Source organism: Melanaphis sacchari, unplaced genomic scaffold, assembly GCF_002803265.2.
Source record: "Melanaphis sacchari strain LSU unplaced genomic scaffold, SCAv2.0 Contig106_pilon_pilon, whole genome shotgun sequence".
In the NCBI taxonomy this organism is placed as follows: domain Eukaryota; kingdom Metazoa; phylum Arthropoda; class Insecta; order Hemiptera; family Aphididae; genus Melanaphis; species Melanaphis sacchari.
The window spans coordinates 753,118-825,206 of NW_020270400.1; the positions used below are offsets into that span (position 1 = coordinate 753,118).

General features: G+C 28.4%; 3 protein-coding genes across 6 annotated transcripts; 1 reads left to right on the plus strand and 2 right to left on the minus strand.

Moving 5' to 3' along the window:
- Positions 1-1,494: 1,494 nt before the first annotated feature.
- LOC112603337 (autism susceptibility gene 2 protein-like) lies at positions 1,495-33,254 on the minus strand. 4 transcript variants are annotated; one of them, XM_025351852.1, is made up of 17 exons: positions 32,203-33,254; positions 18,645-18,875; positions 18,216-18,389; positions 18,108-18,143; positions 16,068-16,094; positions 11,781-11,829; positions 11,122-11,492; positions 8,692-9,252; positions 5,078-5,277; positions 4,852-5,010; positions 4,610-4,782; positions 4,307-4,551; positions 4,073-4,231; positions 3,005-3,037; positions 2,702-2,936; positions 1,996-2,626; positions 1,495-1,861 (listed from the first exon to the last, which is right to left on the minus strand). In XM_025351852.1, exons 1-17 carry the CDS (start codon positions 32,440-32,442, stop codon positions 1,666-1,668), a joined length of 3,720 nt encoding a protein of 1,239 aa, XP_025207637.1. In that variant the 5' UTR covers positions 32,443-33,254; the 3' UTR covers positions 1,495-1,665. The 4 variants fall into 4 exon arrangements, with proteins under 4 accessions (XP_025207637.1, XP_025207638.1, XP_025207636.1 ...); XM_025351853.1 differs by having other exon boundaries at positions 1,497-1,846; positions 3,005-3,040; positions 32,203-33,253; XM_025351851.1 differs by having other exon boundaries at positions 1,497-1,861; positions 3,005-3,040; positions 32,203-33,253.
- Positions 33,255-38,886: 5,632 nt separating this feature from the next.
- Positions 38,887-41,249, plus strand: LOC112603356 (glutamate receptor ionotropic, delta-2). Its single transcript, XM_025351883.1, has 6 exons — positions 38,887-39,282; positions 39,340-39,626; positions 39,685-39,844; positions 39,962-40,185; positions 40,242-40,510; positions 40,797-41,249. Exons 1-6 carry the CDS (start codon positions 38,914-38,916, stop codon positions 41,189-41,191), a joined length of 1,704 nt encoding a protein of 567 aa, XP_025207668.1. The 5' UTR covers positions 38,887-38,913; the 3' UTR covers positions 41,192-41,249.
- On the minus strand, positions 41,249-41,966 carry LOC112603342 (PHD finger-like domain-containing protein 5A). Its single transcript, XM_025351862.1, has 3 exons — positions 41,788-41,966; positions 41,489-41,679; positions 41,249-41,421 (listed from the first exon to the last, which is right to left on the minus strand). The coding sequence occupies exons 1-3, from the start codon at positions 41,837-41,839 to the stop codon at positions 41,332-41,334; spliced, it is 333 nt and encodes a 110-aa protein (XP_025207647.1). The 5' UTR covers positions 41,840-41,966; the 3' UTR covers positions 41,249-41,331.
- Positions 41,967-72,089: the final 30,123 nt, after the last annotated feature.

A 72,089-nucleotide genomic window follows, 5' to 3' on the forward strand; every position in this document is an offset into this window, starting at 1 on the left:
TTATAGCATTATTGTCTAATGTCTTATTGGTAAATAAAAACAGTTATGTGGTACATAAAATTGTATTATTGTATCATCACTTTACAAGTATATATACACTTACATTAACATTAGAATCACAATAAAATATTTAAAATCTATACATAATTACAAAGTTTTTGTTTTATGTGTATTATAATCATATATAATGTTCTAACAGCGTTTTTGGTTGAAAATTTTATCACTGGCACGTAAAATAAAATAACAAATTAAAACTATGAAACACCAATTGCATTCTAAAATGTAGAAATTAATTGAAAAGCAAATAATCAATAATGATTATAAAAATAACCCATTTATAAATTCATGTAGCTGGATGAAATATAATTATTTTATAATTTTTTTTTTTTTATGAAATACAAAGATAACTGATAAAAAGTTTTCTTTTACAAATTCTCAAAAAAAAATGATTAAGTACTATAAATAACATAATGATAATATCATCATAACATAATATGTAATTGATAAATCACATAATAGAAATAAGTTTTTTACTCAGTTATATTACAACATAATGCTTCCTAAGTTTGACAATAAAACATAAAAATATATAATATATACATATATTTGCAACTATTACTAGAATGAGATTAAAATAGAATATTGATTATTGTGCAAAACGATTCACCAATATAGCCAAATTAATATGTAAATCTGCTTTATAAAATAATATACTAAATAGAATACTTAATTGTATTATTGTAGATAGAAAGACGCAGGTTTTTTTTTTCCATTTATCAGTATTATTAGTATATACAATAAGTTTTAAGTTAATGCAGCAAAATTACTAATCAGTGTCTATACTTTACAAAACATTTACTTTATTAACTTAATAATAATAAAATTATCATCATTAATTTTAATTGGTAACTTAAATAATGGGGTTTATTTCTTTATTCAAATTTATTATAATTAAAATTATTTCCATGTAAAAATTATATATTCACAGATACATTATATTAAACAATAATAGGAACAAAAGCAATGAAAATTCATTAAAACACTTTTTACAAATAATATTAAATATTTATTAAAAATGTTGGGTTTCTTAACTATTTTTAAATTTAATTTGGTAGTATACAACTCTGACGTGATATAAATATATATATCAAGGGTCAAAAAATCAGTTCAGAAATAAAAATTAACCCTGTGTGTCCTATATAGTTATTACAAAGAATGTTGCAGGTGTTACATATAATTTAATATGTATATATATATTTTTTTGTTTTGTTGTTTTTTTTTTTTTTAAATAAGAACTTGATTGCACGAATACAATATGATTTTAAAAAAAAATTCATAATATTTCATTAACCAAAGAATACATTTATTAAAATGGTATTACTTATATTTTAATTCAATTGAAATCATTGAAATAAAATTGATTGCACATATTTAAATTTTAGAAATTACATAAAATAATAATTATAATAAGTAAAAATTGTTCATTACATTTTATATGTAAAATAAAAATGTATACATAGAAGAATAATGTAGTTATGCTTAGAGGACACTAATAAGGGTAGTGGTGAAAAATTAAAAGAATAAATTAACATTAAATTTATTATGCCAATATTTTGACTATAAAAATAAAATATATTCAAATTCAAAAACTTTTTAAGCTTTGGACTACCTAGATTGAGAAGATTCTTCTTTTTTAGGTAGTTGCATATCTGGAGGCATTGTTCGATGAGTATTAGGAGATGGGTCTTTTGGTCTTAAATGGGCTTGAGGATGATATCCAAATAATTTGGCCCTATGTTCTTCTTCCTCAGCTCTATAAGCAGCAGCAGCAATTAATGGACTGAACCTTAAAGAATCATATCTAAAATAAATATAGGATTACAATTTAAAGTTAAAAAAAATAATGAAAATACGTAGAACCTAAATGATTAAATCTCTAATTATCATTGTTTATTAATTTAAATATTTAACTGATTAAAATACAATTGTGTGTACCTATACTGATCCCATGGTGAAAAATGTGTTGGTAGATGTGCAGCTCTTTGAGGATGTCTCGGTGGCGGAGGTAGATAATGAGATGGCGGTGGAATACGACCCAACATCATATTATTTAAATCTTCTTCTTTGGACATTAAATTAGGATCTTTTAAAGGCGATCGTTCTCTCATTTTAGCTACTTGTTGCTGCTGTTGCTGATGCTGATGTTGTAAATGTTGCTGTTGCTGTTGATGTTGAAGTTGTTGTTGGTGTTGGTGTTGCTGTTGTTGATGCTGCTGCTGTTGCTGTTGATGCTGCAACTGCTGCTGCTGAATCATATGTCTTCTCTTTTCTTCGCGTTTCACTCTTTCTCGCTCTCGACCTCTTTCTCTCTCTTTCTCGCGTTCTCTTTCACGTTCACGCTCTCGCTCTCGCTCTCTTTCACGTTCTCGTTGTTGTTGTTCTACACGTTCTGTTTCTACAGGATCTGGTTTTATTGGCCAACCTCCAGAAGGGCCATATGCTGGATTTTGTGAGGGTAGTCCACGAGAAGGCTGTAACCTAGCCCATGGATCATTCATGGGATTGGGTGGAAATGAGGATATTGGTGGAAATCCAGCCGGGTACCTCGTAAACATTGCTGCAGGACCTAATAGATAAATTTATAAATTATAATAATACAAAAATATATTTATAGACAAAACAATCATTAAGTAATAATTACCCATAGGTGGATAGCCAGGAGGCAATCCTGGATGATGATGATGAGGTGATGTAAACGGAGAGAGATCGTGTGGTGGTCGGCTAGGTGGAAATAAATGTGTGGGTGGCCTTAATAATTCAGTCTTTGGCAACGGATTGTTTGCAACATTTTTGGTTTCTGCAACTTGTTGTTTCTGTTGATAATGATAAATTTCCCAGGCCAATCGCACATGCATTGCATTCCATTTTCCAGGTTTCTATATAAATTTTATCATAAAAATTAATTAAAGTCAGATTCAAGAAGTAGTATATATAATATACTTACACTTGACTTTGTTGGTTTAGATGTATCGGTCAACTGCTGTAAAATAAATAAATATAGATTATAAAATTATAATATATTTAGTAATTAGTATAAGCAGAGCTGAATCTTTAAGGTGGAGGATGGAGCAAGGTCTGAGATAATTTTTTTTAGATGAGGTCTCACAATTTAATTTAATTTCACTAACGCGAGGTCCAAAATGTCAAATAAAAGCGCGAGACTTGGGATAGGAGTCCTGCTAATCTTTGTTTAAGACCAACTCTAACTACAGGGTTCAGAACCTAAAATCATCAAAATAAACACTTAATTTTTTTATTAAAAACAATCTCAAAACTCTTAGCTAATGCCCCTCTTTTACTTAAAAACTTTTAACATAACAAACAGCAAGACAGAAAATAAAGTTATCATAAATTATTGTGTTGATCATATATCAAGGAAATTGCTCAAAATCGTAGGTAATCAAGTAATTTGAAATATTTTTGTTGTATTGCCCTAACACCAAGGTTGAAGCATGAAATTTCAAGTAAAACCAAAAAAAGTAAATATTTTAACCCCCAAACTCTGATACACTCAATAGTTAGGTAATTTACAATTAGCTAAATAGAATATATTTTTAGGAGTATAAAATACATGAAAAATAATAATGTTAAAATGAAACCATTATGTTAAATTATACTGGTATAAAAAAAATGATAATAAAAAAAATAGCAATAAATTAAAAATAAATGACAATACTGCTTTGTCTAGAATATATGAATATTGTCTATAGGGTGGTTCTTAATTATCAATATTTTTTTTTTCATGGTTTGCACCCTCTAAAATTGTTTTAGAATGCAATTATATCATATAACATGATTATAATACAATTTTAGCAATGGTAAAATTAGCTCATTAGATTGAGTTTAATACATGCCCCAAGTTTCTTACTCGTGTTTATTTTTACATGATTATAGATTTACAATGTTATCAATAACCAATATATATTATGTACAGTATTAGAATCTGGCAAATTACCAATTCTAAATAAATATTATATACATTATATGAAATTAGATTACAATGTAAAATTACTTTTGGTGTAAATGTTGGCATATGATTTGGTGGTGTAAATGGTGTATGACCCATTGAAGAATGTAGCAAGCTTGGAGTAAATCCTGGATAGCTACCAGATAATAGATTCTGCCTATAAAATGGCGAATCAACTCCTCCCAATTTAGGTATATCTTTAAACTACAAAATGCATATACATATATATTAATTATAACTATATTATACAATATTTTATATCAATTTTTTAATGCTAACCAGTGGAGGAGGATATAATGCTGAAGTTGGAGCTGGTGGTATTGTTGGAGCATTTGGTATAGTTGTAGCAGTTGCAGCTACAGCAGGGATTAGTGGTGTTGCCGTGTGTTGGTGAACATGAGTATGTTGATGTTGATGATGGTGCATTTCTGTTCGTAAGTACGGTGCACCAACAGCTAAAGTTCTTTCTTGCGATGATGCTAAAAACCTTGAGTCTAGTTCTCTCCTTAACATGTCAGCTTGATCTAAATTAAAATCATTTTAGAATGCTAAATATAACAAATATTTTCAACTTTAACTTACTTGATTGAAATAAAGATTCAGCAGAAAAGGGATTATGAGCAGGTGGTGCTGATGGCAACGAAGAAGACTGCGATGTAGCAGTAGCTACTGGAGAAGAAAATAATGGAGGAGGGTATGATGATGGATGTTGTCGAGTAATATTTGCCATTGTAGATGTTGCAATACTGTTGTTCCTGAAAAATGTTGTTTTAATCATTTTATAGAAAATAATATACTCCTTAGTAATAAGCTAGTGTACTTACCCCATTGGACCCCATAATGGTGGTTTATTATACACAAGACTAGAAGGTGCTGAAGAAACAGTAGGCGTTAATGTTGGAGTAGCAGCAGGAGGTAATACTAACGATGAAGCATTGAATGATGAAGGAGAATTTAATTGAGGACCATTACTTCGATTTAAACTATTAACAATACAGAATTAATACATATTATTTGAATAAAATAGATTTTTCAATATTTTAAATTTACATATAACTATCACGATCTCTGTTTGGACTTGGTCCTCGTGGCGACTGCCCTCTACCAAGCACTGGGTGTCCACTCAAAATTGATGTAGTAGTAGTAGTAGAAGTAGAAGAAGCAACAATTGTTGGTGCAACAAGAGGAGGTGCTGACACAACACTTGATTTTGTTGATATCACAGACATGGGAGAAGTTCGACTTAATCTCTATATAAATTGAACAAATTTTATAAATAATTATTAATATAAATGCATTGGAAGCAAAATATAAAATATTTTATTTTCTTTATTTTTTTCTTTTGATTTAAATACTTTAGTCTCATAAATCAAAACTAAAATACTAAACAACACCACTAATACTTTCATCACAATTGTAACACTATGTATGGGACGACTAAATTAGTAAATAATATAAAAAAAAGTTAAATTAATAAAACTACTGTTTTAAATTTTAACTCTACACTGAATATACAATTATGTCATGTCAGATAAACACAAAGTTTAACTTTATTGCAAAACTATTTTTTGTAGAAAATTACACCTAGTTGGTTACTTTGGGCAGATAAATGTACAATTTTATTACATTTTAAAATCTAATAAATTAAAAATTTAATACTTTTATAAAATATTTAATATGTCGTTTTCTTGAAATCAATTTTGGTTTTTTTTTGTGCTATTTATAGACAACTAAAATTTTCTATTTTTTTTTTTTTATTTATACAATATACAATTATGTTTGTAAATAAAAAAATGCTTAAAAATTAAATAAATGATAGTTTTTATCAAGTTGTTCTTCCTTATATAAAATATCGAAAATGTGTTTTCATAGTTCGAATTTTTTTATAAGCGTTTAAAGTACTACATTTTTTAATATTTAACTTTTTTATTCAAATTATTAATATTATTACTGTTTGTACTTTATTATTATCAATTTGTTTTTACTTCGAGGTTTGGCTGTTTAAAATAGAATTAAAATAAATCAAGTGTTTAAATTTTTACAAAAATCGTCAAATATTCATGATATTTTTCATTTTAACAGTTTAAATTTAAACATCTAATACAAAGTTAATTATAAGTTTATTTTGCATAACTCAACTAGTAAAAACAGAATTAATTTATTTATTGAAATTTAAAGTTCTAATTTTGACAAAATTATACGTATAAACGAAAAATACCTTTTTTTCAATAGCTTAGTTAATCATTTATTTATTACAATAATTAATAACTAATAATTTCATATAACACGCAAGGTTTTGTCAAAAAACGGTTAAAATTTTCATAGATACATTTATATACTACTAAATCTATTAAACATTAAACAAATGAACAATGGAAAATAATTAAAATTTCGAAACTATAATATACTACATTATAATGTTAAAAGTGTAATTTATTATCAAATTTGATTTTGTTTTAAATATTTTAATAAAAACGTTTATAAATTATTATGACTTAAATTGGAAACTGATTAATAGAGAATAATAATAATATTAATGATACTATGTTTTAAAGTAACGTAAAATAAATACAAGGTATTTGGAATTTTTTAAAAAGACGGAAAATTTAAAATGAATATAATAAATAATTAGATATTAAGTTAAAAGGTTTGTTTGTACATACACGATTACATGAAGGAGTTTTTAAGTGTTTAACGAGGGGAAATTAAAACTGTAAGTTCGTGGAAACCCAAAAGTTTATATTGGGCTGAGCAAAAGTCGATAAGCGGTGAGCTTTATGTACAAGGTAGGGGAGGACTCTGTTGTAGTAATTAAGGAGGTACCAGTACCGCCGCCATCATGTAGTTTTATCATTAACCTTCTCTAGACTTCTCGTCGGAGCAGCCGAATGGAAAAATTAACATCCGTACCAAGGTAAAGAGAGGAGGGAAAGATATAAAGTGGGAGAGAAAAGAGTGAAGCGAACAAATTCCGTGCAACGTTTCCCTCGGCTTCCTAATTACAAGCCCGTTTTCTGCTCCGTTGAAACTCTATTAATATTAATGATGCTGTTAAACTTAACAGCAAAACGATGGTCTATCTAACCATCATAATCAAAACTATGGTCAATGCATTTTCAAATAACAGTTAAATGTATGGTAAACAAACGTTATTAATGAGTAATATTAAAAAAAAAATTAAGGTATTTAGTTAAAATATAAATTTAAAATTATTTAAGTTGTTAAAAAAAAAAACAACATAAATATGCATAAAAATTTAAATAGTAAAAAATATTACTATTTTTTTTAACCAATAACATAATAAGCGTATTTGGAATAAATGACTTTGTTGACAATTTCTAAGTGATTTTAATAGGAAATTACTAGTGTACTGTAAAATGAATAACTTGAAAGTTTTTTAAGATAATGTACCAATATATTAGAAATTTTTCGTATAAGTTTATAATTATTTTAAATAATTACATATGAAATAATACAGTATATCGATGGTACTGTATAAATGGTTGGATTAAGTTCAGAGGCCAATACTATTATAATATTATATTAAATAGTAACTACATGGCATTGATTACAAATAAAATAAAATAATTACAAACTTATTTAAGATTTAAGTTAAAAGTTAGTTGACTTTCTCCCGTTCCTTTAATGAGCCTTATAGTTGAAGATTGATTAATGAATAATAAATTCAATAATACTCTTGTTCTGTATTTCTTTGTAAATAAAATTATAAATTTATCATCAATTTAAAAGGAAATAACGTAATTTGGTTACACCAATTTTTTTCGATACTTTAAGCTTAATTAAATAAGGATTATAAGTTCAAATAATTTTAATTTTCGGAATAAATTGTTATAGAAATAAAATCGGGTGATAATCATTGTCTATTATTATGATTTTGTATTTAGTGATATAAATAAGTATTATACCTACTAAGAAAAACTAAGATTTTTTTCCATAAAACCAAGGATCAACAAGTTTCTTTAGCTTTTTAAGTATATATTATGTTAATTTTTAAAATTAATGAGTATGTAGTAAAACAATTATTATAAATATTAATTAATTTAACCCCTTATATAAAAAATATAAGTGGGTACTACTTTTCTGTGCGGTGAGTATCAATTAAGTTACTGTAATACATAAAATGTTAAATTTTAATTCAATAATATATAATTGTATACGAAAAACGATTTTGTGCGAAGACGGTTTGTCGTTCTATATTCTAAGTATATTTTATGTTATGTTTTCTGATTTTGTTATTAAGAAAAAAGTAATTAACTTTTTGAAAAATATTAGATTTGAAAATGTGTATAAATATAACAATTTGATGACATTAAGTGAAAATTTCTAGTATCTACGGTTATTCGTTCTCAAGTTACACACACAAAAGATTGAGTTTGTAAACAACTAGGTTTATGTAAAAAAATTAGTTTTGCTGAATTTTTTTTTCAAAAATGGTGGATAATTTTAATTTTAATTTCGCTTAGGTACAAACTAGATCTAGTTTATTATTCCTAACTACCCTCAAAATTAAAAATCAAAGCATTTCTTCTATTTAACGTGAATGTGTACACAAAAACTTAACACACATTATTTTAAAATCAACATATTCATCACTCTGCTCAGAATATGAAATTGTTATACTTGTGAACTAAAACAGTACTTACGGCTGCATTTGATAGCGCAGATGGCATATATGGTGTATTTCTGTATGGAGCATACAACGGTGGATAATGTTGTTGATGAACAGGAGGTTGGTATGGAGCGCCAAAATTGTTTACCGGCGTTGCTGTTGTTATTGGACTGCTGGACGTGCTAGGAATCGTAGAAGAAGCAGATACAGTCACTGTGGATGACTGAGTAGAATATGGGATATATGCACTAGACACTGTAGCCAATAACGATGGGGCAGATTTATATGGACTAGGAAGATAATTAGGTGAGGGATAAGGGGCACCGTGAGGTGGATGATATATCATATTTGGTTTTTGCATATAAGGAGAACTAAGTTGGTGAGGAGAAGGTGTTTGATTTTGGGATTTTGGGATGTAATTCGATGCAGCGTGGGATAAAACTGGATGTTGAGATGTCGAAGGAGTAATGTAAGAATTTGTTATGCTCAAAGACAATGGACACGCTTGAGGTGGTGTTTGGTATGGCGGTGCACTCGTAGGTGGTACCGGATTCGTTGAAAAATTCCGAGGACTATTGAGTCCTGAAGATGGTACCTAAATAATAATAAAACCACTATTTTAGAATATAAAAATAAAAATTTTAATTTTAAGTGAGTGGCTATTTTTCAATTTTACGCTATGTAAAGAACATTAGTATTAGATGCATAAAATAGCACACACTAATATGAATCATACTCAACAGAAGACAATGAATGAAATATTATATTTAAATAAGAAATAAAGCCCATATACCAAGATATTTATGTATTCATCTAAATCAATAATATAATGTACGCGGATATTAATACAAAAATAACAAATTCTATAAATTTACCTATATTTTTATAATTAATAACTAGTAGTAATTAACAAAAACATATTATTAGCTGCTGTTCGATAACATCCCTTATAAGGCGATCATACTTATTTTATTTATTTATAAGTCACTGTAATGATAATTATGATGCACGTGCGAAACATGAAAATGATTCTAGAGTGTATAGTGTATACCCACATATGTTTTTTTTTTATCCAAACAAGTGCGATATTAGGCAGCTTAAAGCTGGTTTATTTCTTATAGAGAATACTGATGTGACGATAAATACGATAGTTTTAAGATGAACTCGTTTCCATGGCAATCCGGGTAGTATACCGGGGAGAGTACAGTATAAATGCCCCGCGATAATATAATAATAATAAAAAAAAAAAACCTTTGCCAATAATGGTATAAACTATAAAGAGAAACTTGAAACGAGTGTATGGAATACATAATGGTCTTCAGAGTTTAAATACTATATAACTATAGTCTATAACTATTTGTTTATATAGTTGATGAAATAAAATACAGTGCAAAATAATTTTATTTATATATAAAATTCATTGAAGTAGACATATAAACATAATAAATTAATAATATTTTATGAAATACCGCTGCTAATCTTAACATGATAATGATTATTTTATAAATTTGATGATGAATTAAATAATTGTCATTATAGGTGAAAATATATTTAGTGTAAAATTTATTCAATAATGATGTATTTGTTAAAATAAGGATTGACGGTATAATAGTACTAAGAGATGTATTCCCAAATAAATAATCTTAGAGAAAACTTTTAAAAAGCAAAACTACACGTTGGAAGTGAATAGTATTTATTGATTACCTTTTAAAAGCAAGTATAACAATAAAGTAGTAAGTAGTAAGTTAATGGTAATTCATATCATTTTAAAATTAGATTTTGACATTAAAATTCACGGTTTACTGAAATATACTACGATAACCTTAGGATTAAAAGTCCGGACAAAAAGACAATAAATTTAAAGAAACAAAATAAAATATATTTAAATTATATTGTATTACTATTGTTCATCACTTCTAATTTGTTTTCTTTATATACTGCAATGTTAAATATTTCAATAGTAATTAGAAAGGTATTTATTGATTAACAACAAATCTTTAATTCAATACCTTGAATCTACTATTTTATTAAATTTATTAAATATTATTTAGTTCAAAATTTTTTTTTAAGTTATGTTAGTTTTGAACTTTAACATTATTCGATTTTACGCATTTTTCAATTAATATCCAAATTGTAGGGTGATTGTTACATTAAATATAAGAGAACAGAGTATTCCAAATTTCATACATTTCATTAATTATTGATCACAATAATGAACATCAACAATTGAATATTGTATTAAGAAAATAAATCAAAAAGTATACCAAATAGTAATATAATATAGGTTTTAACCATTTTATTTATTTATTGAACTTAATAACTAATAAACATTTTAAAATATAAATTATATAATTTGGAAAGAGCTATGCTAAAAAATATCAGTGCAATTATAATCAATAACAATATATCTTTATAAATAAATTTTAAAATATTGTATATTAAAATGTATGGTAATTTTACTTACTGGGGAATATCTCGACGTAACTGTAGCAGGAGTCGTTGAAGTTTCATGTCCATTCACATGTGTATTTTGAGGTTTAGGTGTTGTAGGGGGCGTGGATACTGGAGGTATCGTGGGAGATGGACATTTTGGTTGAGACACCTGTAGAGCCCGAGGAGTTGTTGAAGGAGGTGGTAACATAGGATTTTGTGAGAGCCTAATATGAGTAGTAGATGCTGTGGTTGTTTCAGGCATAGAATGGTTATCAAATTCTATGCCATTAACTAATGGGGGAGTAGGCTGTCGACTTGGTGGTGTTATTGATATAGGTTCTTTTGAGACCGTAGCAGATACATTCTGGGTAGGTTCAGAAGAAATTCTTCCAGGTAATTCATCTAGAAAGGTTTTAGATATTTAAAAATTAAATATTAACTTAATATTAAAATAAATAAATGTATATTATAACCACTATTAATATTCAAAAGAAATATTTTCAATTTTATAAGTTTATTTACGTATAAACATTAAATGGCATTATAATTTAAACTTTTGTTCAACACAATAGACTAGATTAATAATTACATGACACTAAGAAGAAAATATAGTAGCATACAACTTAAAAGTTTTTATAACAGAAAGCTCAATAAAATAAACATTATTAAAAAATTTTAAAGACTGCTTACCTTTCCTGGAAACTAGACTTGTTCTGAAAAGATCAGAATTATCTGAACCCTGAAACAATAATAATAAAATAAAAATTATATAATTTTTTCTAGTTTGTTTTCAGTACTCAATAAAATGTTATTATCATTATTATTATTATATTTTTAAAAAGCCATAATTTGAGCTACTATAATTTTAATAACCCCCGAGTTTTACGACCACAGGTCTTAAAAAAAAACATATAAGCTTTGTGTGGTAGTCGAGTTAACGATTCACTGCAATGATCGTAAACCATATTGTATTGAAAAGTAGACGAGCTATTCAAATTCAATGACATTAGAACGATGTAAATTTTAGAGATTAGTATTTGTTGGACTATATAATACAATTTAATTTAATATATGAGATAGTTAACATTTCACGACAACTAATTTAAATTATTATTAAACTACTTCAATTTGGGCACAAATACATTCAAACCTATTTCACAGCAGATCATTTAATAAATTTGAATTTTATCAAAATACATAAAAATAAAACTTGACCCTTGAAGTGATTAAGCTATAAATAATTATTTCTGCAATAGTTTTTATCAAATTAATGTTTCTCCTCCGATACGTATAACAAATTCCGTCTACTATAACGACGTACAATAAGAGTAATATTTAATTGCAAAGTAAAATAAAATATATTTATGTTTTTAAAATCATTTTGTACTTTACCGTACACACATAATTATTATACTTGAAAAGCGATAAAAAATAAAAACAAAAATAGGATTCTTACACGAGTAAAAAAATAATAATAAAAATATTTTAAAAATTTTATTCAAGGTCCGTCACTGACGAACTATTCACATATTTATATTTTAAAATTGTGCACGGGATAAAGTAAAAACGTCAAGTGCTACACTCAACACAAATATCGACATGCTGTAATGATCGAGCATATTTTATTAACTAACATCCAAAGTAACAGTTTATTTAACGTATAAAGTATATTTTAATATTTCCCACTTTTTTTTTTAATTCATAGATAATATCTTGTGAATACGCGTTAAACAAGGTCATAGGTAATATAGATAATGAAAAATTAGTTACAATAACTTGTAAACGCGTACAAATATTATATTATTTATTACATAGATTAAAACTTAAGATTATTTTCCTAGACAAAGAATAAATGCTTATTATTCGTGGTGAAATAGATATCTAATATTTATGTGCGATTAATTATTATATTAAAGCTACTATTTCGAAGTTTGTTCGTTTTAGATTTTGTTATATGTATTATGATCTGATTACCCAATATCATTAATTGATAAAATGTACATGGCCCACTTCGATAATTTAATACGATTAAATGAAAACTATTTATTTTATTTTCAAAACATTTTTCTCTTCTCGATAACACAAATGGGATAGATGGAAAAAAAAATTGAACAAAAGATGTCTCGATACAAACGCTGAACCAAGTAGTCGTTGTACTGTCATCTATACTAATTAGTAACTATAGATAATATCGTCGTTTCCAATATTGGAGAATTTGATTCATAATAGAACTTCAAGAGCGCATTACGTGGATCACTGCAGCTACCGTTGTCGACAAACACCTCGCGTACCACGGCGTAGCATAAATAAAACTACCGCCAGGGGTATGCCGTTCACACTGTGTGCACGTAGTATTACGAAAACACGAGACACACACACACACATAGATAGAGAGAGAAGGCAGATACATAAAGCCGCGTGGGCTTTGAAACGTCTATAAAAATATATAAAGTTAATATAGTGAAACGGAAAAAAAAACTATATAACAGAGACTGGAAAGCATTAACTTCGAAAACGGAGTTTTGTTTCGCACGCGTATATACTACTATTAGCTATAGCTAGTTTCGGGTTAAGTTCAGCCGTAATCACGACGTGAAAATGTGATCCCGATAACGGATCTGATTCAAGTAAAGACATTTTCGCGACTACTGTTTCTTCGACGATGTTCATATACAGAGCAGCACATTGTCGCGCCACGAGATCGATCATCACGACCGACTCGCGAATATTTGATATAGGTAATAAATAGAAAAACACGAAGTTTGGATGTTTACCGTCCGGTCGTTGCAACAAGGTCTGTCTACGGTCATAGTGGTAGCGGAGATGTTATTGCGTTCAAAAGGCGGCATCTTTCGAGAAGAGCATGGTCGCGGACGGGTGTGGGTGTATACTATGCGGCGCGTATAATATTATGTCGGACGACGACGACGACGACGTCGGGCGTTTCCGTGTCGATCGTCGGGACGTAAACAACCGCGTGTCCGCGGGCGATCGGTCGCAACGACAGTCGGCCGACAATTTTATTGTCTCACAAATAGGCGGGAAATGACGAACTGCGAACACGTGCGCGCGTGAATCGGAATTCGGTGCGACGACCGCGGCGGACTTGGCAGACCGTAAACACCGTAACGAACACAACGGCGCGCGCGCGCGCCAAGCTCACCAAGCGACTACTGATGTGACTCGTGGCTTGGTGCTACGGTAGCGCGGCCGAACACGCCACCCGCCGTATTGTCGTCGAGGAGGCGACGAGACGGCGGTGGCCGGGAAGGGAAAACGCGATACACTACGGCGCGCACGCGTCACTCCTCGAGCGCACACACAGCCGCCGTCACCACCGTCTGGTTACGCCGCCGTTCGCCATCGTTCGAATTTCCCCCAAGGGTCGTAAAAACTTTGGCGGACTTGCGCATAAGCACGCGCTGAGAAAGCGGAAAAACACGGGAGAAAATTCCTGCACGTCTGCCGCGAGAGAAAAAGTATAGTAACCAGCAATCGCATTATATATATATACACACACACACACACGCGTGTACATAGAAACTGCACATACTTCCTCGTCCATTTTTTTTTCTTTTTTATTTAAAAAATATCGACCTGTGTTTTTTGTGTCATCGAATATGCTAAGAAAAGTACGATAATATTACAGGACATTATGCATTTCATTTCTACGTTCGATAATAATAATTGTATAGCTCCTCGCGATTATCATCGATAAATGTGCGACATCGATTGCGCGTCTACTGCTGTATTAATTTTCGCGATGTCTATATACCGAGACACGAGAATCGTCGTTAAACTGTGGCCGTCACCGCGAGGGTTGGAAAAGCCCGGGCGACGGAGATGAGCAATAAAAAATTCAATACATTCAAAGGCAGCAAAGTATATATAATATTTATACATATATAAATAAGAGGAGGAGTAAAGAGGTGCTGTGGATGTATGGGACGATTTTTCTTTGCCCCCGCGCTCGCAAGTGTTAAAACTTTTAATAAATATTCATGTCGCTACCACTGTAAAGCGACGTTGAAAAGCCCATTATTATTATTTGTAGAAGGAAAAACATCAACGAAGATTTTACCTCATCCCCCTCTATTAAAGATAACTTTCAGACTTTTGTGTGTTCGCCCAGGGGGAAAGAGAGGTTTTCTACTCAGGAACAAATCGACGAAAATAAAAACTAAACGGATACAGAAGAGAAATGGGTAGACAGGGCAAAAAGGCCCCGGGCCGACAAGATTTTACAGTCGTTTCTTTTTCTTTTCTAAATGACGACAGAGAGAAAATAATACAATATTTTACAGTTTTTATTACCAAAATAATCAAGATTACACGAAATAAAATGAACTCAAGAAATGTAAATAAAGGTTAGGTTAAGATTTTGACACAATACTATCACCAACGTTTTTCATATTATTTAAAACCACTTTAGCGTCATATGAAAGTAATGACGTATCAAATATACATAAAAACTTCTTTATATTAAAACCAAATCTTATGATATATGATAAGCATACTTAAAAGTTATCAAAATACGCACTCCATATTAATAATACGTAGCCAAATATTGTATAAAAATATGTTATGATCTATAAGACTATAAAAAATATTAACGTTAATGATATTCAATTAAAAAAAAAAAGTCTACTATTTACTCGTCATAATTTTCACTAAATAAATACTAATTTGTAGTTTTAACAAAATTAACGAAGTTTTTTTAATGATTTACTCAAAAATTTAAAAAAAAACATTAAAAATCACCACAGTTCAAATACATTTAAAATATTCTCAATATAATTAACATAGAATTAATTCAAAATCTCAATTTGAATAACCATAAAAGAAATCATCTTAACAAACGAATTTCAAATTATAAGCTATCATTTTAATAATTAAATTTAAAAAAAAACATTAGTAATTTAATAAATTATAGCATAATTAATTATTCATTAATAATAATATTCAAAGAAATCTTACCTTATCACCTTCGTCTTCGCTATCACACTAAAAATATAATAAAAATAAACAATTAGTAAAAAATCAAAAAATATATTGATTGTAAGTAAAAAAAAAAATATAATCGCGATATAAAAAATAAGTTATAATTAGGGCTCGGAATTATATGCACTAAAAATTCAAATATGTACTCTTTATTTTTATTAAGTATAAATAAATAAAATTGAATGAAAGTTATGCATACACGGATCACGACAAACACGACGAATGTATGATTCATTAAAATCTACTCAATAACCAATTACTATTTGTCCCGATAGGTCTCAGATAAGATAAGAAAACGACTTTGTCAAATTACATGGGCTATAAATACATATAATTATAAATACATTATTTTAATTAAAATAAGCAAAATATTACATATTATGCATTTAATAACCGAATATATGCATTATGCAATATAAGTCGCAAAATGCAGAAATATGCAGTACATTTCAAAAAATGACAAAATATATAAAATAAAACTTTATATTTAGGATCAATTGACAACAAATTAAACTAGTAGCTTACCTAGCTATTTTTGGACTATTTAGAAATGACATGCAAATGCATATAAATCCGGGCCATAATATTATTATCTTACACACACGAAATACGCAATATATTAAGTTAACATTCCATATTCCAAAATCCTAATACAATTTTTTTTTTTTTAATATTTAATTAGAGTAAAATAATTGAGAATTACTTATTCTTAGACTGAAAGATTATAACGATACTTCGTGCTTTATCTTTGAATTTAAAAGAAATCCTAGCTCACTTTTTTATGACCTGTATATGACGAGTATATGAACAAAGACATTTGAACTTTGAACGAGTATGCAGTAGTATTCTTTGAGGACGTTACAGCTATATAAGTTGGCTCTATTTACCAAATGGAAAACAGCAAATATACGTTTAACAGTTCAAATTTCGTGTAGCCACATTAATATTAAAATAAATTAATATAGAGTCGAACTTAAAGGTAAGAACATTATCTGTATTCACTAATACGATTTACACACTCGTTTAAATATTTGAATATTGTAAAAACAAAAACAACGAAAGAATATAGATAATTGGACAGTTTACTCTAATATTAAAACTAACACATAATAATTGGAACTTTAGAGTTCAAATTTACAATGCTATAGTAGGCAACACATACGGGGGAGGGGGGTATGACATCCTTTATAACATTCTAACACTTTGTACTACGTTCCACTTCTTAAGAGATTTATCATTTAAAATACAATAATAAACTTTAATAACATTTGAACGCTTACAATGAATAATTAAATTCTTTAAGAAAACCAACAGTTTTTCTAAAAATAGTTTAAATACAAACATTAACAAAATTGTATAGATAATTTAATTTTAGGAAGATCCTAAGAATCAAAAATTAAATAATAACACAAAATAATGTTAACAAAAAATAATTTTCATTTTCCCCGTTTTAATTATTTTTCTATTTTTTTTTTTTTGCAAAAAATTGAAATGTAAGTTCGTATACATAAGAAATAAATAAATTATTAGCAAATTAAATTTAAACTGAATAATAATCCACTTAGTATAAATTTGTTTTTGATAAAAATATGGTTTCCCCGCAGAGTCAACGGCGTAACAGCGGGCGCCATGACGCTGACGCTGTGTCCAACACTGCGGGAAGACTATACCTTAAAATACTTATCATTTTCTAGTCAGAATTTAAAGAGATAAACATAACTTTTTTAATTTAAATATACCAATAGTATTTATAATTTTTTTATATCGTCTATTAAAATGAATAGATTTTAAAATTAAACTATCTTATCTTCTTAAAAAAATAAAAATACAATGTATTACAACTCACTAAATTTAAATATGAATTACAATTCAAAGAATTTTTTTAAATAAATTATGCTAATATTTTTAAGTACACTGTTTACTAAGAATGTATGAGTAAAATATTAAAATATCAAATACGTAATTTTAAATCGCGCGATTAAAAGTAATAAAATAATAATAATAAATACAACTTACAATATACCCTCTGCCTGAACTACAATTGCTACTCGCCTATAAAATAAAAAAAGTGTTAATTATAATAAAAAATGAATAAAATACAATAGGTAAATATTTTGATCTTACATCACTAAATCGTTCTCTTGAACTTGATCGTCTTTGACCACTCTGACTAAGTGATGATGTAGATACTTTATTACCAGATGGTCTTTTAAAGGATTGCACAGAATTCGAATGCACAACAGAAGTATCATTGTCTCCTCCTTCACTGTCGTGTTTTAAATCCAACGACGACGAATCCTATATAAAAAATATTCATTCGTATAATCAACCTTTGGTAAAATTTTAACACAATTAAAACTTTTATATTAAACATTTCACCCATAAAACAATACATAAATTAAAACTGAATAAAATTGTTTTTATATATAACTATTTTTTTTAGAAATTTTTAAGTAATGAAAAAAAAAGAAATTAAATTTCTCAAAATTAGAATCATGTATTTATTTATAAAATAGGGTAACTTCCTAGTTTCGTATTTGTTGTCGGACTTACCTTATTATGATTAAAATTATTAGGTGTTGTAGGAGGACTGGGAACATTATATTCGGTTTTAACAGGTGTAACTGGAGTACTGGAATTACTGTCGTGATGATGATTGTTATTATTGTGGTTATGTGCATGATTTCGGTGATGCTTATGATGATTCCTATGTAAAAAGCTTTGAGTTGATGGATCTAATCCAAGAGTCACTGCACTCTTCACCAAACATTGTTGCACACAATTCTAAAAAAATTTAAAATATCAATATATATTTATTTATTAAATTAATTATACACAACTATTAACTAAACTTTTAATTTTGAATCACAAAACATAGCAAAACAATTTTTTCTCAATAATTGTAAAAATCAATAAAAAATCTTAAATATATTACTTATAAGTTATAAATAATTATGGAATAATACGAGCCTAATATTTACTTCTCAATTTTAAATTTAAATATTTATTTTGAGTCCAATTAATATCCATTAATTAGAATTAATTTTCTTTCATACAAATCAATGATTTATTGGTTATAAATTAAAACATAGAAGTTTCTAAGTATATATGACTATTTTTCACATAATAAATTAAAATGTAGGTATCAATATTTACAATATTACACTACATTATTATAAAATAATGTAGAATATTCTAATATATCTTCAAATATTAAAAAATGTTTTTTATTTTTTTAATATCTATATTTACAATATGGTGAAGTAATAGTTATTTAAGTACTAGGCGAACCCTATACCATTTAGATGCTAATATAGAATTTAAATTTTGTAATCTTTTATAGATATTCTACGATAAAATAATATAATATAGAAGATAATAATACAAAAATATATGTATATATTTATTATTCTAACCTAAATGTAAATTTATACATGCATTCCATAACTAGTAAGATAAATTTAAAATTGGCAATATTAAACTTTATAAATAACACAATATGCATTTAAACAATTCTGCATATTACATAATTTTCTTTATACGCATATGGAAAATAAATTATATTCATTGTAAGTTGAATTAAGATGCCAACGCACTATACACAACTACTTAAAAACAAGATTTCATTTTTGTAATAAATGTAGTTAATTTTAATAATAATAATTTATCTATATGATAACTATTTAATAATAATTTAATTATATTTCTCTTCTATATTATAAAACACTTCTCTTTCCTATTACACATTGCACCATTTCTTCACTATTTTCATTAGTTCTCTTTTTACTAGTTTTAATGAATATTATGTTTCCAGTGTTTGTTATCTCTACTTCATCCCACCTTTCATTAAAACTCACTATAACTTGGGCACGTACCATGGTGTCCTTTAATATTTCAGACAACGATTTAAAACATTCTATCAAAGAATTTTTTTTGTTCAACAAGAAATTTAAAATTTAAATGTTTATAGTTGACATGATTCCGTCACTAATAGCTACAGTATCTATTTAAACATTGTATGATCGTAAAATAATTTTAGAAAATAAATAAAAATTAAACTTATTGTTAAATGCTGAAACTACCTTTGTAGTTATTGACTATCTCAATAGTCAATACAATTCACATGAGTATTCGAAATCTTTTTCGTAGACAATCATATTTTTAAACAGTCATAATATCTTCTAATATGTCTATATACGTGTATACTACTTGTAATAAAGCAAAATTTTCAAACTTACACAAAGATGAACCACGTGTAACCAAGATTAACAATTTGAGGAAGATGACTAACCAAAAAAAGCTAGTCTTTGAACCCTTTAGTCATATTTTTTTCTACGCAATATATTTCAAAATTTTAAATTTCTTTTTTTGTTTTTGTTAATTTATTCAAACTTGATCGAGAAGGTTATTTTGTTAACCACCATGAGTGCTTTAAATTTTGAACATATTTTAGGGTAGAAAAAATAAAACATTTACTTAACTTTAAAATAACCGTGTACCCATATATCTTCGGTATCACGGTAAGCAAAGAAAGGAGTGACCTACAATAAAGTATCGTCAACCGGATAATTAATTAATTTTATTTTTAACATAAAAAGTAAACCTATTTCTTATAGAAAAAATTGTTTTTCAAATGCGATGATTTATTATAACTTGGTAAATATAACAATAACCATTTTATATTATACCATAATTATTTGCGCATAGGCGAATCAGCGATGCGAGACCACTCACAGGTCCAAGGGGGGAGGGAAGGGGTGATAGCCCCCCTTAAACTCTAGAGAATTCTAGGATGTCTGCTTTCAACAGCCGATAAAATGCATTGTCTGCTTTCGGCAACCGATAAAACGCATTGTCTTACCGATTGCGTTTAGGTCGAAACTCTAGTCTTCTAATCAAACACTCAAATTTGACTTAAGCAATAAAATATTATTTTAATTTGTATTAAAAACTATATAATGTCGTTTCAATACTATGATAATCGTAGTTGTTAAGATTTCGCCGATTGTGATATATTCCTGATGATGTATTTCTTTTTTAGTTGACTTACGTGTTCAACCTCAAGTACATTTTTGATGAGAAATTAATGCCAGTGTTAGATTTAAATAAAGTTTAGCTATCTAGTATTCATAATAAATATGTTTTTAATAAAAAAAAAAACAGAATCCCAAAATAAAATTAATAATGTGATGGCACAAACTTGCGAGTAATAGCTATGAATTAGAATTTATCAGAAGACCTTGTAAAAAAAAAATACTTCGAAGGAGAGATTCAATTATTACACGAAGATACTCTAAATCAAAAAAAAAAAAATCTTTACATATAAAGCTTTAGATTATGAGCAGAGTGAGTCATTATGTTAATATAAATACAAGTAATCAAACAGTTTGTAGTTTTAAACATTTAATTACTAAATATAACACATAGTTTATACAATAAGAATACAGTATATATTATAATAATAATATTTTAGAGGGGGGGGAGTTAAGATTTTCAAAAATATTTACACTCCTGAATACAAGATTGTCTCCGTCAAGCCTATTAGTTTAAATACTAGTTGTACAATTATTTATAAGACTTAGGATAGAATTTTATCCGAGATGCCCCCTCTCCGTAAATATATTATTGATCTACGCTTGTGACAGACAACTATGTAGATAGTACAGACTTTACACATAGTACAGATTTTAAATTTATAACTAAGTTGCTAATGATTTTAAATTATTATGATGGTTGGAATTTTAATAATATTAATTGATTTACCTTTTAAAATCTAAAGTAAAATATACACTACAATTTAAATATATTTTTCAAGTGGCATTTAAATTCAATCAACACTCTTAAGAACTAACATCAACTTTGTTACCTGTACTACAAGTGAAATAACAAAACTTAACTGATGGCCGGGTATCAATTACAACTTATAAATGTCACGAGTGTTATGACAATTAAATAACTATTATGTATTAATAACTTATTAATATTATCTTATAATGCATTAACAATTTTAAAATTAATTATCTGTTTTCACATTTCCGTTTTTAATAAAGATGATATGATTTTGATATTTTACCTGCCTTTTATACTTTAATATTTATTTGATGGATAATGTTGAGTTGTTATTACTTATTTTAAGCATGAATACATTAGTATAATCAGTAGTCTACAATTTGATTTTTCAAAAGGTTGGAAAATAATGAATAACAGTAGGTATATATACAATATACAGCTCAACATCTACTTAAAAAAAAAAAAAATCAAGTGTTTTATTTATGTTATACATACTTAATTTATATCCTACTTCAAAGCGTATGCATTATAAGAATAAGTTCCCAAGAGTATTTTAATGAGGGTAGCATATTTGTTCACACCCAGTCCCCACGGAACTATTATAAACATATTTCACAAGTGCTTGGGATCGCATATATTTTTGAAATGCCATACCTGACGAATACTTAATCACATTTTTCTCTGGTTATTTCCTTAATAAAACTGTAATTTACTCTGTAAATTTAAAAATACGAAAACAAATAAAAGTGGTTTTAGAAGTTTAATTTACCATGTATTGCTTTACGTAAATATACAAAAAATTCTTTTAAAGAAATATAGTTATTTTTAAAAGTAATTTTTATATTATATAATATTAAATATAACAATTGTAAAACTTAAAAGCAAAAAAATAAATTAAAACACGAATTAGCTGAAATCTATTTTTATCATAAGTTTTAAAATGTTGTACCTACTAATTGATCTATGATAGATAATATCGTATAATTGGTCAAGTATTTATACTTTATTTAAATACTTTAAAAAAATAGTTACATTAATAAATATAATTCAAATAATAAATTTAGATCAATATTTATAATATGAGTAAATAATCTAATATATAGAAAGGAAAAAACAATTAATTTATCCAATAAATAACTTTTATTAAAAATGAATGATAAATTTATTTATAAAATATTATACAAGCCTAATATATTGTGTCTATTATCAATTATCACACAATACAATTCTATATTAATAAATTATTTAAGAAAAAATTTCACAAAACAACACATTGTAATACTTATTCCACTCTTTTTAAATAATATAAGCATAATATTATATCATTTATATCTAATATTTATAAAATCATATCTGACGGATTTTATTAAATTAAAATATAAGCATACATTTTATTAAAAGCTTATAATCATTAACTGTAGAGTTGGAGTAAATTGTAGTTTTTGCAATATCTACTATTCTCATTATTAACATTTAACAAGGTTTCCACGCTTAAAATAGTTTGATTGCATTGGTGGAAGGTCGACAAGAATGCAGCCCAACAAGAGTATAGATTTACTCGAGTTCGGTTTAATTATGAGTTAAACTCAACTAACACGTCAGTTAATATTATGCAATGAATAAACGAACGGAATAATTTTACGCGTACCTATATTGAAGCCAGCAAAAAAAAAAAAAAACTGTTTAACATTTACATTAAGATTCTTCTTTCTAAAAAAAAAAAACCTGTCTTGTACCAACGATGTTTAACGTCTCGGTTACGCACATAAAACAAGTCGTTATAAAATATAGCATGTTAAAACCTAGCCCAACAGTTATGTGGAAAAATAAAAAATTCGAGTTGGTGTAAGTTAATATGATACAAACCAATGATACAAGTAAAATAATAATATCGAGTTAACACTTTTTCGTGTTTTTATATTTTAAACATAGAATATATTTGGCTTTTAATATTTTGTTTTGACGTGGAAATAATATTAAGTCTTCTACACGACAAACATCGTTAATAAGCATAAATGTACATTAGCACAACGATTAGCGTCGTGGGTCACGACATTAACGACGACTGCGAGGAACTTCAAACAGTTCAAACTAATTACGAAATCTCCTATATAGATAGTCTTTCTAATGATAAAATTTTACGATCTATTAAAATTCTGGAAAATATTATGATATTATCCCGGGATCCCATGACCGCGGATATCATAATATCATTATCGTTGTAATACAACGACATAGCGCGACGAAATCGCAAAGATAAACCACCAGCCTCCGGGAACAAAGAAGGACCTGGATCGTCGCCGACAACACCACCACCACCTCCACCAAAAAACGTGCGTCTAGACTGTCACGTGGCGCTACGACCGTATAGTTTGCGCACCATACGCCACCCGAACGACGCGGAAAAAGATGCTGCCGACTTTTCCTCGCCGCCGACGACTGAATGGTGGCGGATTCGGCGGATGGCAGGCACGTATCGATCGGATGGTAGTCGACCACGGCCGAACTACCGCTGCGTGCCGTCGGTCATCGCTTTTGTTCGATAAGGTTTGCGATGGAAGGAACGACGACGACGACGATGTGGTGGGTGGAGTTAGTGTCGGAACAACCGGCTCGGGTTCATAAAACGACGAGCGGCACCACGCGCCGCCGGGACGGGCACGGATGAACATGACATGGACAAATTATCACCTCCTCCCGCCACAACCACATCAACCGCGGCGGGCCGTTTAATAATACAAACGACAGTCGTACACTGCAATCGGCTATTACTCTTTTTTCTTTTATATAACGCGATATATATATTTTATTTTTTTTATTATTATTTCCTCGTCAGGCGTGTGTAGTTGTGTGTTCTTCGCGGGAATCAATCTCGTTTGTCAGCCGTTTAATGCGATTAATACGCGTCGGTCTCAAAAGATAATAACTGTATTGTACACTTGTCTATTAAAATATGGAAGGGCTCTCTTGTAGGCTCTTATAGTCCCGATTACAGTTCCTCGACGACAGTCATCCGGTGACAAAGATTTTCGTTGAAAACAAATTATTAACGCAACAAGTTACGCATTACCACTGCATTATAATAACATTATTACATAATACGTCATACTACCATGCAATGTTATTTTAACTCGAGTGATGCTTGTAAGTTGTAATAACTAAAACTAAAGGGCAAGACTAATCCGAATCAAATATACTGTTACTTGTAACATAATCCGAGCGTTAGGGCAAATTGACACAATAACTCGTGTTAACGACGTTGAATCAATTAACTCTATTATTTTTAATGGGCAATTTTCTGGGTAGGCAACACACGATTGGAAAATAATCGATATTTTGTAAGTATCATGATTTGTGAAAAAAAGTTAACAATATAGGGGGAGATAAAATTTCTGGGTATCGAGTCATAATGATACGAGTTCCTTCAGTGCTGGCGACATTCACGCAGCAACTGTGCATTATTACTAATAATTAAAATGTTACCAGTGAAGACATTAAACGATTTAACCATCAAACGAGTCTAACATTTTAATTGAAAAATATTAAACAAACTGATCGAGTTCAAAATTCCCCAAAATTAAACAAAATAGCGTATCGTATAACAGATTGAAAAAAAGTGATAGGTTCAATTTTTTTTTTTGCATAAAAGATTATAATCTATATAGTTTTTAAAATAATACATCTATTTATGGTTTAGAAAGTTAAAATATTAAATAATCTTGATAAACTCTTTTATATGTAAACAAAATTATGTACATTTTGGTGTAAAATAATAATAAACAAACTAAAAATACTTAATAGGTACAATGGTAACTAATAGGACACTAAATCAATACATAATTAATTTTAATATAAAATTACTCAATTTGATAAATTCTGTTATAGATGATTACAAGTTTTTATATTATACAAAAAGAAGCTTTTTTTTCATGACCTCAACTATGCCGTAGTTTTAATTTTTTTTTTTTAATAAAACAATGCTATGAATATTGTTATCAAATAGTATGTTTATAAAATATACACATTGAACCTTCCTTGCTTAGCAAATAGACGTCATGTTAATTTTTTTTTGAGCCAAAATAATCAAACAAAATAGCTTGTTAAACAAGATACAAAAATGTGTAATTTGAATAGCACTTGCAACTTAAAATTAACTTTGGAAGTTTTAAAAACTTTTTAAAATTTCATTTAAGATACTAGGGTAAGAAAACAATACAATCATTCTTAAAACTTAATAAACAGGGTGATTAACAATTACTTTAATTTAGAAATCATTTAACGTAACAAGTTATTTATTTATGATAAACAAATCACAAATGTATGTTATTTAAAATATCAAGAATCTTTTGATTATTGTGAGGATAATAGTTAACTATTGTCTGTAAGTAGTTTGTTTAAAACTTAACAAATAATAAAAAATACATTATTAAGAATACATTAAAAATTTATATCAACAATAATATTTATGCTTAACACATAAAATAATTAACTTCATAACCATAAAATTTACTATGTGCTATATTTATTTAATAATTATCTATGTTATTAATTAATTAAAATAAATTATAGTACTTATTAAAATTATAATTCAAAACTTTCAAATAGATTAACGCTTAACTAGTTATATCATTACTAAAACTTGTTTCTTTTAACTATGTATACTCTATACTGTACTATTAACTAATTTGTTTTTATTTTTACTTTAAGGTTATAGTATAACATCATACCTAATATTAAATATTTGTATAATATTTATTTAAAAATATTTAGTGTTTTATTATTTTTTAAATTACATTGAAAAAAAAGTTAAATCTTATTCATTATTTATAATGGTTAAATTTGTAATTTTGTGTAATAATATTTAATGGACACTACATATTGAACATCCAAAAATACAGAGCATTAGATTTAATTAAATCTATTAAATATTATTACAGTCAAAACAAATAACTTTAGACTAAAAATTAAGTTCCAATGAATAAATGTAATTTATGATAATATCTTAAATACTAAAATCTGATAAATATTAATTTACTATATCAAATTGAGCACCTATTTCCTGACTTACACAGAATAGAGGTTAACCTATTATAACTTATAATTTTAACACATACTAATTGTATTTCAAGAACCATCCTTAATTTTTAGTTTTAACAATAATTGTGACATTTCTCACATATATTTCTTAACATTTTTTAAATTTTCAAATTGTAATAAGTATAATGTATAATCAGGGACATAATCTGTGTTAATTTAATATTCTATTGATAGGCAATAAAATTAATGAATAATTTAGACTATATTTCTATCCCAGAAAGTATATTCTAAGAAAACCTAGTAAAAAAAAATGACCTTATCTAGTATAACAAATAGTTCCACAAGTACTCTTCACCTCAAGTTCCACTCAGAAATTAAGAGATTTTTTTTTTTTTTAATTGTGTAGAAAATTAGTGTTTATATTTAAAAGAATAAATAAAAATTAAACTTAAATATCGTAAGTAATTATCTGCAGACAAAATATAAAATTATATATTTTTTTGATTTTAATTCCACAACCTAATAAAAACTATAAAAAAATCACAATTAATGTAACCAACTAACTTTCAGTAGGTATATTTATTTGTTTAACATAAATAGAAATAATTCTAGGAAAAATGACTGTAAGTACACATTAATAGACATAGATGTTCAGTTTTTTTTAATCTAAAAATATGTTATTTCGATTATCATAAATTATAGTAAAACATTAAAGACATTATAAATATCCTAAAAAAATTACGATAAATCTTTGATTTGCATAATAATACAAACATTCAATCAGCATACTAGAAAATTAATTAACATTTAAAACAGTAAAATAATTGGCCTAAGCTTCACTAAGATTAGTTAAATTAATAAGTCAATTGTTCTATGACTATCTAACTAATGGGAAGTGTTAAAAAAATAAATTAATAATTGTACAAAAGCAACAAACCAACATTTAACATTTAACTGAAAACATTCTTATTTACAGCATCAATTATAGAACAACAATCATTAAATGCATATATATTTAAATTTATAATAAGCTGTTCAGTGGCTCATCAACATTTATCCCCATTATCAATATACATAAATATTCTGTAAAGCAATTATAAATATTGTAATAATCACATCTCTTATAATTAACTACATTTTTTCATCTTGATATGCTCAACCTAATATATGTTAAATGAACCACTATACAGTCAATGTGTTTAACTTACATGGATCCATTGTTTTTGTTGTAAATATATACCTACTTACCAACTACTTATCTTCCTTCTAATGAAAAAATAATTTTATAATTATATATAGTTGTTAGTAATTAATTTACACTTTAATATTATGTTATCAAAAGGGTTTGCCTATATATATATAATAATAAAATTAAAAAAATTAATAGTTTGAATAAGGAAAAAATAAACTTTTGGATTTTAAAAAGTAATTTTATTTAAAATGAACTATTATAAATAATTTAGATTTTTTTTTAAATTAATAGATTATTACTAGAGCTAGGATTTTGATGACTTTTGAATTTTTTTTCTTTAAGTGCTATATAATTCTAACCCAAAACTAAATTTGTTTCGTTATAAAATAATTTAGAATGTGTAATTTTTATTTTGCAATTTTTTATGTTAAATGCATTTTATTGCATTTATAAGGTCATTTTTAGTGTATTTAAACTCATTTTTGTTTATTTCAAGTTTTTTTTTAATATGTGTAGCATAGGTAATCCTAATTACCTACTCCAGTCTATTGATATTGAAAAAGTAATATAATTAATTGCCAACTTAAATTTGAGTATATTTGTTTAATTTAGGTACTTTTTAAAACAAATTTTTACCTATTTTGTAAAATATGAAAAATGAATAAAAATAATTATTTTAAAATTTAATTTTTTCTCCAGTCTAAGTAAATTTTTAGTCATTTTTAAGTTTATTCTTTTAGTGTTTTTATGTAATTTTTGCATTTTGTTAAGTGCATTTTTTAGGTCATTAAAATCCTAACTCTAATTATTACAATTTGAATATTATACTCGATATTATAGTAATTTTATATACCTACATACCTATCTAGTAATACCACAGAACATTTTAGAAGTTGTAAACAAATTTAAAAAAATGAATAAACAATATACTATTTAACAATAAGTTATATCTAATTTTTAAGTAACTAACCTATTTGCATATTATAAATATTTAATATTCATATTTTATCGATTATAATTTATATAATTTATGAGTTCTAATTAAAATATTAATAGCCTACAGGTTAATAAGTAATAACTTAATATAAAAATCGAAAATCGCTATGTCAGTACAAACCTAATATTAAGGTAATTATTTTAATCTCTGAGTTATAATATTATCTACTTAATGTTTAAATTATTATTTAAAAAAAATATAAATACAAAACAATATGTTAATAAGTGATAATAAATATTAGGGTACTATACCAATAGATAGATTATATTAACAAAAATACCTACTTAGTACAATGTTGTACATACTACACACAAAACAACCATAAGAGCATAAAAACTTCAATCCACATGGCAGAAAAAAAAAATTGAATGAAAAATTCATAGATTAAATAACATGTAAATTATTAACCTATATATTATTATGGCATGAAAATGTCCAAGACATGGAAAAATATAACTGAATCCATTGAATTTTTGATAATAGTATCAAAAATCAAGAACCATAATTTTGGGAAAATAGCTAAATACAAAATTATAGTTAAAATATTATATTTTACATATAAAATAATATCACATTACTAGAAAAGTTTGAAATAACTTCCAAATTAATTATTTTTAACATTAACCAATTGAGTAAGTAATCAAAATTGATAAAATTACCTTAAATTAAACATTAAGTACCTATTATAAGGCTAGATATAACATATATCTATATTTGAGATCAATAATAAATATAGTTAAATATATAGCTAGTTCCAACATTATTATCAATCAAATACTAACTATATTTTATATCATATAATTTGATTAATAGTTTATACTATCATGATTATTTGTAGATATCATTGTTACTTAGTAATCAATTAATTTGAATATAAATATAACCAACGATTTAAATATTAAATACGAATAATATTTGAATTCTATCTACATAGCTAAAAGGTAATATTAATATTATCACTGATATTATATATATATATATGTATCTACCTACTCTTAAATAAAACAAATGTACATATACATTTTTGTATTATTTAAATGTATTTTATAAACAAATTATCAATAAATAATGGTAAGTAGGTGTATATTGAGAAATTTAGAACAAATCTTGTACCTCGTCTTGTACCTAATACTCATTAAAATTATGTAAGGTAATTATTATCTTTTTTAACTTAATGTCTATATTTTAAATTAGGAAATTTAAAATAATTGTAAGCACCTACCTAAACCAACTAATTAAATTAATGTATACAAATTAAATGCAAATGATAAGACTTGTACCTATGTAATTAAACTACCAAAATTAAATTCAATAATTATTTAATACATAATTACAAGTATACTATGTAGAACAGATGTATAAGGAAACATTGTAATTCAGTTATTACAGGTAAATAAAATATGATAAATACCTACTTAAATTTTGATTCATTAAAATTAATTCAATATTAAACATAATTAAATCATTGCCATATGTTCTTCAATTTTTAAATAAGTAATTGTTAAATTAAGATAGATAATTTACTTACTTATTTAAAGAGTAAATGTTATCAATATTCTTAAATAAATTAAAAAAATCAATCATATTATATAAGTAATTAAATAAGCTATCTTAAGCTTAACTATATATTTTAATCTAATTTTAAAAATAAATAACTATAAACTTTAAATAAGTACTTACTGTCTATTATAAAAAATAATTTAAATTTAATTAAAATTTATCATGGAAACAATCAGTGGCAGAGGTAATGGCATATTGTTGTTCTATAAGTACATTTATTAACTAATATAGGTATAATATTATATAAAACAATATTAGATACCAAATATATGAATATTCCTATACCCATGTTTAATCATCTAAAATAATATGTTGTTATATTTTGTCCAGTGATTGAACATACTGAAATTCAAAAAAAAAAAATCTGTTCTTCAGTACATTCCTACATGAAACCTTGCCATAATGGAACCAATCTTAATTGCAGTGTTGCAAGAGAGAGTATAGCTTGCTTGCTATTTATATCTATGGATAATATGTTGATCTATAAAGTTTAATTTTTAACAACATAATGAATATAAAAATATAATAAGTATTATATCAGATATTATATAAAACCTTTGAATAACTCAAAAGTTGCTTGTTGATAACACCTAAAATATTATTTTAACTAATCCAAAATGAATATAACAGAAAAAATTAGGTACTTTTAAAATAATAAAGATGATAAAATATTATTTGGATAGGTATGGTTTTAGAATATCTAATATTAATAATTGTAGGTAAGTATTTATCTAAATAGTATGATGTTATTATTACATATGTGATAACTTATCACATAAATATTAAATAGAATCAAAATTAATCACATACTAGTATATAATAGATATAAATACTTGATATATAATATATTGCCATCAATATAAAATCAATACCTTATTTAAAATTAAAACAAAGTGCCAAAATAAATATCAAGGCTACAAGTTGTATCAAAAGTTAAATTGATAATAAGGTACTAAATAATAAGTACTCATGTTTAAGTATGGATTACCTGCAGCTAAACTATTCCTTATCCACTTTAGTAATATCTATTTCGTAGGAACCAACCAAAAGAAAATAAATACAAATAAAATCAGATTATCAGATTAGTTGGTAATTTGGTATAGAAAAACGTTTATAATATACATCAAATTATAAACCTACATATTTTTATAATACACCAATATTACCTATACATATTTTATAAAACCAATAGTAAAAGCATAACATTTAGGTAATAGAAAGTAAGTAATTTATAAAAACATTCATTTTATCATAAAAAATTGACAATTTTTCTGTAATACTCATCACATTTAAAAATCATTAAATGAATGTATTATTATGCAGCTATACTTAATCATAAATTACATTTTATACAAGGCAATGCAGTATAAAACAAATCAATCCAAATTTCAATTTATGAAACCATTAAGTATCAACAGAAAACACAATACCACATACCTAACTCGTTGTATACTTGATAAAACAACAGGCTATGTAAGTAGTAAGTACATTATAAGATGCTCTAAACATACATATTACGAGTTGTAATCACTCACTTCGAGATCTTCGTATGACTTGAAAGAAAGAATAGCAAATCCGTCGACGACATCCTCGTCAAACAGAGTGGTTTCCTTTTTTTTCCTCCGGTTCGGCGGCGGAGGCCTCTGCGCCTTTTCTTTTGTCGACAGTTCATCCTCTTCGCCACTGTCCAGCTCATGTTTCTTAGCGTGCATACGCTGAGCCCGTTCACGGCGCTTACTGCGTTTGATACGCTGCTGCTTTATGTCCGTTTCCATGTTATCACGACACGTCAGTCGTCCAGCACACAACAAACTTGAACCCGTCGAACGCCGGTCGGCCGGTCATCGCGAACGAAAACAAATATCGGCGAAACCCTCTACCCGTTACATCGTCCGAAAATAAAATTATCAAAAAACGAATAATTCGGCGGAAACACGACGACAACACGCACACAAATCCGACGACGAATTATTATGTACTATGTACAATTAGATCACGAGATGCGAGCGTAGATCATTGGCCCGTGCGAAGGCTGTGCACGATTGCGCGTGAGAGAACAACACTATTATCGTTGGCAATCAGACGCGCGGACGGGTTAGCGGCGGCGGCGACGTCGTATCGTCCGTCCCTCTAGCGTACGACATCACCGCCGGGACCGGTGTTCTGCGATCGAATATAATATTATGGCCGTGGCGAACTGTCGGTGACGGCGATGGCGTCGAACGGCTGTGGGTACTGGGTACGAGCAATGACGATGAGAGATCTACGGCGACGGCGACGGAGCGATAACGCGAACGGGGCAATTGATTTAACAAAACACACTCACACACACACACACACAAACACGTACCACAGTACACACACACACGGTCGCGAGAGACGTCAGTGGTGGTCGGTCGGATACGGGGACTGGGGAGAGAACGCGCGCGCACACACTCACTTGTCGCCGTAGTCGGTTTTTGGTCGGGCACGTAGTAGTATTGGAGAGAAAAAAAAAATAGAAATAATAATAATAATAATAATAATAATAATGATAGTAAAGGATGGAGTATAAAATAACGCACCGTCTGTCTCGCTCGCGCGCACGTCAGCCGTCGACGGCCGTGGACAGTGAACGCGACGGTAATAATCGCATGACAGAGTCGCTGCAGCAGCCCGAACCCTGAATGACGGGAAAAGCGCCGCCGCCGTCGGTTGCGCAGTTGGTACGCACTGGGCGAACGCGGTCCACCGTACAGTGTGGCCAATTAAACCGACGCGAGTCGCCGCAACCGCCGCACGATCGCGCGACGTTCACCAATCGCGGCGGCATTTACCAGACCCCTTTTAGATAATAATATTATAATGTACGTCTTGCGGTCTGGTAATTATTAATGTTGTGATCCAGACCGGATCTCGATCGGCTGTTCGGCTGCTCGTTCAATCCGTAGTGGCACGTCCGCACTCCGCAGCGTGTGGGCTTGTAAATTAGCTGCGGTTCGACTCGAACGTCGCCAACTCGGTGTCTCTCGGCGGTAACCGGCATTTCAGTGCCCACTATTGGCACTATTTACCATGTAGTTGTTACACTTACGAATAGTAACTTTCGACTTGTATTCTGCGTTTAATATTTATCGAAATATGCGTCACGTATGTCGTTAGTTTTGGTCAACTCTTTCTATTACACTATGTTTTCCTCTATAACTGCTGAATTTTTTATTTTTTTTGTTCCGTTGATTTTGATTTGAAAAAAAAAGCAACGATGAGATTTATATTGCATTATAGTTCGACCATAAAATCTGGAGAATTTTAGCGCATCCAATAAATATTCAAACACTAATAATTAGGTATCTATAGTTTATCAGAATCCGTACAGAATACAGCTCGATTGGTTATATAAGCTAATTTACTTCGCTATAACTTCTCTTCCTCGTACTTTGTATAGCTCAGTCTAATGATGTAGCCTATGGGCGATGTAAATACCTATTGAGGCCTATAAGACTATAAATAATTCTTATACAACTTTATGAGTAGAAAAAAAAATTAAAAATGCTCTAGTTTTTAAATCTTAAGGTGGTTCATGGTAAATAAATGACTAAAAATGTTTACCACCTAATTGTTACTTATTCCAGGCTGGTCAAAAATACCACTATTTTTCAAAATAATTAAGAAAACTAACAAAAATTGGAATATTTTCGCAACACTAATTTTTGTGAATAAATATGAGAATAAGTCCAAATAACTGTGAGTTATAGACTATTTAATATTATCTCGATTTAATCTATTAAAAGTTAAAAAAATCTAACCCCGGTTGTATAGTTTTGGAGTGCATTTCATGCAAATCCGTTGTTCAATGTACGCCTAATCTTCGTATACAAAGATATTATAATTATATATTCATATATATAATACTCTGTACTTACGTTTACGTATAATATAGTTAATGGAAATAGAGGTGCCAACTGCTAATATTGTATAGGTGCCTATCTTACTTTTCTCCCCCAAATATTCCACAGAGGTAAACAACTATTAGCAGCTATAAATTGGAGATAAAATATCATTAAATCACTTGGTTAATTTTTTGAATTACTACAAATTTAACAAATTTACTTCTAAATTTTTCATAAACGTAGATATAGCCTGGTTGTACATCATATCTCTATTCGAATTATTCGATACATGATTACATTATGACCATTATGTTTATGTTTACTTATTGGTTCCAGGTATACCTAACATTTGCAAATAATAAATAATAAAAAATATATTAAACGTAATTTTAGTAGCGAACATTATATTCAATTTTACGTCATTGTGGTGCGTTTTGTAAAGTGTAGGTAGGTATATATACTATATATGTCAAATTACAAAATATCAAAATATAAACTGTATCTTGTAAGCACGCGACAATGTAAAAATTGAACTTTTCGACTTTAAATCAAGGGCAAACTTAAATAGAGGACTTTTATTTTGTTTTTAATATTAAATTAAAATGTATTCTGGTACAAAAATGTTATTATTATTGTTGCTATAGTCTATCTATTGAGCAGTGTTGAAATATTTAATACTTGTTTCTGTGTCACAATATAATTGCTACAAAAAATACTAACATATAATTTATTCTAGCCAAAACCTTAAAAGTACCAATGGGCAATGATTATGGTTGCCTACAGGAAATTTATCATGAGGGCACTAAAATCAAACAGTAAATAGTAGGTTATGATTGAAAAAACATTGAAAAAAAAAAATTATACTTAAGTCAAAATATCGTCGAAATATTTATTTAAACAATAATGAAAGTTAAAATGTTCAAAATTATATTTAAAGTCCAGTAGAGAGCAAATTCTTCATCTTGCTCCCACCTTAAGTTTTAACCACCAAGCACCCATGCCTATTATAAACGTAAACTTATTATAAAATATAGATGTAATGTATGATTATGCAGATTATAGTAATTCGCAGTTTATAATAATAATATATTAATATAACATCCGAATATCCGATATACGAAGTTGAATCCGATTGCTGTTCGTCTTATCGATGCTTCAAGTTATGGTGGAGCCAAACAAAAGCCCGGCCCAACTGAATGTGTCAAACCGCGATTTCGCTGATCTCCAGAGGTGACTTTTGAGTTTAATACCGAAAATTGCATAGCAAATAAAGTTTAATGTAGTGGAGATCGAGGGCGACTCGACGCCGGTTTCAAGTTTTTGACCAAGCAAATATAGCCTGATAAGACTACGTAGGCTTACGTGGTAAATTATTTCGGTGTATTAAATTGTTCGTGTATTAAAAGCAAATATTTTTTAGTTTTTTCTTTATTCCAATTATAAAGAAAAATATATAAATAAATAAACAAAAATAGTGAATTATAATAACTATTACTGAGCAGGTATCATCTATGCGACTAAGTACGCATATATTATTGTTTATTACCTATATTTTATACGCACAATGACATATTCAACTTAAGGTTTAATGAAAATATTAATTTAACCTACCTTATTACTACTATTAAAATAAATTATTACATTTAAAATATAAATATATTTTAAAATATATTTATTAATAGAGGGCTGATGTCTGCAGAGTCTTCGATCAGAATCGTTTTTTATATGCAATGATTTATAATGGTGAAGAGCGTAGTGTTTATCCACAGTTGTCAGTTACTAATAATTAGTACTTCGGTTAAGCATTATTCGGTGTTGTTAGCTTCTGAAATTTTGGATGGATGACTAGTGACCACCTGCGCTCTTATAATGATGAAACTCTGTTTTACTCATAGCTTTTACAAATTTACGTCTACCGTTACGAAAAATCCACACTTGATATAGTCATTGGTAGTTGCCAAAGCTTTGAAAATAGTTTCAAAATAATTATCACGCTTTATTTCTAACTATTTTAATGTATAATGATAATAATAATTATGTACCTACTAGATGAGAATATAATACATATTATTAAATATTTTGAAGTCTTAGTTAAATTAAAATACGTACTTAGAACTTATACTCTATATCTTGTAAATTCTATAATTATAATAATTGTATCATATATTATATAATAACTCTTTCTCTAACACAAGCTTTGCTTAAAGGAGAAAGATAATCGAAAATGTTACTTTATAATAATGTATGTATTTATGTCTTTCGATTTTTATAATAAAAAAAAAAAAAATTTAAAAATTTGAGTTTTATATACAAAATAATTTGCAAATTTTCTTTATTTTAACGAATTACAAGTAATTATCAAAAAAAATTGTGTAAATGTACTATGTGTATCTGGTAATTTAGTCATTTAAAAAATTTAAATTGCTATAAGACCTTATATAAGAAGGAACTTCGAGTTACATTTTCTGTTTTTTAACAGAAAAAATCATTATGAAACCTCTAAAAGTTATTAATAAATAAGAGTGGTTTTTAATTTGTTACAAATTTAATAGGTATTTCAGATATTTGTATTAAATTATATTTACAGGACCAGCTTTAACTATTTCAACGTCCACTACAAGAATTATTATGGCAATCCTTATTAAACATATAAACAGGTAGAATAGGAGGACTTTTTACTCGTTTTTTTTTTTAATTTTGGGGCACTGTGTATAGAATGAGTCAATTGTATCTGACCCTATCCTGCACATTTATTGAATTTAACATATTTAGGTATGACTGTTTAAAAAAATATCAAGTAAAATAGGTTATCGAAATATCAGTGTTCAACAAACACCTTCTAATCAAGTCTAGCTCCATAGTTTGCTAAGGCATTTTTTAGATGTCGTTTTTAAATCAATAAGTTTTGAAGAAAAATAATGTATTCATGAAAGTTACGATTCCAATCGGTAACTAACTACACGCAATTGTTCTATTAAATTGGGTAGTTCAATCTAATTTTATATTCAATTATTTTGAACTAATTTGTTTAGATTCTAATACAATTTGCATACAGTATTTTAATACCTACTTTCAAATCGCACAGAAGCATAGATTTTATGTTGGTGATTAAAGTTAAAATAAATTTAGTTATTTTTGTTTCATAAAATAGTATTTATTTCGAATTTTTGTTCAAAAAAAAATTTTAACTGTATCTGTTTATCACTGAAAATTATACCTAACAATATGAATAATTATATAGTTTTTATTTTAATTAAATACTTCATACTTTGTGAATCACAGATACCGGATAGACCTTCAGCAAGTATGAATAAATTTAAGTATGTCTTTACTCTATTTTTGAATTAAATATATTTGATAAAAAATATTAAACATATTTTACATTTGTAATTGTTTCAAAAGTCCTTATGGAGAAATAAAATGGAATTCTGAGTTTGAAAATTTAGCTGTAGATATAACATACAAATGGAGAGATACGGCCACCTGCTTGAATTTAATACTTGACCATTTTCATGATGGTATATTAGATAAAGTATTTTATAAAGCTATTGCTGGAATACCTTTATTTAAAGTAATATAAAAACAAAATAGCTTATATTACATATTTATTTAAATTATTAATTTTTTGAAAATAATTTATAGACATTAGTTGATGACTCAGAAGATCTAATGTCTCCAAATTTTCAAACCTGGCAAATGTTAAATAATGTTAGAAAAGATGGATGCAATATGAATATAATATTTATCCTAAATGCTGATCAAACAATGAGATTACTAAAATTTAGTGATAAGTAAATGATTTATTTAAAAATTTGATTTATAAGTAGGTATTCTATTGATATTAGTGTATTAGTTACCAATGCCTAACTCGAAGTAGGTATTTTTATGAATAAACTATAAATGTAATAGTATTGATAAAATTTGTTTGAATTTCAATTTAACAAGAGTGTTTAACACTTATAGCCACATAGTATAGATATTATTTTAACAAATGTTTTAAATTATTATTGCATTAATTGATGGTGATAACACTAATATATTTTTATACAACTTAATACAGCAGAAAAATATTTTTTAATAAGAAAAAATCAAACTTACTAAATAGTAACAAGTTAAAAATAATAATAAAATGTAAGCTGTAGATTGTGATTATCTAATATCCAAAAAAATTAAATTTAGACAAAATAAAAAATAAAAATCAATTTATGGAGACACTCTTTATATAAAAAAAAATGTATACAATAAATTCTGATAGATTGGAATACCTATTTAAATTATATCTAAACCAAATATATACTTTATTAAATATATAAAGTGCAAACACAATAACTAAATGAAAAATATACTATAAAGTATTACAAAATTTTCAGGAACAGAATGTTGGATTTTACGACTAAATTTATGTTATTACATGATCGTAGACTTTTCACAAAGCAACATCATACTATATGGACAAAAGTTATAAATGTTGTATTTATTAAAAAATATCGTTTTAAAGAGATATATGAATTATCAACTGTTCCATATCCTGCACCAATCAAAGGGGCATTGGTTACACTGAGGCTAGATATATGGAATAAAAGAAATTTTCAAAAAAAAACTGACTTATACATAGACAAAGTTTCAGATCTACAAGGAAATTTACTTAAAGTAGTAACTTTTAATTACATTCCATCTGCAATAAAAAATTCATTAATGAATGAAAATGATGAAAATTCTGGCTATAAGAAGGGCTTAGAAATTGAGGTATAATTATAAAAATGAATAAATTCTATAGTTAAATATTGTAATTTGTTGTTTTAGGTTCTTAAATCGCTTGGAAGTGCAATGAATTTTATTCCAGTTATATATGAACCAATAAATTGGCGTACTGAACAATGGGGTAAAAAGCAAATTAATGGAACTATATCAGGGCTGTTAGGAGAAGTATGGTCTGCCCGTGCTGATTTGGCACTGGGTAATTTACATTACACACCATATCATCTAAATATTTTAGATCTATCTATACCTTATAATACAGAATGTCTAACATTCTTAACATTTGAATCAAAAACAGATAACTCATGGAAAACTTTGATTCTTCCTTTCAAGTAAAAATATTTAATAAATTATATTAATAAAAAAGTATTTACACTTGATTTCTTTTAGATTAAATATGTGGGTTGGCGTACTTTTTACACTTCTAATTGGAGGCTTTTTATTTTATGCTTTTGCAACAGCTCATAAACATATTGAAGATAGTGAAAATTCAATTAAAATTATACAGTGTGATAATCAAAAGACAAAAATATTAAAAAATAAACCTGAACTATTAACAGAAAATAAAACAAATAAAAAAATTACAGACATTTTAAAACATAAAGTTAAATATCCAAAAATAATCAAACAACAAAAATGTATCAACAACCAAACAAAAAATAATGAGTTTAATCAATTTATGAACAAAGATGTAACTGGGTTATATTTGTTTGAAGATATAGAGAATAGTATTTTATATACTTATGGAATGTTGGTAGCTGTATCATTACCAAAAGTACCCAGTGGATGGGCTATAAGAATTTTAACAGGATGGTGGTGGATATACTGTTTATTAGTTGTAGTTGCATACAAAGCTAGTATGACAGCAATATTAGCTAATCCAGATACCAGGTTATAAAATTATTTTAATAATTATTATTATCATTATATTTTAAAACATTTAACAGGATTACAATTGATACATTGGATGCTCTTGCTGATAGTAATATAAATTGTGGAGGATGGGGAGAACAATCAAAAGAATTTTTCATGACATCACTAGATAAAACTGGACAAAGAGTTGGTCAGAAGTTTCAAGAAGTTTATGAAGTAGATAAAGCTATTGATTTGGTGTCTAAAGGACAATTTGCATACTATGATAATATATACTTTTTGAGATATGTAAAAATGATGCAAAATATCAAAACATATGAACAAAATGTTCAATTAATTAATGGTATACAAAAATAATAATTTTTTATAAATTATTTTGCCATGTTAGTTTTAAATGTTATAAGCGTTTTATTAAATTAAATTTTTAAATAATAATCTAAAAATCTTTCCTAAATTGTATTAAATAATTTAAAAAATCATTAATCATTAATAAAAACTTCATTTATAATAATTCTAATTACTTTATTTAATACAAATTAATAATTATAATGGAGACTAAAGTTTTAGTGAATTAACAGTATAATCTATAATATTAATACCAATTACCAATTTATATAATTTTGTTTAAGGTACACTAAATGATACAAAAAATGGAGACTTTACACTGCATATAATGTCTTCATGTATAATAAATATGCCAATATCATTAGGATTACAAAAGAATTCTCCGTTAAAGCCAGCAGTTGACAGATTCTTGAGAAGAGTTATAGAAGCTGGGTTAGTAAAAAAATGGTTAAATGATGTCATGTCAGACACAGTGATACTCGAAGAACCACAGCAAATTGAAGAAGTTAAAGCACTTATGGACCTTAAGAAACTTTATGGGGCAATTGTTATTTTGGTTGCTGGGTATATTTTAAGTATATTAGTTTTGTTAATTGAAATTGGTTATTGGTATGGGGTGGTAAAAAAAGATCCACTTTATGATGAATATTCATTAAACTGCTATTATACACATAAATAAAAGGAAATAAGTATAATACTATTCTATGATTTGTAACATAATATTATATTGTTGAATGATTTTGAAATTATAATTACTTCAAGAGTTAATTAAAAATAGTAATATACATTATTAAAAATACAAATGAAAATATAGTGGTTCTACCGCCGTTTGAACCCATATTTTTTCCGTTCGTAAAATAGATCTGTTTTTGAACTTCCCAAGTTTACAATTTTTGGACATCCATCTCTCTAAAATAATTGAAACATTATGAATTTTATTAATAAAACTTATGATAAAATTTGAAATATAACTTACATCTTTTTCTTGAACTGTGCATTCCTTACAATAATATGCATCTGATACACCAGGTCCACCGCATATAACACATCGGCCCTGGTATGAGCCATAATTGCACTCATCACATATGCGTACTAATGTACATGGTCTGACATATGAGTCACATATTACACATTTACCATCACATTTTTCACATAATCGTCCTATGGCTGTTATAAGGTATGTATTAAATAAACAAAAAAGTGTATAACATAGTAATATATTAGACTTAGATGTGTAAATATTAAAAATATTATACACTATAGTACTATACTTACCGACGCCGGGTTGCTTACGACAAAATATCAAGTCTGGATGATGTTTAGCCATCGTATTAGATTTAAACTACTGCTTAACGTCAAATAATTTAAATATAAAAACCAATAAAAATGAAATATTGGTTAGACTTTGCCGGCTTGACGGTAAACCGGGTAAACCACGATTCAGAAGTAAACTAATCAGTTAGTCTTAGTTATCACAATTCATAATCACACCAAACGACCAAACATCCGTCATCCAAACAATAATTTTATCTTTAAATGTCAGTGTAGCCAAAGTAAAACTGTACGATTGAAAATAATAAAAAACAGAGTAACCAGGTTAAATAAACTTTATGTGTCATAAATATCAAAATCCAGTCTTTTAAATTTTAATTACAATATAGCCATTATGGGATAATGCAATACATTATTATAAATGTATTATAGTATAATATTACTATATATTTTATAATCAGCACTAATTATTAAAATTCAATAGTTCCATGAATTGTTTGTTACAATTTCAGATTATTTTTATACATTATACATTTATATCCAAACTTCTCAATATACCTACTGCAACAGTAATCTTATATTATAATCTTATATTATAAAACGTAACTAATAAATTATAATTTAAACGTATTTAACCTAGGTATATAATAATTAAAATGTTTATAATTATTATTTATTTTTATTTTAGGTATTTATTTTAATCAACATACAATAAAAAAAAAAAATAATGAATCATATTGTATATTGTCACGTTACATAATATTGTACATACTAGCAGTCCATTAAATAGGTACTGGAAATTGGCATACTGTATCATTATTGCAGTTGAATCTCGATAACTTAACTCAATTTTGTTTTTGGTTAACAAAAATACCGGTATATAATAAATCCTGTACAAATCGATATTATACAAACTTTAAACTCAAAACTCGAGTTTATTTTGTTTTTCCTCGAAATATGAGTGAGAATACTGAGAATTGAGAGTACGTCTGTGTTAGGTGTTAAAATTAAAATTAATTATTATTTACATATATGACTTAGGTTATTATTACCTATCCGTATATATATATAAAATATAAATACATAACACATATATAAGAAGTCATAAAGCATACGCACCTCCTTATATATAGCTCTATATATTTATGAAGGTTTTAAATGTATTATTAAATCGTATGTATGAAAGCTAAATCAATCAAAACATTTTTGAGTGAAATAAAAAAAATTCAACTTCCGCTTGAGAAATGATGATGCTGTAACTAAAATTAGTACTATTATAATAATATAATTAAACATGTAACAATTACTGTAATTATAGGTACATATAGTTGTAGTTATAAATGATTAAACTTATATAATGCAAGCAATATTGGAATTTATTAGCTTAAACAAATTATAAAACCATATATATGATCAATTTTGGTATTTCATGAAGTTTCTGTGCAGGAAATTTTTTGGACCTACAGACATAACTAGCGATATCCATGAAATCTGGTGAAATTCTATATATTCGTGGATATACATATACTGGTTACTGCAGGATCGTGAGTAAATTCAGTAAACGCACAACACCTATATAAAGTCGGTCAATTCATAGCTATATACGTAGGGGCGGACTGGACCGACGGGCGGGTGGGTGATCACTGATCGCCCTCTGAGCTGTTAGGATTTTTGGTCTTACGATAATAGATTACGATAATAATTGTATATTTTAGTTGAAAATTGAAGACATGAAATTTTTTTTCAAATTGTATGTTGCAAATAGACCAAATGACGATGATCGAATAATTGGGAATGAGGAAAAGTCACTTATTCTTTCTGTCTAGGCTAATAATATTAAGACATGTATGCTGGTATAATGCTATTTTACTATTTCTATAATACTATAACACCTGAGCGGCTGGGCCTTAATCTATGATTGCCCGGGTCGATTTTTTACGTCAGTCCACCCTTGGTTATAAATCGGGCAGAGGACTTGTAGCTCTAAAAAATCACCTGATATGCACTTAAATATACAAAATATGCATTACAAATATGCACTTAAATATACAAAATATGCATTTTAAAATGAATATTTTTGAACGGGTGCCAGTTAAAATCGCGAAAGTCAAAATCGCGAAAATAAAACAGCGAAAATAATATCGGACAATTGATCTCAAAATAACATATTGTAGGGGGCCATTGACTCCAGGGAAGAGGAGTCGCGATTAGGGCCATAAAATCTATTTCTATTTCATAATACCCCGATAACTTGCGCGAACACCACTAATAAAAAAAAAAACAAACAAATGCATTATACAGTTAAAAGTGGTTATTAACAAACGATCAATCTAATCAGTAACTTTCGAGACGTGTTTCTAAAAAAAACATGCGATTGTGAAAAGTCAACAATCATATTAATTTAATATTATGATCAAATATTAAAATAATTTTAAATCCAATGTTATTTTAATTGTATAAATAAATAAATAAATAAAAACGTCGACAAAAAATATTGATAAAATGATAAATTATTTAAAATATGCACCTAAAAGTATTAAATGGAAGAAATATGCCCTAAAACCAAAAAAAACGCAAAATATGCATTTATATGCACAATAAAATTTCAAAACTAGCTTTGTGGAAGCATGAAACGCATTGGTTTCGCACTCTGCTATTTTTGTGACTATGCAAAAAAAATATGCAAATGCTACAAGTCCTCTGCCCTAAATTTTATAAGTCATCTATCGTATCATGTCATGTCTTAAAGTTGAGCTCGTCCTAATTCATGGTACATTATGTTTAGTGAATGATATCATGATTATAACAGCCTATCAGAATATATGGAATATCAAGGAACATGACACGACGGATGACGTAGTTGTATAAGCTGTGAACCCGGGTCTTAAACCGAACTTAGCCAACGTGAATTGCACTGTTCATTTTGCATATTATGCGCGGTAACTGAGGGCAGTATCATGACTATTACGATTTACGAGTATTAATATTTGCAATATTCTTTAGGATTAATCTTAGGAAATATAAAAACGGATTAAAGCATCCGTTTTTTGATGTTGATCTTGTATAAAACAGTTTTTGCATCGCTATGGTCTACGAGTATCTAAGCACGAGTATATAAGTGAAACCTTTTAACAGCGGATACTTTCGGTTACCAAAATTTTGTCTGCTTATGAAATACATAAAAGGTAGTAAACGTGTCAAAGGAAAAAATATTTACTAGATTAAATTTAATTATGTAATTGTTATTTATTTTAATGTTTTAATGATTTAATAATTTAAATATTTTAACAATGCACGTTTAAATTAATTTAAAATAAGGAATTCATCTATACATAATTATAATTCAATTTGGTGTGAAAAATCAGTTTTGAACGAGTTTATTGACGTCATACTAGTATAGGCGCGTTTTCTGTCGTCGTTTCATCATTATTTTTAAATTAAAATTAAAAACAAGCCGCTACTTGGATATTTCGTTATTGAAAAGTGGTGAAAATGTTCGTTATTGGGAAGTATCCGTTAGGGGAGGTTTCTTTGTATATATATATATATATATACATATATGTTAACAATAATTATAAATCATATTTACGAATATAACTATTTATCATTAATGATATTAGTTAGTAGCCCATAGTTGTAGCAATATATACAGCGTAAAAATATTCATAGTGAAACAAGTTTATTTTACAGAAGTTACAATTTACTTGTGCAGTTTTATGTATATTCGTGAACCCTATAATATTTCTGCACTACAATAAATAATCCGTCTTTGATAACATTATTCACAGGCTCTGTGCAGGAATAGTGTATAGGCAGTTAAGAAATTTATGAGTTATTAAAACCAGTCACGTATACACAAAACAAAGATAGGTTAGCGTTAAAGGTTCAATACCCTTAAATTGATTTTTTTTGTGTTTAAAAATTAATATACTTTTGCTACAATGGCCTAGGCTCTAATTAAAAAGTAGGTACACTCAAAATTTACTATGCAACAGAAGTGAGTATAACCCAAAATTTGTTTAATATTTTAGTATAATATAGTCGCATAGGTATTAGTTAGTTATATGCATAGAACATAGGTATTAGTCAGTAGTATAGACAGTATACTCAGTATATAGTATACAGTGTTTACTGTATAAACTATGTACGTAGTGGTTGTAGTGCTTTAGTTGTATGTATACCTATCGTTGATTGAAATAATACAAATTATATTATTTGACGTTGAAGATAAATTTTTCTCACTCAATTGTTTATATAAATATTTTATTATTCGATCACTTTCAGTAGACTAAATGAAGTTATTTAATTAGTCCCATTGTAGTAAAATGCCTTTAAAATTTTAACATATCACAATTCACAAACCCCATGCATGCCTATATTTTAAAGAAAAACTTTGTGAATTGTAAATAATTTTAGAAGACCAAATATTTTCAGGATCCAAAATTATAATACATGTTTTTTACAATTATCCCACATTTTATTATTAAAATGAGTAAAAATTATGGGTAGTCGCTATGCTATACCGCAGTAGGTCATGTAATCATGTTGAGTGTACTTATTCATCATTGAAAAGTCATTGTAATGTACTCATATGCGTTAAACTTAAATTCAATGGAGCAGTCGATCATTGCAAATGAAGAATGATTCTGAGAGAAGATGCTTTATCAGCAATCATTAATATTATTATTTGATATCGCTACAATGCTATTAAAGTCATTTATTTTACTATTTTTACTACAGTATAGGATGATTTAGTTATTTCCGAAAACATTGCTTTTTTATTTTATTATTAATATTAATTACTATTATAATTTATAATACTTACATATTTATTATTTTATTAACTTTTGAGTCAATACTACTTTATTGTATAGAACGATATAAATAAATAATAGTTTAAAATTATTAATGTTAATAATTTGAACAATTACCTAGTTCAAAAAAATAATATAATATATTATGTAAAAATCCCCACAAATTATATTTTTGAATAACAACAAAATAATTAAAATTGATTTGTTTGCTTAAAAATATTAAATTTGAATTTAATTAAAAAATTATTTTTAGATTTTTTGTTTACAAATAAACTACCTATAAGGAACATTATATTAAATTATTAAGCCTATTATTAGATATAAAAAGTGAACATTTCACGAATATTTAGCTTTAAAAGTTTAAAACATTTGAAAATGTTCATAATCTCTAGAAAAATTTTGTGAAAAATTAATTTTCAATGCTTTTAAAAAAAAAAATGTCTCTTTGATGTTTTTAAATAGTTTTACTTATCATTTTTAATTAACACTGTACGTATTACATTTTCAAATATTTTTACTTATTTATAATATTTTATCGGCATTTATAGACAAAAAGTAAAATAAAATTGTCTATAAATAGCTTTAAAAATACTTAAAAAATTATACCATATACAGAAAATATTAATATAAATACTTGGTGAAAATTTTAAATTTTTATGGTTATTCGTTTTTAAATTAAAACAAAATAAAGAAATTTATTTTGTTAAAAACTGATTTAGCGTAAAAATTTTTTATTTTTTCCTGATTAATTAGAAAAGTAATAAACATTTTTTACTTTTAACTTTCTCAGGCCTCAATATATCCAATTACGTCCAAAATTTTTTTACCAAAAATCATCACTTAAGTTGAAAATCGAAGCATTTTTGTTGTCCCAAAAGATGATGACAGAGAAAAAAAAATATGCATCATCGTAAAATTAATATATTCGTAGCTCCGTTCTAAAATTTTCAATTCAACATGAAGACATTCATTATCAAGACGGAGTTGATAAATTCAATCAGAGTTTATTTTTGTGGAGAAGGTGGTTAAAATTATACAGATAAAAAAAAGGTGAGTTTGTACATATTATAGGCTTTTAAATAACGTTGAATGTCTTTAACTAAACACTCAAGACGTCAAGACTCAACAGATTTTTTAAACACATATGACCATAATCTTTAGGCTTTAAATTTAATAAATTTTTTAAATTTTTTAAAAGCAATTTAAAATATTCCATGCATTTAAATGGCTTATCCGCATAATTTGTTTTCTCGTTAAAAAATATGATATCTGTAGTTGAGAATACTGAATGAATTTATTAATTTTAATACAAAATTTACTTTTTTTTTTTACGTATATACCTATTGGCTAATTATATGTATGATTAGTATCCATAATTTAAAATTGCTATAAAATATAAATTTTTTGATATGTTTATGTACTTTTATGTACTTTGAAACATAATATGTTTTTTGATGCAATAATTTCTGTACATTTGATAAAAATAAGATGGTCTATACTCTATATATGTAAACATACCATTACTAAACATATGTGTATATTATAATTGCACAAAGAATTTAAATTAGATTTGCATGTTATTAATATAATATGTTGTTTATGGACGTTCACCAAATTCAAATTATTTGTTTTTATTTGTTATGACTGTTATATTAAAAATTTGTGTTGTTATCTCATTAAATAATCTAGGAATGAGAAGCAGTAATTTTTGTCGTTCGCGTTATATACATTTTCTAATATTATTAATATTAGTAAATTTGAGTATATAAATCATAAAGGTAGATTCGTACGTATTATTTTATTTGGCTGTAAATTTAAACTTTCACGTGTTATTCTTTTGCACTTACCTCTAACTAACAGAAATTTTAAATCTTTAATAGTATTTTATTCATTATAACGAATTTATTTAATATCGATTAGTGTTGGTTTACTTGGTTTTAAGTGATTAATTTTTACACACGTGCTACAATTTTTTTAACGCAATGCCTACTATTGTTTATTATATGTTCCAAAACGAAATTTCTACTGAAGTAAAATTTAAATTTACGAAAAATTAAACATTAACGATTTTTAGTAGTACCACTAGTACCTATTTGTTATTTTAAAATCCACTTTTTTACACATGTTACGTATAATGCTGCAAATAATACTAGCTAAGGATTTGTAATTTATGTAAGGTTGTACAATGCATGCATAAAGAGAAATGAGAGCCGTCATGAAGTGTAATTAAGATAAAATGGACCGATATTCGATAATATTGATAAGAGTGTAACCGTGTAACGTAAAAACTAAAAATAGTTAAAATTGATAAATAATATGTATAATAATTATACTAGTGTGTAATCATGATAAAAGGTAATAAATCCGCAATTAATCGAATTACATCGTTTTTCAAAATACAGTTTAGCAACGTTGCACGATTTTGACGCGTTTTATAAAAAATATTTTGGACGCAAATGGGTTGTAAGAAAAGTGTGATGGGTGCAAATGGGTTGCACCGTTAGAAATTTATTATAAGTATTTCAGATGACATATAGGTGCCATTAAGTACAACTTTCAGTAATTTACACATTATTATATGATAATAATTATAATGACGTAATGTAAATCTTCATGCATTATGAAAGTATAAATAATCTAATAACAAAAATAAGCAGCTGAAATCAACGTAATTCATCATATTTTATAATATTTTAGGATTATATGCGAATTACAACAAAATTCATGAAAAAGAGAAAACCAACCACATAATTTTAACTGCAGGATGTGAGAGTACAATAAGCATACGGATGGTTTTCGATTGTATGTATTGTTTCAGTTTATTTGTTTAAGTGTTTGAGTAATTCAAGGTCTGTAAAAATCGAGTTAAAACATTTAAATATATTTAAAAGTTATTATTGAACTGTTTATACAGTATTGTACCTATTCGTATAGGGCAAGGCCGATAAATCGTTAATTTCACATTGTATTTTTGTAAACATATATTGCAATAATTATATATATATATGCATTATATACAAATTACAACTTTTAAATTAATAAACCTTACCTGAGGTATAGTGAACCATATATTATTATCTAACTACTAAACTACCTATATTATCTACGTATATACTTATCAATATTTATTATCATTTGTTATTTGATAATATATTTTTTCTATCAAATATGAAATAAATTAATATGCAAGTCTTAAGCCATTAAATTGACACATCTCTTAACCATAATTTATCACAGTATTATAGTTTGTCTTAAGACAAATTTTAAACTTTTGGTGATGTAATTCCATTTGAATTATTCTTGTTTCTCAAATTAAACTCAAATTAAAATATTATTTATCGAGAACTGAAGTGATTCGTACGTTTCAACCGTTTCGAGTGTTTTAACAAGTGGTATAGGTATCGTCGTTAAAAATTAATGTAGATACGTCGTAGTATATTATAAATCATAATGACATAGCTAAATATTCTTATTATATTATTTAATCTGTGAACATAAATTTTATTTTTCAATAATACATACCACCCATATGTTTTAAGCATAATTTTTTTGTTTTCAAACAACAATTAATGATGTCGAGTAATATTTATTTTATTGTTAGTATAACTATTACTAATTAGTGTATTTTTAGATGTTTCCGAATATTGTACGTAAAGTTTTAGTTAAAAATATTTATACAATGATTTAAGTTTTTTTGACAATCAAGTGACAAACGTTTATAATCTCTTCTCGACTCAAGACATAACGAAATGCAGGACTTTAATTTTAAAAAAATTAGTGTTTTAGCCGTTTTAGGCGCAGTGTTCTGCGTTATTTTAAAAGTATATACATATAACAATGAGTATTTAAAGTTCTTTTGAGGAGGTGGGTGAGAGAACACAAAATATTGTTGTTTAATGTTATATTTATATTTAATTTTTAAATAGCAGTATCTTATTTTGGCGCTTCATTTATATTATTATTAATTATTTGGTGAGGCAAATTTGTTTTTGATTTAATAACCATATTAGCATTAAAATAAAAATTAATTGAGTGAAAGACATTCCAAATTGAATTTTAAATACTTATAATTATTATTTATTAGATTCTAAGTTGAAAGATTTATGAATATGTAATGCGATTTTACAATTTTTTTTTTATGTATAAATGTATACCTATGTTTTTATTTATAATATTAAAATATTTTAATTTACAACTTTGAGTGTAGTTTCCAGTGTTTTTCCAAATTATATCTGGTTGATGATTAGTGGAAAGTAGGTAAAAAACAAGAATATTCAAGATATTCTATTATTACTTTAATCATAATTTTAATTTTAATAATTAAAGCTTGAAAACCAAATACAAGGTTCCACTTAAGTAATTCTTTTTGCAGTCTAAAAATACATATGTTCATATTATTTAAAATTTTAAATATGCATTTTTTGATCGGTAATGTTTTAAGTTTTATTAAATTTAATATTTAAACAAAAAATAATTTTAATTATTTTATTGTAATTCATACAATATTATTTCTGGAGAATTGAAACTATTCACCTTAATGTATATTTTAATTTACCAACTATGATAACATGTTTAAAATATTCAAAATTAATTTTATACTACGAATCTATACACACCATCCTTCGGTTATTACGATATTGATTTATAAGTTATATGTTCAGTGGCGTATTTTCAATTTTTTTGTGAGGGAGGGGGTCTTAATATTAAATATAAGTTTATATTGTTTATAACATTATAATAAAATACATACGAGTTATGATTTAACAATAATATTATTTATATTATATTATATTTCACTATTATTATGAAAATAAATGTCAATTAATAATTAAACCCAAGTTATTTTTAAAAATATTGTAATACAAACATTAAAAACACAAAATATAAATTAATATTATTTTTCTCGATACCACGTAGCAAGTTATTTATGATTTTTTTAATTATTTTTTTCTGGGGGGGGGTCGAGACCCGGGAATCCCCCCTGTAAATACGCCACTGTATATGTTAATAAAAGCTTGTTGTAGTAATGTAATGTATGAAATAATAAATGTTATTTGCGTTTGACAAAAATACTTTCAATCAAACAACGTTTAACTAAAATAAAAATAAATTAAACTAAAATGCATTTTGAATATTATGATAAAATAATAATTATTATCGTTTTATTGTACAATAATTTATCATTGAATTCAAATTTCATAATATTTATTACAGTGAATGACAGTGACCTACTCAATAATGATATATACTGGATTGTAGACACTTATCATACAATGAGCGACTTTCCCGGTTTTTTTTATAAATTTTTTATTTAAGAGTATCTGTCTTGTTTGAATAGTATCAAATATCAAATATTTTATTATTATAAATATATTATTATTATTATTATTATTATTATAGTATTAATAATTCAAACTAAACAGATGTTCCATATGAATTTGATTAACTAATCAAATAAAATGTATAAGTTCATATGGTTTATGTAAGGCACCCTCTTATACTGCAAATTTGAATTAAATTCGAAAAATAAATTTACTTCTTTTATATGCTAAGAAAATTTTATATTATTATTACTCTGGAAAAAATCACTCAGAAGACTATGTGTACAGCGGTATGTAGTGCGGGAGGCTTTTTAATAGCATAATAGAGCATATTATAGGGTAGAACTCTTAATTACATATTTATAGTGCATTTAGCCCTAGATAGATAAAAAACAATTATCTGTAATTAGTAATGTTCTTTAAGTAATGTTCATAAATGAACTAAAAAAAGCTAAAATGACATACGCGTATACATTCACGGATGATAATATTACATCTTACATCATCCCCCTCACACCCGGAAATACGGTTTTACTGCCTAACAGTGCCATGAATTCAAAATCTTATTCCCGTCGAATTGGACAAAAAAACAAAATCTCACCCCCGATGTTTCGGGGCACTGCGGGCAGATGGGTCTATCGATTTCGATTCGATTATTGTTATTAATTTTTTTCCGCCGCGCATACGAAAGCGATTATATCACCAATGATCCACACTCTCTCCCACGTAATATATACTAATTTAAGTATATAAGTCACAAAAATGTATATGCATTTATAAATACAATAATACATAACACCGTAAACGTAAATGCGCGCGCGGCGGCGGCGGCGGCGGCCACGGCTGAGGTCGATGACCGGCGATAACTGTTGGCACATGTTGCCCCGCCGTGCGCGCGCACCCCGCCGTCCAACAACCAACGCCGCCGCTGCCGCCGCCGCAGTTCGTATACATTCGCAGCACACGCTCGGACCGCCGCCGCCCGGCTCCCAAGTTTGCGCTGGCATCAGCTCGCGATCGTGTCTCTCCGCTGCCGCCGAAAACCCGCCAACGCCGCCGTCGTGTTCGCACGAATCACACGCGTTCTTTCGTTTCCGCGGGTTTTCGGAAAACGTTCGACCGAGCAACGAGTACATAATAGTACGGTCGGCCGTGTCGTCGAGTCATCGGGTTTTCGCGTGTTTTTAAATTACATATTAATATTATGATCGAAATCTAGTTCTGTTTTCCGTTTGTTGTTCACTTATCATCGTTTGGTTTGTTTTTTTCGGTTCGGTGCGATATTAATCGGCCCCGGTATTCCGTTCTCATTATAATTATTATAATATTGTTTTTTTTGTCGTGCAGTGCGTCGCGGTATACATACTATCGCTTATAATGTCCGGGAATTGATATAAAATCGAATACAGTTTGGTAAACTCCACACGCAAATATATATATATATAAATATACATATATATCCGCATACGATATATTGTATATATATATATCTGCTATTACGTGTTTTTTTTTTTACTTTTTTAGTGCGTCACGTGCCTTGTGCGGTGAACTGTATATGCCTCTATCGTCAGTTATATAGTGACACGCTGACCGTACACGGGCGCGCCATTTCCTTGTCCACTGCGACTCGGATTGACGAAAAGCCCGTAAAGGTTTATCTGATCCGATCAATCCTTAAAGGAGGTTATACATATATTATATCGTATACCTCGCCATCACGATAATGTTCTAATATTCACCACCCATTCCCGTCCGCGAAATTATTTTCACCCGTCGTGGTTTAGGTACGATATGCGACTTTGTTACTCGTCGTACACGTCGTACACATCGCACGTTACATTTACTATAGGACAAACGCACGCGGTAGTATGACATCTCCAGAACGGCGGTAATAAGCGCAAAAGAAAACTTTACCCCCCCCCCCCCCGAGTTCGTACCCGTGGCACTCGTTAGACCCGTTGCACGCGTTGCACTACGACCCTTGGGGATAGATCGGATGAGATATTCGTGAAATGCACGTATAAATAGTTTATGTACACATATACACACACACACACACACACACACATACTTATACCTGTGTGTGTATATGAATATATTTATGCACGTATAAAGGCATATACGAAAGACACGTGATTCGGTTTTTTTTTTTTTTGTGTGTATTTTAGGTGAAAAAATAATATTAATTGTCACGAGCATTCAATAGTTTATATTTATTATATGTTGGACGTGCGGTACGCTGTTTCGTGTGCGGACTAATCATTCGATGTGTACGCGTTTCGCGAGGTGTCGTCGCCGCCGGCCGCGCGTTTTCGCCGGCGATAAACACGATGATCGGGCGTGACGGCGCTCGTGAGTGCTGTGGGCGACATTATTTCGGGCAAACCGCTAGTGGTCGCCAGACGTTTTGCAATACGTAAACTTTGCCGATACGTCATTAATACTAATAATAATAATAATATTAATATTAATTATCCGTCCGCGTGCACCTCAACACAGCTGCTACAGAATGCCGGCGTACGTCGTTAAAATGTAAGTTTTTCATTTAGTTTTCGCACCGTACAATATTATTATTGTTAAGTTTTCTCATTTTTATCCATGTGACGTAATCGTGACATGGTTATCAGTGGCATCGTGAACCAGGGTTGGGCACTTGGACGAGTTACAGTGCGTAATGTAACGCGATACGAGTTACGAGTCACTCTAATTTTAGGTATCTAATTACGAGTTACAATAGCTACGCGTTTTATTCAGAATAACTACTAATTTCAAGTTAGATGTTATGAATAAATAATATGAAACGATCATGACATTCGTGCATTTTGGAAACAATTAATCAGACAGTCAATAAAATACAATATTAATATTATACAGTATGTCATTTTATATAACGTTATTATTTATTATTCATTGCTAATGATAACTAAAAGTAATTAGATACCTGTATAGTATTTTTTCGGTATCTAATGATTTCTCAAATAGTAAATATGGGGCTTTAAGTACATTAATTCTAGATTTAAGTTATTTAAAAAGATTAATTTAGTGTAAAGTATTTCAAATACTTGTACTTCTAAAACGTATGTTGTGCTTATAAGTACCTACTACTAAAATAAATTCTGTGTAAAAATAAGATTGTCGAATGTTCATACATGACATATCGTTTTAATTTATACGGAGTTGATGGTTACATTAATACATAATACATTATGTACTAAAAATAGTTAAAAGTCTTGTGTTATAAAACGTCATTAATGTCGTTTAAATGAAGGTAACTCAATTCACGTAATTTTGTTAGAATTAATTACGTATTCAACTGATCACTGTCTATTTTTTGTTATCGCTTTATCGCTTATCTAGTATATTATGTTAAATTATTATTTATTTCAAATAATATAACAATAATGCAGTACAAACTTATTTTATAGGCAATTTTCTTCACATTATAATATTGTTCACCATCACGCCATTGCTTTCGAGCACAATAATATTATTCTTGTTTTAATAATGTGATATGCGGTTTTTATACGAATACAATTATTTAGGTATATATATTTTTCTAAGAATTACTTGCGTATAGTTACGTCCTAAACTATACGACTCTCCCCATCCTTCGGTAACTATATAATATAAAGTATTCGATACATTGACGCCGAACGATACGACCGTATAATTTTCGTCGTCGTGGCGATTTCGTGTGTTGTATAATATTGTATATACCATATAACCATGTTATCGGTCGATGCATGTTAATTAATTGTTATTAACGAGGTGTCATCGCAGCAGTCGTCCGCGGCAGTAACCCTCTAGATTATGGTTTTCGAATACGAACACGTATGATTTAACACGTCGTACGAAGCACACGACAAATTAAATTGTACAACTCAGGTTGGCCCGTGTGCGTGGAAAGTTGAACGGTCGAAAGTTCTGGTCTATATTTATACGCGATTCGAGCTCTCTCGCGAGCGCGTCGAGTTCAACGACCGACTCGTGTGTGTGTGTGTGTTGTTGGGTGCGCAGAGACGCGTTAATTGGCAACCAGAGCTAGAGAGAGACGCCCGACGTCGTGTTTGCAAGGAACTATACAGTTCGTTTATTATTTTATGTATTCGTATAATCGTACGTTTCTGTTTGACGACGTAAACGAGAAAATATAAAGTGTATGTTAAACAATAATTAATAATTCCACTGTAACAGTAAGTTACGGTTTAAAACACTTAATAATTGTGTCTGTCCATTGTGTTATTATCGTGTAATCCTTTGGAGGAAAGTCGATGACGACGTACGTGCGATGGAAAGACGAAACAAATAGTAATAATAATAAAAGTATATAAATAGCCGAACGTAAAAGAACCGGTTTAACTGGCCTTGGCCTTGTTCGGCGTCACGGCTTCTTTACTTTCTTATAAAAAAAAAAACAAAAAATAATATAAAAAAAAAACCGCATTTATTGAATTTTGTTCGGTCGACGGGATAACTACATGCGACCAATAATAAAATTATTGTTTATTACTCATTTTCGTTGTTACTTATGACACGTCTGTTTTTTGTGTTTTTTTTTATGACGTTACTCGGTTAAAAACTGCTACAAATTATTAATTTTTTAATTTACTCGAACCGATGACAGTCGATAGTAAAAGAAAATGGTATGATGGTGGATGATCTAGCGACTCCGGATTAGGAAATATCGCGACAAGAAGCAGAGGAAATCAGCTATTCGTTTTGATGTTCTGAGTACACAAATAATAACTGAGGGCGGCGTTGCGGGGTCGTCTGGGGTCGTTGCCTCATTACTGACCTACATTCAGATTCCGAACGAGGGCAACGACCGCTCGAGCTGCGTTCGAGCTGGCTGTGGCGGATAGGTAGTCGACGGGTGCCCAACGACCACACGTGTAAACTCAACGGCGGCGATGGATCTTTTTGTTCGTCATCTTTTCGGGTTCGGCATTTTCTCCCCTTATTTTATTTTATCATGCTCGAAACGCGTATCCTTTTCTCATCAACGCATTTCAGTTTGTCCGGATATTGCAGTATAATATTGTTGTAGCTATTGCACGAATTTCGCACATATATTATTATGTTTTTTTCTCGCAGTTTGTTATTCAATTTATTGATATTATTTATGTTATTATTATAACGTATAGACACGTTAACTCTCCGCGGTATAGCTGCAGGTATACTGCTAAGTAAACGATATAGTTAGAAAAATATTTCATGCATGTATATCGGATTTTTTCGACTGCAACGATTGAAGGTTGAGGTCTTATCATCAAGTTCATAGGCCACTGTCTATATATATGTGTGTTTACGTATACACTACATGCGCTTATAAATGTACCAGTGAATGTTATTATGTACTATTTTTATTCTTTATCAAATGTAATATGTCGTTTTTAACAGAACATATTATTTTAATTTTTTCAGAGAAATTTACGTAAAATATCTCTTTATAGACCATAAAACAAGGCATTCAAAAAGTTTGAAACCTTGTAAACAATGTAAACTGTATGTATAATGTATCTAAAACTTTTTAAAATACTCGTATATATATATAGGTATGTCGTATTGTTCAATAACGTTTTAAAAATAAACCGTTAGTATATGTTTAAAATAAATAACTAAAGTATCTTATGTATTACCGCTCAATACGCTTAAAATTATATTAGTTCTGTGCGTATAAGGTATACTTTATAAGTGCAATTATTGTAGAATGTGTAATGGATCATCTTTTATGACCATGCACACGGTATCAGATTCTGTTAAATAAACTATGCACGAATCTTTTGATTATACGAAGGAATCAGGGAAATTAAATTTGTCATATCCATGCATCGAGTTCATTCTCAGAACTTGACAGCCAGAGATAAAGGTAGTGGGTATATAAAAGAAAAAAAATCATTCGGTTTTCTTCGTTTTCGCGGGACTCGCAGCGCTTCTACTCGCGCGAGCAGCGTTTGAATGTCTCAAAGGGTTTTGCTTTTCTGTTTCTGGTCGCAGAAATCGATATTCCCCCTCGTAATCACCGTACAAAACGATTTCGACTACGAAATCGTAAATTGTGACTCAAAGCTCTCATTTCCTAAAACCAATGCATCGGGGCGGCGCCGCTGCAATCGACGACGGTCGTCGAACAACAACACAACGCGGCGGTGACCATATCAGAAACACGTCATTCAATATAATATTTTAATAGGTCCATATAATATGTATGTGATGCGTCCATCACGTACACGCCATAATGTAGCACATGAATCACAATATATTATATTATTATAAGCGTACGCGTTCATTCCTCCCGACCGACGATGAACCGGCACGAAATATTATAATATTTTACATTTTTACTATTGACGAATGTTGTTCATTAAACGCCGTGCGTGTTATAATCTCGACGTAAAATGTCATTATCTTTTTGGCGCCGTAGGAGGGGCGACCAGACGCCGTTTGCTGTAACGCAGCGGCCGGGCGGTGGTGGGTTTGCGTGCGTGCGGGGCGTGCGGGGCATGTGCTCGACGTAAGACGCGCGTAACGTCGTCGTTCGCAACAACACTCGAGCGCAGGTCGATAGAGATAAGACTTTTCGAGAACTGCTGTAACGCCGTTCGCGCGCGACGCATTCGTCGGAAACATCGTAGTCTGCATAAATATAAATGTTACCGCACTGTAATGTCTGTAATTATTATATTATTACGTCGTGCACACGAGAATACGGCGGCGAGAGGGAGACGCGCGTTAATCGCTTGTGCCGCGCACATTCCAATGTCAAGTCCAATCCACCGCGACGGCTTTGTTTGCTGTTTTTTTTTCGCGTTTGCCCGCGACGCCGCGTTATCGCGATCCGAACGCCGAGCCGGTACAGGGTCGTAGGTGAAATCCGTCTTTACAGACGGGATTCGACCGGAGATGTCGACAACATAGCGCGTAAGCGTGTTATCGTGCATAACAATATATTATAATAATAATTATAACATATTTTATAACATTTATAACAGATAATACGGTCAACGGACGAAATCGTTTCGATAAGGTAAACAATAAATCGATTTTTCCGTCGATGAGACGTGCACGCACCACAATCACTAGCTGTTATAACGTTGTTACGGCTGCACAGCGTCCGCGACTCGTAAATTCGTCGTTATGACGTATCGAATGTCCCACGAAAAGACCCATAAGCACTGCTACCGAATAATAAGAAGTGTAGGTACCCCGCCGGTACGAATACAATACGCGGGGCGTTTGATCGATAATATTATTATTATTTTGATATCGACGCGGGCCGGTGTCGAGCAGACTTCGTCGTAGCCCATCGTAGCATTCGTAGCCCATCGTCCGAGGGGGTGAACAACCGGACGGTCCTGGTCGTCTCCTTGCCCCCGTCCCCGCCCCATATTCACCCTCGGCACTTGCAGTGATCGTGTAAAATCCGCCGAAATCCGTTACACAATAATAATAATAATAATAATATTTTAATAAGAACGCGAAAAACAAGAACGGGGTTTCCCACGGTTAATCTCTCGGATCGCGCTGTCCCTTCACCGCCGCGCCCAGGACGAGCGCGCCGCAGTAGTGGTGCACCGCTCGCGATTCGCGAAGTCAACGTTATAACAATAACACGGGGTGAACGACCTTTTCTTCCTAGTACCGGCAAGAGCGCTCGTATACTGTATACACATTATGTACCAACAATATACATATATACGATATACGTATATTATAACACGAACTGTACATCAGCGTGTTATTGCACAGTCGCATTCGCGCGCGTGCGTGTGTGTGTGTGTGTGTGTGTGCGTACACAACAATATTATTGCACGGTTATTACACGCACGCCGCCGCCATCGTCGTCGTTGTCGTCGTCGACCGTTGTATCGGAGAAATTATGAACGTTTATTATAGGTGTAAACACGGTATTATGACACCGCCGCCGCCGTAAGATAACAGCGGGCGGAGAAACGGTTTTTTTATGATATTATTGTAATCGTTATATTTATGATATATTACACGACGGACGCACGAAACGCGTCAAGAGGGAATAAACCGTGATAACGCGACGAGCGAGGAGAGCGCGAGCGGGCGCGCGCGCGCGTCACCCATCGCAGGTATATAGACGATCGGCGGCGGCGGCGGGAGGTTCATGACCTCATGCTCTTTACTGACGGCCACAGATGATGCAAAGGACGGCCAATGAACCCGTTCCGCCTTCTCGTTCGCTCCGCACCGTCGTTTCTCTGTCGCTCGCGCCCGTCTACCGATCGCTCTCTGTCCCGCACGCACACACCCGCGAGCGAGCGCGCGCCCGCACGCACGAAATAATAATAATAATAATAATAATATTATAAATACGCGCGCGAATAACGACGAAAATAACGAAAACCGTTGATTGACGACGGGCGCACGTGATCGATCGAATTCGCCCACTGAGCGCGCGACGAGTCCGAGGCCGGTTCGGCCGCGGTTGTCATTTTATTTTTGTTTTTTTCCGAAGAAAACGATAACGGCGGCGGCGGTGGCGGCTATATTATTATAGTCGACATCGCGTTCGCGCGGGATCCTTTGCTCGTTTGCTTGCGTATGTGTGTGTGAGTGTGTATGAGTGTGTGTATGTGTGTGTGTTTGCGTGGGTGCGTGGGTGCGTGATATCCAAAGTGACACGGGAACTTGTGCGTGCGTGCGTGTGAACGCTGCCAGCGGCTCGAGCGTTTTGCGCGCGCGCGCGCTCACTCCCGGTTCAACGAACTCTCTGCACAGGTCCAACGGTCACCCCCGCACACGCGGCCCACCACTTCCGCATCGACTTTATATTATTCACTAACACAACATCAACCGCTGCCACAGCAGCACTTCCCAAAACGCCAAGTGGTACCCCCCCGAAGACAAAAAACAATATGTATTTTTCTTCGCCGTCGTCGTCGTTATTATTGTTATTGTTGTAACTTAAGTTATTTACAGCCGCCTTTGGGTTTCCGCCATTAACGGAATACGCGAAAAGTCCGCCATTCGGGGAGACCATATTCTTTGGGTAGGCTATACGTTTGGACAAAGTCGGTATTAAAGAAATGTGTAGCTATAGGAGGACGAAACGATATGTGCAATTTATAATATTGTTTTTGTCGATCATTAAATACAAAAATATTTTAAAAAATCTCTTTTAATCCATTACTGTTCAATTCAGTTCCAACAAAATTAATATTTTTTTTTAAATAGAAAACGTGTCTATTTGAAGAATGCCTGCGCATCTTCTTCAATGGCGCTGTCAGCCAAACCGTTTTACAAAATTACAAACATTGATTTGACTGGCATGACGGCGGTATATTATGACGGTTTTTGGTTTCATGTTACAAACCATCGTAAATAATACGATTAGACACTTTTTAAAAGAGTAAATTTAAAAAAAAAAGATCTTAATTCAGGATGATGGACCTAAATATTATACATGATATCTCGCTGTAAGGTCATCGTCACTGCACGAGCTTATATCGATATAAACACGGGCGCAGTAACCGTCTACGCGAATAGTATTCAAAGTTTATTGCTCCCCTGCCGGCGTCTTGTATTCTAGATGTATTACATGTTTTTATTGTATGCCATCACAGGTCAAAATCACGAAACTCTGGAATACGCCGTGATATTCCGCGATATACTTGTATTATGGGTATTTACTTATAAATCGAATTAAAAATAATACGAAAAGAGATTCAAGAGATTGTATTATATACTAAACTCTATTAAAAAAGTACATTTTTATGCATTATATGCTGTGTATTACTATATAGTATATATGCATTAGTAACTGATAACTTATTATATAGTTATTGCCTATAAAATATAGTATTGGTGCCTCCTACTCGTTTGTCATTATTGTTGATTATTGTTTCAAGTTGCAATTAAGAAAATAAATTCTTGAATCTGGTATATAATAGTTTCACATACAAATCAAGTTGTTTGTTGCTATAGTTTCTTTTCAGCGTTCTCGTATGTACAGCGTACTATTCAATGGCTGAAATGACCCATCAAACCAAATATATAATTTACCAATTAATTTATCTATGATTACACTTAGTTTAAAAACGTTAAATAACATGCATAAGTGTTTTTTTAATGGTTTGTTTTGAGTTAATTTACAAAGCTTCGATTTGATTTAAGATCTAATATTGTGTTAATATTAATAATTTTTCGTATTATTCCACAAATCAAAAAAATAATTATGATTCCTAAATGACAGTAATAGTTGTTATAATTTCGTATTTCCTTTATTTATTCGTGTAGATGTAAATATATGTCAATTCATAATAATGTATGAATTGTCGTTTATATTATATATTATATATTTTTATATTATGAGTTATGACTAACACTATTTTCTATTTATTATTGTTAGAAATTGCATCGTAAAATTACTATCTATCGTCAGTATCTATATATTTTATTGCCAGAGTAGTTTTATGTCAATAAGGCAATAACAAATATACGAGTATATATAATTAATACGATAATATCTGTGATTCGGGTCCAGGGATGTGATGTTTAAATTGTGAATACTAATTAAATACTTAAAGTGGAACAAGGGAGGTACATGTTAGTGGTGGCCAAAGATTCGGTTGACCTACTATAAATATTTTATAACTTATTTTTTTTTAAAGTCAATTTTATAATATTTTTCTCGTATCAATTGTGTAGGTAATAAACTAATAAATATATCTACATGGTTAATAAGGATGTATCCTAATTCCCGGTTAACATCAGGAAAAAGATTAATTATTATGTACTGCTGCAGGTTTCTTGGATATTGCTATTAATTGAATAACTAAATTGTAATCGATTTATTTAATAAAATCAAAATGTTAGTATATATAGTCACTGTTATACTATCCATGCCTTAAAAAAAAGGAAATAGTTTTTTTTAAACAACCTGGTTCAGTGTTAAAAATAACCTTTAATGGATTTGTAATGTAATAGATGTGTATTTGTGTATGTATTTTCATTTCATATTTTGTAAATGTACGCATATATTATATAGGTGTGAATAAATTATTTTTTAAATACTTTATTATTTTTTAAGTACAAATTTTTTTGTACCAATGCCTACATGCTATAATAAAATGTAACGGTAACATAACAAAGTAAAACAATAATAAATATTAATGCATTAATTATTATGTTGAAATGTTGCAAACTTATAATTTGTAAACATATTCAAATTACTAAAATACGTTTTTATCTAATTAAAAAATTACTTTAAAATTAAACTTGAGATTGTGTGCTGCAGTATGATACTAATAGTACAGCACAGAATTGTTAGAATTTAATATCTACATAAAAAACAAAATGTAGAAGTGTAAAATTGTATTTGACTCGTCATTTTAGAAACGTTAGAGGATAAATTAAATCAATAAAAGCATTTTATAACTTATAACAAATTATTAATAAAATTTATCTTTATAATCTAATGGCTCTATTAAATAATAATAAATTATGTATAATATATATTATATTTATATAGTTAAAAGAAGTATTTAGTAAAATGAGATATTTTTTTAAACAAAATATGATTTTTATATTTGAAAATTTGTTATTATTTTTACTAGTTGGCGATTTTTTGGTAATTATTATTTTGGATTCTAATAGTTAATACATAAGTAATTATAATAATTATATCATTACACAGCTTAACTGTTTGCTCTTTTGAAATTATAAAATACTTTTTTAAGTAGTTAATAAACTTTTTAATTGCTAATGTACAATTGTTTTATCTAAAAACTTTGAGCAGAATCGCGAGTAAAATACAATTATTTTTGATAATAATATCGCTTTAAATTTAATGTAATAATATGACCGAGGTGAGTGAAGCGAAACGAGTGCCCGACAACCCATTTTAATATCCTGTCCACACCTATACTCATTTTATAGATAATTCATATTAAATTAATGATTGTAAGAAAAATCGACATGTAGGTAGTTCACTCAACTTAACTTTTTACAATGTCTGAAAGAAATCGAGATTTCGTCGTTTTACAAAATATTTTAATAAAATTAGATAGGTTTAATAGCCGTATTTTATAATTCTGAAAAAAAATATAAAACTGTTTAACCGTTTACATGAAAATTTTGGCATTCGTAATTTGAGTATTTAATAAATAATAATGAATCTGAATATTTATTACACCTGTATTGTTATAATGTACTGCAATATATATGTTTAGTAAATATTTAAACATTTGATCATGTACTCACCTTAAAGTACCGGCATATGATATGATTATTTGTATATTTTACATGTTATATCTTAAATGTTAATAAGGTGGTTTTTCCTGAAAGTTGAATAAAAAGAAAAAGAAAAGGGAATATATGTGTTAAATTGGGACAATGAGATAAATTATTTCATAAAGAAAACAATTCCGAGCGAAGTAAATCTATCAATAAGTATATTTTATATTTATACTGCGATTATATTAATTTATTTTACTATTACTACGACAGTAGGCCGAAAATGTCTGAAAATGCTACATTGGAAAATGTTGTGTGTTTAAAATATAACTATATAGACACGTTAATAGTTTCAAGTACTTACTTACGAAAATTATTTTTAAATTACATCAAAATAACTAAAATCGTTTTTCTTAAGTAGTTAAAATAACCAATTTAAATGTCAATACAATGAAAAAAAAATTAACTTAAGGAATTTTATTATGAATTTACGACCTATGATATTTGCATTATTAAATTTGTATAATTAATAAAGTTATACATTTATAATATTAAATAGATACATTTGATATTAATATTTTTCATTATTAGTATGTTGTGACGTTATGTTGAATACTTGAATTTGTTGATAATAATAAATACATTTGTTATTAGTCAATCATTGGAATCATTATGATTCATGATAGTACATTATTTTAATTACCAAAAAACTTTAAAATATACCTATGGTTTGACTTTCGGTATAACTATGTACTGTACGTCCGTACAAATTTCCTGTTATATTTGAATTTAATCGCTTTAAAATTTCCATATTATTCAAATTAGAAATTCACATTACAGTTATATTGACGATTAATAACGTAATTTTACATCATGTGATAGGTACACATTGATTATTAGACAATATTACACAGTTGATTAAATTTATTAGGTATCAATAATATTATTCTATGTATTCTGGTGAATGGTGATAAACAAACATATTAAGTATATTATAACAATTATTATTACAATAATAAAATTGTAACAATAATCTTTTAATGCTCGTTCGTTGGCAATCATTGACCGACAGAGCGCATTGATGTTATTAGGACTAAATTTTTTATTTATAAAAGTATGATAGGTTCTTATATAGGTAATAGATATATCAATAACTAATACAAGTAGATACAAGGTTAATTATCATTTTTTTTTAAATTTATAGAAATAAATAACTTATGGGTATTAAAATTATTTTATCGATTTTACATCGTAATTAAGTTGAAATCATATTAATGTGTTCGATTTTTATGTTGTTTACGATATTGAAACGTTAAATTGTTTTGTTTATATACCTTGCAAATATCTATAATTATATTATTTTTATCGTTCAAATAGGCTCATGATCATGATTATTTTTGTTTTCATTGTATTATAGTCGGACATGTTTTAACAAATTAAGTGTTAATTAATCTATTGCATTGTATAAATATGGTTGTAGCTTTTTTGTATTATTATTCTGTGATATTTGCATGCTCTGTGAGCAGTCAATATAATTGGCGGGAAAACAAAAGTTACACATCAATGCAGCCGCAAGCCTCTTTCTACGTACGGTGAATAGCATATACCGTTAGACAGGTCTAACTTAACCAATAGATGGCGCTTAGTGTTCTTTAAAAAATGTTTTAGCAATGTAAATTATAAGCGTAGGTACAAAATAATAAAATTTTATTTATTTTTTTCCGAAAATTTTCCTAATCGACGTTAATAAAAAGAAAAAAATGTAGTTTAAGGATTATCGGGTTACAAGCTCCCTTTGACATTTTATATAAGTCATATTTTTACTCTAAATCAAAAATCGACTTGACGTTTTCGACGATAATCTTGCATCTGAAGTAAAATCGTTATAATAATATTATATGAATAAAAGACTTAAAAATGTTCTTGGACTTTTTCACAATAAAATATTAACGCCATCACGTCAAAATTTAAAACTAAAATACGTAACATTACAATATTTTTCTTATTGTTCTATATGCCATTGAGACCCTTCATTACTTTAAAATCAATTTCTTTCAAATAATCAATTTCTTGGGCTATTTCACTCAAACGTTTTGTACTTAATTAATTTAGTTTTTAATTTGTCTATTAATTTCTAGCCTAATGTTTCTGGTGGTACTTTTCCATGCGTTCATATTGTTTGTTGATCAATGATGTAGTTTTTATTATAAGCTAAAATTATAATGTCATTATTAGTAATGATATAACGCAAGACAGTGGCGTAACTAAAACACTAACTAACAGGATCAGATAAAAATATAAAATTAAAAAAAAAAAATGTTAAACAAGTACCTACATATTAATTTTTAAAACATTTTCATTATGACGTAGTTATTATCGATGAATCGGTATCGCCATGGTTTGCCATAATATGTTTTACTATTATGCAATATCTTTTAACAATTATTTATGGCATATTACTCGTATGTGCCCCAAAGCTTTCGGCCAATGCATGGAATATATTTAGCTAGATACAATAAAGATTGTAGTTTGATAATAATATATAATTTTGTGTTATGTTACATTTTTTGTAGAGGTGTACAGTATTGAATACTTTATTAAAATACTTATTTCTTTCTTATATTTGAGCAGTATTTAAATATTTTTAATTGGCACTGAATACTTATATATCTTGTATTTTTTATTCTTGTGTTTTATAAATTATTTTATTACAATTATTACAACTTCCATTTATAGGTAAGTTTGAGAATATTATGTTAACAAATTTTTGTGAATTAATGTAACTCAAAATGTAATAAGTAATAACCATATTTCGGTATTTGAAAATTATTTTAATTGCATTTGATAATTAAATATTTAAATAGTTTTTTTTTAATGATATTTTATTTACTGACTCAAATACTTTTTCAAAGTATTCTTTACAACCCTGTTATGAGTGTTATGTTATTATATTGTTATTATTATGCGACGGTACAACACGCGCTATTGAGACGGCGTCTGTCTATGTACAAGGATTTAAGGGTTACTGACCTACGACAACGGGTACGTGCCGCTCCGTGACGTCATCGCTGAAACTGTACGTCCAATGGTGGCCCTGCGGGCTTCGTCCGGAAAAGCTCATGGATTAATCAATAATGTCGCGCCACTAGTAGCTCTCGGGCGACGTTCGAGGGATGGTTGATGTGGGGGTGAGCCACAAGAGCATCGACCCCATCGCGTAGGCGGCCATGCCGTATTTTGTATACACATAATATAACAATACGTCTTCAAGTATAAATGTATAATGATTATTGAATATATACTTAAAGGAAAATTCTGCAGGGTCGTCCGTGTTGTAGATTTCGCGTATTATAAGATTGGCTGCGAGGATCGCATCGTGTACAATTTTACGAAAGCCATATATAGCAGCCCTGTTCACAATATTATTATTTATGTCACGCATATATGTATAAATATTTCACTTTATATGCATACTGTACTACTACACAAGCGAGCTGCGACAGCTGCGCAGTAGATAGCTTTCTCGAAAAATTTCGTTCGCACAACAAGGTTTATAGATATATTGACAAGCGCTGACTGGCTGGGATTCAGGGGTACTACAGTATGCCTTGCCTTTTTGTACTTCGTTTTTACAGATAAACATTTGCTCTATAAAACAAATGAATAAAAAATAGTAAATAAAGATATGCCATGGACAATTATCACAACCTTTCAACTAGAGAAAAGTAATAAAAATTGTTTATTGAATTATAAATGTATGTCCTCAATAAATATTTCATCCCTTTACTTTTATATATTAAAGGGCCCAGTTTGCGCGTAAATATAGATTTTAGATTCGTATTGCGAAGACGGGAGAGAGGCCAGAATTATCGTAGTATAAATGTATTGTATACATGTTAAGTTTTTTTTAGACCATTTTTGAAATAAATACTTAGTCACTTAGATACCTAAATCTGTAACATTGAATAAAGGTTGCAGCAGAACAATGTCATAAATATTTACATAATCGTATATTTTATAAATATAATATACTGCATTGCATGCTACAGTCATAATATCACCTGTGATATAATAAATTATGGAGGAAAATATAACTATGTGGTATAGATACTATCATGTGGGTTGCAGGGCTTGGTCAATATACCCATTAGTCAACCTATGTCTCTTCGGTTCAGTCATGAAACATGATAGAACAGATGTAAGCGTTTTGCAGATTTATTTTTGGAAATTTTTCTATGTGTTATATACCAAACATAAATTCATACTAGCATCACGTAATTATTATAATAGCTAGTATTAATTAGATCCTTTGACCCCTTCATTAGCTGGTCATTATTAAAAAAACATTAATATTTTATAACTGCAAACATTTTTTCGGTTTTCGATTAAGTAAATTTTGATTAAATACCAATCGTGATTATTAAATACATTAATAAATAATGTGTAACAAATACCACAATCCAACGTCATCTGTTAGGCACATTTTTTTTTTAATTTTTAAAATATAGTATATCAACTGATAATGAACCGTAAGAAATTAAAAAAAAAAAACATGTCATTGTTATTTTTGTACGAGAAGATATAGAAATTAGACATTTATGTTCTGCGATAATATCCTATTGTTACACGAGAACATAATTATGTGTAGTAAATAGATTAGGTAGATTATCGTCTATTCCTTTTCTCAAGATCAAGGGAAAAGCATCATTATTATTTAGTTTTCTAAGAACTAAATAGTACCTAAGCTTAGTTATAACTTATAAGACAACAATGAAACGAAAAATAAATTAAAGAAATCATCCTTGAGGCTACTAAAAACGATTATTTCGCACAAAGCTATATATATATTTAACATATTCAATCATGGACTCATTATTGTATTCTTAATAGAATTACTATTAAAAATAATTTATGTTTAATAAAATTAATGTAGTATGCTACTTAATTCCATGCATGCATGTTCTATAATTTGTGTACGTCAACAGTGTCAGCTTCAAATTCTTGAAAAAAATATCATAATATATTATTCTATATTAAATATTTAATTTTAGCTAAATTTAACGATATCATTTACCTAATGCATAACGAGTAGTTTAATATTTTATATTTACTTGAGTTAATTCTCGTCTTGTTAGATTTTTATCAAAGAAGTTACTTAGGCTGTTTAGATTTAGTTCATGCACTACCTATTATAGTATATATTATTTTTATCATGGTTAGAGTTTATATAAAGCTATGCATATTTTTGAAACAATAAAATTACGAGGATGTAGTACGGACATTCGATTATTAATTATTAAAACTAAATAAAGTGTTGTGCGACAATGCTTATAATGTTTGTAACAATTTCAAGTTTAAATACTTGTATACTTGTATACGCATATAGGTATGTGTTACATAATGTAATAATCATAATAATAAATACAATTTTTATAATTGTAATTTATAATATTCATCAATAAATAAGAAAATAATATTTTATTAGTTATAAATGTTATTTAAATATGTGGTCTATCGTCTATAATATGATGGCTTAAGCTTACCAAAAGTATCAATATAATTTAGGCATAGAAAAATTTATTACGTACCTATTGATAATATTGTGTTGTTTTGACTTATGGGAAAATTATACATAAATTAATACAATATGTATATATTAAAATATTTGATATCAATTGAAATAATTATAAACTTTTTATAAATACATCTAAAAATTATAGGTATGTTGATTATTGATAATAAATGTATACACATTTTATAGGAAATATTATAATATTTTATGAATAAAAAAATTAACCTCATATTTTGTGCTTTAATAAAACTGTATTAGGTTTTATTTTTATAATAAAATTATAAATATATGTAAATATATACAAAATGGAAATAAATATTAGAAAAATAATCATTCATAATTAATATCTAAAAGAATTTTCATTATTTTTATTATTACATACATACGATTGATTAAATACTTTTTTGGTAAAAGAAAAAAATGTTCATTAAGTGGATAAATCTTTAAGTTGGTATTTTTTATACATAATATACTTAATTATTATTGTATTATCATTTATTTTATAACCTCATTTATTCGAAAACATTTTATTGCAGAGTGACATTTATGAATTTATCATAGGTAAGCATGATTATAAGTGATTAGAAAAATTCCTGAAGGCATATTGGTTTTAATAACTTAAGTTTCAAAGTACTCACTACTTATCTAATATCCATATAACCGTTTATAATTTAATATTTTCGGTTCTATTATTTTCATTCACAAGGCTTCGACATTTCTATCGAACATTTTTTCGCTAATGAAACACAATACTTATGAACTTATAATTACTAAACTCTATTTTAATTCTTGGTATTAGGTTATACGATTTTTCATAATATAATGCAATAATTTATGTTTAATTTACATATAACAACCTCATCAGATATATTTTACAATGTAACACATTTTATAAGCTTGTGTTAATACTTAATAAAGATCACGAGTGCAAGATAAACATATAACTGTTTAAACTTCTCTTTAACCATATATTTTATTGAGTTTTATTAGCTATACTTGAATGTTAATATTTTGAACATTTATTGATAATCAATTGGAGTAATTGTTCATTTTTATAACCATTAGAATCGTTTAAGAAATCGTTAACGAATTAACGGTACACTAAACATAACCGTTTTAATGATTGAATAAAAAATATCGTGTTGCTTTGTTTTTTTTTTAATTTTAACCAACGCGATTCATTTAATTTATAGTAATTATGATATTGCATCGTGTTTATGTGCTTTTAAAAATTTTACAATTATTGTACATTGTTTTATTTTATAGACCATGTTTGTTAGGACTTATATTTTTTATGTTTCCGATAGGTTTAATTTTTAAATTGCCAAGTCCGGTGTTTTTCGTTTGTAAATATAAACGGTCAACATTATATTAGTATTATTTATTAATATCTAGCTCAGTTTAATGACGGTTCGTTTTTGAATAAAAATAACATGCTTGTAAAGTTATATATTTATAGTATAACACATTAGCATATTTTATTTAATATTTACGCGCGTGTATGTTTTACTCCAGTAAAGTAGGTTAAATATTAATCTACCGTACGGTTTTTGCGTCTAGTCAACGATTAGTTTAAATCTGTACTTATACTTATATCTAAATCGAGTGTTTAAACGGTAGTCGAAAATGAAAAGTTGGCTGGTGTGTTGTACAATACAGTGTACGCAAGTTCTAATTATATTTATATATATATATTATAATGTACAAGAAATATAATAAAAACATCTAACAAAGTGCATATCACAGAGTTTTGTAGTTAACGACGTCGTTGATGCTGATATGGCTTTCGATGTTTAATATATCTATTATAAGATATGTAATATTTTGTAAATAAATGATGTAAATAATATGCTTGATATACGTAATGCGCAATGAAGCAATATATTATGTATGTTGTATTCAAATATTCTAAATTTTATTAAAAATATTGAAAAATGTATGTAAACACTAAATAGATATAGTCCACAACACTGATGTTACGTGAGTGTGATATACTGAAAACAGAAAATCAGAATAAGATCTACCTTAAGCCGATTACTGATTATTATCGACATTTGTGTTATTGAAAAGAAAAAAAATCAAACAAATAAACGTAATACTATCATCATTAAAAAAATTTAATTTAATTGAATAAAATAAAAATAAAACGAATACAAATGTACCTATATTTATAATGGCTAATACTTAAGTCATAACAAAAATGTTATGAGCACGAACAATAGTTTGAATGTCTCGTGACAAACAATCATATAGTGATATAAATTTAGCTACTATGAAGTAATAAAAAAAAAAAGTGTATAGATCTGCTAAAATATGATGGTCTATTTAGAGCATATTTATGAGCCTAATCATATAATTTATGGAAATCTTAATCAAACGATGTTTATATTCTGT

Coding starts and splice junctions, on each gene's coding strand:
- LOC112603337 (XM_025351851.1), bottom strand. CDS start 32,442: ATGGAAACGGACATAAAGCAGCAGCGTATCAAACGCAGTAAGCGCCGT. Junction 11,493..11,780: donor AAGTCTAGTTTCCAGGAAAG/GTAAGCAGTCTT, acceptor AAACCTTTCTAG/ATGAATTACCTGGAAGAATT. Junction 9,253..11,121: donor TTACGTCGAGATATTCCCCA/GTAAGTAAAATT, acceptor ATTATTATTTAG/GTACCATCTTCAGGACTCAA.
- LOC112603356 (XM_025351883.1), top strand. CDS start 38,914: ATGTTGGATTTTACGACTAAATTTATGTTATTACATGATCGTAGACTT. Junction 39,283..39,339: donor AGAAGGGCTTAGAAATTGAG/GTATAATTATAA, acceptor TTGTTGTTTTAG/GTTCTTAAATCGCTTGGAAG. Junction 39,627..39,684: donor ACTTTGATTCTTCCTTTCAA/GTAAAAATATTT, acceptor GATTTCTTTTAG/ATTAAATATGTGGGTTGGCG.
- LOC112603342 (XM_025351862.1), bottom strand. CDS start 41,839: ATGGCTAAACATCATCCAGACTTGATATTTTGTCGTAAGCAACCCGGC. Junction 41,680..41,787: donor TCGTAAGCAACCCGGCGTCG/GTAAGTATAGTA, acceptor ACCTTATAACAG/CCATAGGACGATTATGTGAA. Junction 41,422..41,488: donor GCACAGTTCAAGAAAAAGAT/GTAAGTTATATT, acceptor CAATTATTTTAG/AGAGATGGATGTCCAAAAAT.